General features: G+C 33.9%; 3 protein-coding genes and 1 non-coding gene across 11 annotated transcripts in view; 1 reads left to right on the top strand and 3 right to left on the bottom strand.

Annotated features, from left to right (window-relative positions):
* LOC112464274 (calpain-D-like) overlaps positions 1 to 1,965 on the bottom strand; it is an 11,504-nt gene extending 9,539 nt beyond the window's left edge. The window contains exons 1-3 of the mRNA XM_025031159.1: positions 1,458 to 1,965; positions 472 to 833; positions 1 to 383 (exon numbers count right to left, since the gene is read on the bottom strand). The exon at positions 1 to 383 is cut by the window's left edge and continues 984 nt beyond it. Coding sequence (XP_024886927.1) covers positions 1 to 383; positions 472 to 833; positions 1,458 to 1,846 — 1,134 coding nt within the window. The 5' untranslated portion in view covers positions 1,847 to 1,965. The remainder of the gene's footprint in view (positions 384 to 471; positions 834 to 1,457) is intronic.
* Positions 1,966 to 2,928: 963 nt separating this feature from the next.
* Positions 2,929 to 3,001, top strand: Trnar-ucu. Its single transcript has one exon. It is a non-coding gene; the product is annotated as a tRNA-Arg (tRNA).
* A 41,535-nt stretch (positions 3,002 to 44,536) lies between these two features.
* Positions 44,537 to 58,419, bottom strand: LOC112464287 (insulin-degrading enzyme-like). Of its 4 annotated transcripts, none has more exons than XM_025031192.1 (14): positions 58,192 to 58,412; positions 56,417 to 56,610; positions 55,154 to 55,657; positions 53,081 to 53,280; positions 50,400 to 50,648; positions 49,882 to 50,268; positions 49,324 to 49,433; positions 47,841 to 47,985; positions 47,415 to 47,525; positions 47,233 to 47,344; positions 46,896 to 47,102; positions 45,896 to 46,188; positions 45,509 to 45,718; positions 44,537 to 45,340 (listed from the first exon to the last, which is right to left on the bottom strand). In XM_025031192.1, exons 2-14 carry the CDS (start codon positions 56,571 to 56,573, stop codon positions 45,098 to 45,100), a joined length of 2,928 nt encoding a protein of 975 aa, XP_024886960.1. In that variant the 5' UTR covers positions 56,574 to 56,610; positions 58,192 to 58,412; the 3' UTR covers positions 44,537 to 45,097. The 4 variants fall into 4 exon arrangements, with proteins under 4 accessions (XP_024886960.1, XP_024886962.1, XP_024886961.1 ...); XM_025031193.1 differs by having other exon boundaries at positions 45,098 to 45,340; positions 58,343 to 58,419; XM_025031195.1 differs by lacking the exon at positions 58,192 to 58,412 and adding an exon at positions 57,284 to 57,415 and having other exon boundaries at positions 45,098 to 45,340.
* A 2,235-nt stretch (positions 58,420 to 60,654) lies between these two features.
* The window catches only part of LOC112464295 (insulin-degrading enzyme-like), a 14,468-nt gene continuing 3,033 nt past the window's right edge, over positions 60,655 to 72,089 (bottom strand). For 3 of the 5 annotated variants that reach the window (XM_025031205.1, XM_025031206.1, XM_025031207.1), the window contains exons 4-14: positions 71,518 to 71,720; positions 66,042 to 66,290; positions 65,500 to 65,901; positions 65,085 to 65,197; positions 64,495 to 64,672; positions 64,056 to 64,166; positions 63,862 to 63,985; positions 63,509 to 63,715; positions 61,643 to 61,935; positions 61,262 to 61,471; positions 60,655 to 61,093 (exon numbers count right to left, since the gene is read on the bottom strand). In XM_025031205.1, coding sequence (XP_024886973.1) covers positions 60,911 to 61,093; positions 61,262 to 61,471; positions 61,643 to 61,935; positions 63,509 to 63,715; positions 63,862 to 63,985; positions 64,056 to 64,166; positions 64,495 to 64,672; positions 65,085 to 65,197; positions 65,500 to 65,901; positions 66,042 to 66,290; positions 71,518 to 71,720 — 2,273 coding nt within the window. In that variant the 3' untranslated portion in view covers positions 60,655 to 60,910. The remainder of the gene's footprint in view (positions 61,094 to 61,261; positions 61,472 to 61,642; positions 61,936 to 63,508; positions 63,716 to 63,861; positions 63,986 to 64,055; positions 64,167 to 64,494; positions 64,673 to 65,084; positions 65,198 to 65,499; positions 65,902 to 66,041; positions 66,291 to 71,517; positions 71,721 to 72,089) is intronic. The other 2 variants (XM_025031209.1, XM_025031208.1) reach the window with 2 other exon arrangements.

Raw genomic sequence — 72,089 nt, 5'->3', positions numbered from 1 at the left:
TCCGCTGCAAGGCGCGGGACTCCTAGGGGCGTCACACGCTTCGCATTGCTCCAAACCGGGCGCATTGTCCAGCGTGCAATTGTCGCAGCTCCACAAGCCGTCATCTTGACGCGCTTCCGGCACCACCAGGCTCGTAGGTCGTTGTACCATGTGTTCCGATAATTTTTGAACAACGGAACCGTTCGACAGCGAACGACTGACTTTAGACTTGACCCGCTCGTACATAGAAGGACTATGTCGTTTTGGAGAACGTTGCGAGGTATCGCTGTTATCTGTGAACGGAAGCGTAGTGGACTCCATTGCTCCGATTGACGGCAAGATCCAGTCTTTATGGTGCCCTCTTCCTCTTTGGCTTCGGCTTATGCTTGTCAACTGTGCCATGCCTGAAAAATTTTGCGAGCAACAACTCTCAATTATCTAAAACGTGACGATTTTCTGACGATTCCTACGATTGTATTGTGTGACACTCACCTGTAATATTAATTTTACCATCGTTACCGGAGCCACTCTTGCTAACACCCCCATCTAGGACGTTGGCCAAAAGTCTAGACGTGACTTTAAGACGATTTTCTTTGTACAGATTAATCTTTCTACTCTTGCGTGCGCCAATCTGCTTTCCGTCGATTTGAGCTATCGACGCACTAGCATCGCAAGCCGCACAAATCGGTGAGATGCAATTATTGTCCAATAGACATCGAATACAAGTCCACTGTGTGACTAAAGAAGGTAAGGACGAAAAACGCTTCAGTGGTTTCCTGTCGGATGAATTACCACCCAACAAGCCGCAGTGAGAATTCTTCCTAACGTCGGCTGCAGACAAGTGTCTCTCAAAACTGCAATATTATAGGAACACATACCGTAAGAATGTGTAAAGCCCATTCTACAATAGCCGTAAAAGTATGCATTAAGACGTAAGTAGTAAGCTATTGACTAATGGGATTTTTACAATCCAAGAATGATCGACTGTAGTTGGTCAATTTTTACTGCTTACATCTTAACGCATACTTTTACGGCTATTGTAGAATGGGCTTCAAATTTATCTTTCAGAATGAGAATATGTTTGTTTGTGGCATTTGAAAAGAAAATTAATCGAAGAATCTCAATCTATGTTTATTGCAAAATATAACAAACAATATTAATTATTGATGAAACATTAATTTAAAAGTCTGCAAACTCTTGTTTTAAACTTGAGATTTCTTTGTTCAATATAGATATGCTCACATAAAGGGGAGCTTGATTTAGGATTAAGTGCCAAAAATTCAGTTCTACTTCTTGTAAACAACGTAAACATGACATAAGGGAATCAGGTGTCATACTCTGTGATACAGTGTTTCAGGTATCTCCAAACAACTCGTGACTATCCATGCAGATAGGATAGTTTTGGAGCACGGGCAAAACACATGGGAAAGAGCCAGGAGGAGGACGAGGAGAAGGGAGTACGAGGTGAGGATCCTCACCCGTGAGAAGCGGGACGTCGGGACTGACCGACCGTCTCCGTCGGGTTGCGCGCCAATCTGTCTGCCCTCGGCGGTGGCGTCGGCGGCGTCGATTCCCCGGAGGAGGCCTCCCCCCTCGCGGGACCCTCTCCGTCCTCGCGGCACCTGGTCGAGCGTCGCGCGCGATCCCCCGCGTGCGCCGCAACCACCGCTCTCCCTCCCCCCTGGCGCGCGCTGCCGCTACGCTCCGCGGCTACGCTCGTGGCACGGTCCTGCCTGCGATCGAGGCTGGCCCTCTCGTCGCTCCTGAGCCGCGTCAGCCCGCACCTGGCGCATCTCGCGCTCTCCGTCGGATTTATCAAAGCGCACTCCGAGCAATGCCACTGCAGCACCGACGCGATCGAGCCCATTCTCCACGCGTAGTCATGGCTCCCCCGCTGCGCCGCTCTATATCACCACTGTCGCGCGACCACGGACACGACGGTGTCGACGGTGTCGACGGCGGCGTCAACGGCGGCCAGCGACGACGGCGACGACGACGGCGGCGGTGGCGGCTGCGACGGCTCTGCTGCACACGGAGCCGGCGGCACCGCGGGGGCGGCGACGTCGATCCTCGTCCACGACCTCGACCCTCGCTCGCTGCCCGCGCTGAACGCCCGCGCGGAGCTCTCCTCTGCCCGTCGCTCGGCACCTCCGTCGCCGCACGCTGCACGACGGGAGAGACGACGCCGCGACGCGAGGCGACGCGACGTGATGCTGACGCAACGCGACGCGACGCGACGCCGCCGGCGGCTGGCGGCTGACGGTTAACGACGGCGATCAGCGGTGCCGCGCGAGACGCGTCCTCCTCGTCGTCGTCGTCGCGAGGATGTCGCCGTCGTCGGTCGCGACAGGAGCCCGCCGTTCTTTGTCATATGTTCCGCGACGGCCATATTTCCCGTCGAGGCCCCCTACCACGCGGTCAACCCTTTTGTCCCGCCAGCCCGCCAGCCCGCCACCCACCGATCGTCGCGACCTCGCAGGGACGACGCGAGATCGCTCGTCGCTCCGCGCGATGTAGATTTTCCAAAAACTACAACCGGTCGCGTTGTTCCGTCATCTTTTGCCAAATTTCAGCTCCGTTCGTGGAATCAGCTGATCGACGTATGATTGTACTCGTGTAGTTGCACAGTGTTCCTGACGTCATTTCCGCACTCGCTTTGATTTGTACTATTTGTAGTGGTTCATATTTAAATAAATAATAAGTGTGGAAATCAGTCTTGACGGTAAACGATGATAAATAATAATATGTCATTGTGATAATGAGTCTTTTTAGTCTCTTTGAATACTGTTACGCAGATATTTCTCGAATGACTGATTTGCATTCTCCAAAAAATTTTCGTGTGCGCGTTACTGGGCGTTTTAATTGCCACGCGCACTAGTGGCATCTATGAAAGAAAAGACGAAAGACGTGCGTCTCCTATTGTAGCAATCAAGGCGCTGAGCTTACCGAGTCCCTGTGGCGCAGAGGATAGCGCGTTGGACTTCTAATCCAAAGGTCGTGGGTTCGATCCCCACCAGGGATGAAACGCGAGCGGAATTGAAAAACCGTTTGTAATTATTTTTTTTTTGTCATTTGTCATTTACATGATCGCTCAAATTGTGAAAACAATTAAAAGCTATAATGGCGAAAACGTCTTAATTGTCGAATCGATATTATTATGAATTTTGTAACTCGTTCAGGATATTATCGTTTTGATAAAGATACAATATTAAAAAAACAATTGCATGAACATTTCGTTCTTCTATATAGTACGTTGGTTTTAAGTTTTTTAAACTTTATGACGTCGCGTAAGTGTGCCTCTTAAACGACGTCATGTAAATAAACAGGAAAAGACTAAAAATCTATAAGCCTATTATAAACGGAAGATAATTTTTTTTTACTCAAGTATTTTAATAGGAGTTAACCGTCGCCGTGAGATTACGTTAATGACGTCAATGACGTTATCTTGAAAGAATTAGGTTCGATTTTAGCTTACGTGTATTTATCGGAAGGGAGTCGAGTGCACCATTCATTCGAGACACCTATAAATATTTTACGCATACTCACGATTAGAGCCTTCGGATTAAAATACATATTTGTATATTGTAGGCCGAGAGAATGAATAGGAACTCATCTTCATTGATCCTTTTTATTAGCAGAATTGCAGTGCATGTAGCTCATACGCGCACGAAAGCATTGACCCGCGAACTGTCGACTTCGGCTTATCTATATCGGTAGGGCAAACGATTCTATCCCAAATTCTTACGTAGCCCAATCATCAGCTGTTGTTTCTTCGCGTGAAGAAACACAAACATCAGCATTGGTACGGAACGTTCGAACGTCCGTATAACATGAAATCAAATATCTCGCTAGATTATTAGAAAATTCGCTTACTATATTAGATATAAATAATGTCAAATATTATAATGTTTCTGCTTTCTGAGAGTATCATATTTAAAATATCTCGGTAATCTTATTGAAGAAGGAATATAGGAGAGATGTGTTATATTCAAGGAATTCGGGGACGAAGATAAACGGCGATATTTTAGCATACATCCAGTATTTGATCATCCATAAATACTCGGTACCTCATTAAGGGATGACACACGAAACTCTCCGCTTTCTGGGCCTGTCCAGATTTGCTCCTCCGAGAAGCTCACGGGCATCCCCTTTTGGTCACCGAGAGAGAGACGGCACCCCGTCGGTTTATTTACGGAAACGCTTCTCTTCTTTGCCTCTCACTGAGAGGCGCTTTACTTTGATTGCACCAACTGCTAACAGTGTTTTAGTTTTGTTCGATTTCTCGAAGCGAAAATAATTCTGGAGCAAAGGAGGTCTTCGAGCGTAAAGAGCAGGGAACGAGGTGGGTAAAAAGAGATTAATTAGAAAGGGACACGCCACGCCTTGTTTCTGCAACTGAAGTTTTTCATTTTGAACAGCAAAAATTTTACACTGTTATATTTTGCATTTCTTATTTTTCGACAGAGCGTGGATTTTCAACAATTTTCATTGTAATTAAATAAAACAGTAAAGGGTTTCCTTTAACAAACGCACGTTATTTCCATAACAAATTTATAGTTGAAATAAAAAACAATTCTAATATATATATATATATATATATATTGGAAATGCATGGAGATAAAAGTCGTTTGCGGCCGATAAAAATAAAAATATTATTTATTGCCGAACGTTATATACGAAATCTCTTCTATTATTGATATTTGTGTACACACGTGAATCGTATACAACGGAATATTATAAAATTATATTTTAAACAATACCTACGCTTATCTTTATGTCAAGATATATTTGAGCTGACATTTTCCATTATTACTGTGATAAACAGTCCTTGCCAAGTAACGATGACATACTAGAATTTTCCGTTTAACGACACCAACATTTCCATGGTCGTGTTTGCCAAGTAACAGTGACGCCGTTTAAACTTTCCGTTTTGTTATTCGTCACCTGTACCTGTACCTCCATTGAGCGTGACGGGCGCGGGGGATCGGTCGAGCAACGACAATGTGCTCCCGATTCTAGGTTCTTTATCTTCGGCCCGAAGTGATTTTCTCGGACTTTCGAATCGCGACGTGACGGTCACGATCGGCCTCGTGCGCGTTCCGTTTGCCGTAACGCTCTTTGGAATGGAGCCAGTACGATTTACTGCTGCCAGACAGCTAGTCGCCGCGTCCACACGACTCCACTTCGTAATCGTAGAACAGCCTCATAAATAATTGTGTTGTTCTTCCTCTCTCATTTGCGTGAACGGCGGACACGGGCTCTTAATTAGCGGCGATTACTGCACACGCGATAGAGCCGCGTTCTGCGACTCGCTCTCGAGTATCGAGTATCGTTATATAAATTGCAATTTGTTGCCGGCAGCGAAAACGTGTCTTTAATTACATTACAGGAGGCTCGATGCGTAGATCTGAATTTATTCATTGTGACGCATTATACATATATAGCTGACGTATATAAATTATTCACTTATACTATATACGTTTACGCGAGCGTTATTTCTGTAGTAACTTACGACAATTCCTTCGCGTAAACGGAATTTTGTAGTAACTTACGATAATTTACTCCGCGTAAACGAGTGTATTAGTTATACATAAATTCGTCAAAATTTTCTGGCTACACTGAGAAAAAAAGTTTGTTAATCCCAAAAAATATTTAGTCCGATACGTTCAGCTAAACATTTCAGTTAGTTAACTAAACATTAGTTGAATTAATTAATTCTTGATTAAAGAAATTAAATAAATTGTCGAAACAACTAATGTTTAGTTAACTAACTAAAATGTTTAGTTGAACGTATCGGATTAAATATTTTTTGGAATCAACAATTTTTTTTCTCAGTGTACTGTTTTTAACGTTTACATCATTCTCAGCGTTTTGAATGCGGAAATAAACAAATCTGTATGCATATATTGAGATATATGTTTTAGCCATTGATGCTGAGAATAACAGTAACAAGACCCCCTGCTGCTTGGAAAACTCTTAAATCTTGGCAATTGACATCACTCTATTCGTTTACCCTGAGTCAATTAACTACTTAACATGGAGAATGTCGCATATTAAAACTCATAAATGGAAAATTTTCCGTGAGGTGATATCATGAATAAATGCATTGCATCTATTGTTTCCATATCACAAACATGGAGATTGCATTGAACGGCTATTGATCTTCAACGTAAAAAATGTACGAAGGCGAAGTAATACGTCTTTGATATACTCGATAAAACTTATCTAATCAGTCATTTAGATAATTACTTACACATACACATACGCATTATTAGAGTTATACATGATTATATAAAACGCATATTAGATTCGAAAGTATGACATTCATCATTATCGTACATTTAAAATTGTTAATATGACATATGCTTCACTCGAATAAAGCTTTCGATTAAATTGTCGTCGAGGAAAAATCTAATATAATAGCTCACACGAAAAGAAAGTTATACATTTATCGCATGGAAATCTTCTGACACTCTGCCCATTCTTATGTCATTTATTTTCTACAACATTAACCGATGCGTGTCTAATAACAGTTAACTCTATGACGGAGCTTCTTCATGCGTCGACAGATTTTTCTTCGCTTCACTTTGAACTGAACAATTCACTCCGAAGAAAACGGTTTAATGTCGCGATTATTTATATAAAGAACTTTCTTCCGTGATCGATAATCTAAACGTGTGCGAGAAAGCATTTTACAATCTTGTATTATGCGGGAAAGTAAAAATAATACAACAAGGAGTTTTCTATGTCACGTTTATTATTTTATATATAATAATTTAGAATATTAAGTAACAATTGATAAAAAAAATGACTACTGTATAAAATATCTTTTAATCGCTAATTTTTTTTATTCAAGTCTACTTTTATAAGGAAATAAATAAAATAGAATATTGTAAATTCGGTGTTGTACGAAACTTCAAAATTTTTCAAAAAAATTTTGGAAAAGATTTCTCGCGCGAGGGAAACAATGAGTTCATGTCTCGCCACGTTCTTACGTCATCCTGTTTTTACGAATTGTCTCGATCCCGACATCTCCGCGGTCAATATTTACTGCTATCGCGCCGCGTGGCAACGTAAAAGTGCTTTATCAGAGCGACCGTTCTCAGCCACGTATGCGAAACTATACGGAATGGAATGGATGAAAACACGCGAATTATCCGTTGACGCGACGACGGGTTATCGGAGTAGCCACTGCAGTTTTCGCGAGCTATGATTACATGTAAATCGATATTACGTACCAGCGGTCAACGGCATCGAATCCGGTTGGCGACCGATGCAGAATTCGTGCGCGGTACGATTAATTTACGACGAATAAACTAGAGAGAGATCGTCCGAGCCCTCGATCGTCGTTATCTACGGGGATTTATGTATATAACATTTATAAAATTATGATTATGCATATGTAAAAATATCGGTCCGCATACTCTGCCTTAAGAACACGCGATTTTTAGCGTAACAGTTTCCGTTTTGCGTGCAGCATTGAATATTGTAATTATAAGGCACCGGTCGACTCTCCTTTTAGACGCGATGACTTTACGATAAGTAGCGCGCGTCTTATCGCGCGAGCGTAACTATTTGCATAATGATAATGCGTCTCGCTTTGGCAGTAAATTATACACGTGAATCAGTGCAAACTCACTGGCAATTCGCTGGAAGCGAATTTATGTGGCATCATGTATAATGTGAGCTTTTTATCAGCACGAATGATGAGTTTCCCGTCTCGAGCGGAAATATTGCGGCTTGGGAAATTTCGCTCATAATTCGCTAATTAAGAAAAAAATTCTTGTTATCTCGATCTTTCTGGCTTAACACAATGCATTTAAAATCATAATTAATTTTATATAAATCGACTTGATGCGCGTATGAATAATAAATATTAATACAAAAATACAAAAGTATTAATAATTTTCGTATAAACAGTATATTTATTAGTTTCCCAGTCAATATCGAGTATCATCAGTTATATCAATGAGTGTGAAATTATAACAAAGATGTAATGTAAGTGATGCTCGGTGTTGACTAGGTTGTTATTTCTGTCATTATATAATATTTAGGAATAGGATTAAGTTTAATATGTACTTAAAAATCCGAATCAAATCTAATAATCAAATAGTAGAAATGTGTTTTTAACAGTTGGGCTGGATCTTTGTGCTTAATAATATTTTTACGTATACATCTTTTTTCTGTTTTTAATAATCAAGTTTTATTTTCTAGGATTCGAGTGTAATATTTATAAGAAATAATATTTTATACATATTACACTTACAAAGTAATCAATCCCAATTAATTAGTTTCGAATTTTAAAGTAAGTATCTGCAATTGATAACGTAATATTTGTAATTATCAAAAAATAATAGATTAAAATAATTATCGCTTTGAAACAAATGTTTTGATTTAAAGAGACGTAAAATTTTTAATAAAGTTCTCATAAAAGATTCGAACATATTTGATCCAGGTTCAAGTCCACTTGGAAGTAATACTCTTGTTTTTTGGTACTCATAAAAAGTTCTAACTCATTTCGTCCAGATTTGAGTCTACTTGAAAGTAATGTTTTTATTTTTCGAGATAATCATAGAAAGTTTAAATCTACGCCAACAGATTCGAATCTATTTATAAGGTTTAATCCCATTGCTAATAATATTATTATATTATTGTTTGGTTTATGTTATAGTCGGGGTTATAGTATAATCAATATGGTTAATAAATGTTATATAGTTAATTTCTGTTTTTACATATAATGTAAATAAATTTAATGTAATTAAAAGAATTTATATAAGTTTGCTTAATTATCTGTGTTGATTCTTAATAAACTTTCCTCTAATGTTTTGGGGACGACTTTCTGTAACACTTGAGTTTCAATGCGTTGTGTTGTGGTAAACGTCCCGCGTTTATTGAAGTCAACGCTTCCAAGACTAATTGTGACAGTTCTCACAGCTACAAAGATTCCGATCTGTCCTACATAAATTTCTGTAGCATTAATGTACGTGCCTCGTGTGAACAGACACTGAGACACATCCCGAACGCGAATAAATGATCCTCGACGTTTCACATAATCGTTGCTAGATAATAAACGCTTCTTAATGTAGTCCACGTGCCGTAAGAAATCAATAAATAAAAGGTATCAATATTATCTTTTCTCGTTCTCAGTTCTCGTTCCAATTAATTATCAATGGGCACACTTTTGATACAGCCGATATATCGTCTAAAAATAGATAAAATATGTACGCACACAAACTTTTTTATTATAATTATAGCGCATTATCTTTTAATGAGAATTTTTTTATAACCAATTCGAAGAGGAACCGCTGTTTAAAAATTTTAGTCTATCACATTATAAGTATAAGAAGAAACAAATAATTTATAAATACAAAACATTAAACTTTTTGAATGTTTCAATATATAATTTGAAAAAAATATACAAGTATGTCTGATGTAAATGTTTATTTTAAATATATATTTTTAAAAAATATACATATTATATTTATTTTTAATATATATATATAATATTAAATATATACATATACATATATACTTTGTATCGCGCAGCGAATAATTATTTGATTTTGTATAAAATGCCTGGTGCAAAATTATTGCGTATTATGTAGGTAAGAAGGATATCAATTTTTATTTTTAGTCCCCCCAACGTGACAATCTGTGTTATTTCACGACTCTGACTCAGTATAAGCTCATCGCGATCGCATCATATATATCGCACGTACTTTGTATGCGTTCAGCATGGATCAATGCAAATTACGACCGAATCAAGTATGAGTCAGCCCTCAGTTTGCCTCGTCACGTTACGTTAAGCGTGCGGGCTCCTTTAGCGCCACGTGCGAATGAAAAACTGTCTGTCTTCCTTTTACCGTACTGCACTTTAATGGAAGCGTATTACCAGCTATGCGACAGGTATCAAATAATCGAGAGGCTTGTCTTCCGGTAACTACACGGCATCGAGTGCCGACTGCTTGCTCACGTGGTTCTCGTGGTGACGCTGAGAAAACACACGGGTCTACGGTACGGCGATAACACGCTCGTCGGCAAACAATATGCGATAGTCTCGTTCCAATTAGCGGCGCGATTACGATCATGCGTCATTCACTTTGCTCTCCGTTGAACGAAGATGCGAAGCCGACGCCGTGATTTTGGCATACGAGTCGAGATTTCAATGTTACGAACATGCGGAAAACGATCTTCACATCTGTGCTTCTGTGATGATAAAATGATAAATGAATAGGAAATGTGTGTTTTTCTATTCTAATGTTCCAAGATTGAGCTTACGTTATTTCGCAATATCCCGGCGGACCCTCACCGCTGACTAACAAAGTCGACATATTAGACTATCGACATATTAGAAATCTGCGTGATCGCGTCGGATGATTAAAATACACGTGTACGCGCAGCGCGCTATACCCGTTTCGAATCACGTGCGTCGAACGTGCTCGCAAGTATGCGTATGAAAATTTTACATAACTCTTACCGAGATGTTCGTCGCTGAATTTTTGTCACGCGCTTTCACAGAACCGTTTCCTCGACGCGACGGAGAGATAATGCACGAATGTTAATAAGAATAAACAAAAAGAAGATAATAATATAGAACCACAATAACGAAATGGATGAGGGACAAAGTTTGAAAACTAAGCGGAATCGTAAGTGGAAAAATATTTACGTGCTAGTAGTAAGTTTCAACTAGTAAGTTTCCTCCTTTTCTTATGGTAATGGAGATATATTCGCGCACTCGCGCTAAAATGTTAGTGCTGTCGTGTTTGCGTTTCTTCTCATATGAATAATATTTCAAGAAGAAGATGTTACTACCTTGCATTTGCATTGCATTTGTATTGCATTTGATCTCGTTTATCTTAAAGAATATCTGCAATTAATTTTAATTAGATTGTCATTCAATCTCATCAGGAAAATTTGAACTCGCTAAAGATAAAAGTGGATAAAAGCTGTCGGTGGAATTCAAAATCATATTCTACACGCATCTTATTCTCTGTGCTTGTCCTCATACGTGGTCGCAGTGTCGACCGTAATAGATACGACGCGTTTGCCTTAGAACTGGGAATAGACGGCACCTGCGGGGCAGCCATAAAATCCTATTTCGGCGTCGAGGAGGGTCGCGGCATTTCGTGAGCTCATCCTTGAGTTGCGTCGCGCTGTACCTATGCGTCATAGCGTCCCTAAGCGTCGGCGTCGGCCCGAATGCGCACACGGCGTTGAAAGTGCAGCAAGATTCACTTTCTAGCGGCGGAGTTATTCGGAGATCTCGCGGACGAAATGCGAGCCGGAATCCCGCACGATCGCGTCACCGTGCCTTTATCTTCTCCATCCGTGCTGCGCACAATCTCTCTGTTGCGTGTCTTTCAGAGTCCCGGTATGTGCAAGCCGCTCGGAACGTACTCTCAGGAGTTGAACTGAACAGCTCCACTCCAAAGATAAGTAGAGAAACTTGGCAAAGCTATTATACAAATTAATCGTACGCCTCGATACTGAAATTATGACGGAGTGGAGTTGATCAGTTTGGCTCCTAAGAGGTTCGTTACTTTGACATACATATACGCGCAACAGAACACGTGTATCTTGAGGCATATTGGAGGTATTAATAGCAATAAATATCCGTTTTAGGCACGGCAAGGCTATACGTTGTAAATACAGAACTTGCCTTTCGCTCAATTCATTCCGCTCGCTATTTACGTGAATGTGCCTATCACCTGTATGCAGTAATAGTTCGCTCGAGAGGCAAGCCGTGCAGCGGCAAACGCACAATAGCTTCAAAAATTACGTGTATTAAAAATATCTACTTATATTGTAATATTAAATACTTTTCACGCGCGTACTGTTGACGGGTGAAATAAATGCGAAAAATGAGAAAAATGAAATTTAAGTGTGAAATAAATGCGGAAAATAAAATCTCTACCTTTATAGAATAGGAAAATAAGATCTTTAAATGTATTGTAGGAGTGTGCATATTCGAAGATGCAACCATTCGGAGCCGTTATATAAAAGGCAGGGACACACGGGAAGAATATTATTTACAGCTTCCACTTTGTTTAGTCAACGCGGATCGACGCGGCTTAGCACACAGGTTATTATCCCCCTTAAGCTCTTAAATAATACATCCAGAGAGGAACGCGTGTTCAACATCCTACGTTGCGACCGCGCAACAAGTCAAACCGAATTGCTCCGTTGAGGTGTGATTTATGGTAGCGCCTGCAAGACGAGCCTGCATTCGTGTAGTTCCCCCAATCGCATTGCCTGATATTCGAGCTGGCGGATTACCGGACGGTGACGCAAGGCATCTCCCTACATTACGGCGTACGTGTATGCATGCAGATAACCGCTTTGTTAAATCGAGTGGAAAGGGGAACGTAAAGGTCAGCACGGTGCCTCACCTCGTCATCGAACGCAATTTTCTACGACGCGAATCAAATCACCGAAGGGCAGAGATGCCTACGGCGAACTTTACGGTGGACTTTATACCTTATGAACGGAAAAGACAACGAGCTCCCCCAAGTTTCGTGATAAAGCGTAATAATGTAAAAAATATCTTATCTTAACCAATTGTCGCGTGTATATTACGCTTATCACACTAGAACTCGGGACTTTCACGTGCGCGGTTGTAGACGAAAAATAGTTACCTAAACAATTTGCCTCGTGTGTATATATACAGGTATATGTACATTGTACAGAACTGCTGGAAAGTTTGCTTTGACGACGCTTCGCGTGGAATACTATACTGGTAGTAATTTGACATTAACAGCAGTGTAAAGTTCACAAATCAAGCTTGTTTTCTTACTTTTTTCACAGTTTGCCTCGTTCTTTTATTTAATATCGAATAACTGTCGATTGCTCTAACTCTAAAGTCTAAAGAGTCCGCATCTATCTCTGTCTTTTGTTTTTAACATTCATTGCCTGCGTTTGTTTATTCCCATTAGGAGCTATTGGGAAAATAAAATCTATAATACACGTTACGTGTTTATAATATGAATAAACGAACGCAGGCTTAGATATGACTGTCTGATTTTGAAGCTTATCTATTTAGCTTATTTATTTATATTGCGCACGAACTACTGCGTCTGGTTCTTATTGCCAAAAGTATTGTAGATATTGATTTTATTTATTTAGTTTTACTTTCTCTTATTGTTGTCCTATAAACATAGATATAGAGTGTAATATGCTGTAAATACATATACTGATATAAATACATATAAAGTCCGTATGCAGCTTTAAATTTTCGTAATTTCCATTCTATATGTATAATAAAATTAATTTGTAAGGAACATCAGAATTTTAGTTGAATAAAGTAGTATTAAGGGCTTGATTAAGGGTGAATTATTTATGAAAACTTTCATAACAAATGATTTGGATGAGGTAGACCGATTCTTTGGCTACCACGTTTACCAGATTAGAACCCATTGGATTTCTTTCTATAAGAATATGTTAAGACTATTGTTTATTCAAAATCTTGTTCTTTACATGATCTATGGACTAGAATAACTAATATAATTCAAAATATTATTTATAGTAATCACGTGAATTCTGCAATATCGTATCTCGATTTATATACGTAATGACAATGTTGCGAAATAATTAGTTGAAGAATAAATATATATAAAACTGAAATACATTCCTTTATTCTTTTTATGTGTTAATTTTGCTACACAAGGATTTTATAATTACTTTGTATTAGGACATCATAAAATAGAAATTTGAATAAATTATTTTTAATATTTTTATAAACATGACTATCTCGTTTTATATTTGTTTAACATTATACAAAGCTTCTTTAATTTTATAAACAAAATTAGCCATGCGCTAAATATAAAATATAAAATAGAATTTTAAATTCTTAAATTTATGTCTGGTGTAGGATATAGAAGCCAATTAGTATGTCGACGCTATGTAGCCACGCAGGTAGCGATTCAGTCTAGCGTTCTCAAATCACGAGTTCAAGACAGTCCAGACCCGATTTCTTTTTCTTCCTCCAGTCTCAAAGTGTTATCCGTGTGTGTCTACATTTGACACACGGGTGTCAAATGAGACTAATATAAACGACTTTGTCGGACCGATTTCCCGATGCCAGTATTCTTTGCCCTTCCATGGTATGAATATAGGTTATTTGGTCACAATTTTTTTCCTTTTTTTTAAATCTTAGCATGAAATGGTTTCACCTACATAATATATAAAAATAAAATAATAAAATAAAAGCATATAGTACGATAGAAACAAACAAAAGCAACAAGTTAATGTGCCAAAAATTTGTTTTTATTAATCGCATCACATATATACATTATTAGTTAAGCATATAATTTTAGTTAGGCTTTTGTAAATTTATTGCAGAATTCACATGATATCAATTATGCTTTTTTCAATGGACTGCATCTTCGAAATTCAATAAGTACTTGTACCAGAGAATTTCTCGAATAGTAAGATGATAAGATAAACTAAAATTGTTACTTTCAACAGACACAGTCTATTTTAATAAAATAATAAAATAATGTTATCTAAATCTTATTGCAAAAAGTGGATTGAATTTAATTGCAGATTCAACTTTTGGCGTTAGAAGGTACATGTAAAGCATACGCAATTGTTGCAGAACGCAATTCCAACAATTTATCAGACAAATTGCGTCGCAACAATTTTGTCTTCCGAGTATATCGTTCCCTTAAAGCCTTAAATGAAACAGGTTGGAATAGCCGCCTACGTACTCGTTAATTCGATAATCGATCGTCGTCATATGTCACGGTCATTATCGAGGCGACCGTGCAGCTAAAACTTGATTACCATGGGGTAGCTCCGTTCTAAAGATAGAAGAGAGCAGAACGCAGTATTAAGATGCAAAAAGAGCATTCGAGAGGTAACTTGCATGTCGAGGCGTGATCATGCCCCGCTATCAGCGTGCTTCTTTGAGAGATTAAAAGCTTCTCGAACGACAAACAGGAAAATTATTTCTCGTTAACGTCAAGAACTCAAGAATGTGTATGAAAACCATCGATTTTAATGTTGAATCTAATGAATGAAAAAATTATATAGAATATATAAAAACAACTATATTAATTGTATTTCTTCTTGAAAATTCTTACATTAACACATCAATTTGTAATTTCAAAAACATTGTATTTCTTGTTGAGATAAAAAGATTGATCGAAGAATTCATGCGTGAAATATTATATCCCCGTAGACCTTGCACTTTCACGCTCTGCGTTTTCTGTGAATCTTTATGACACTTGCATAATCTAGATTCTAAAACATCTACGAAAATGCACTAATTCTGAAGAAAACCTTGACACGCATAATTGGTTTCATTATAATTGTGCTACATTATTCACGAGTTCCTCGAAGAATATGAACGTATAATGCTTCTGCGAAGCAAGACACCGATAAATAGCATCTGTCTAATAACAGTCCCTGACAGTGAAGATTTGGCATGGCAAATCTTCGCTGGTTCGACTTTAAGTACTTCTCCAGTAGTGAAAGTCTAAAATTTCGCGAAGCGAGACGATAATAATCAGGATCGGATTAACGCACTTCGTGTATCTGTATATAAGTAACTTACGAGCAAATAACATATTATGCCGGAAACGTATTTAAAAATCCTACGTTATGCGTTGTGCCTATATATATTAGTACAAACGAATCGCTAATTTGCCATGACTGCGTACAGTTATCTAATTAGAAATGATTAAAGAGCTATATATAGCAACGACGGAAGTCGAAAGTGCTGTTTCAAAAAAATACGTTCCAAAGGAAAACATAACAGTTTTAATGAAGATGTGAAAGTGAGTTTAAATGCAAACAAAAATAATTTGCACATTTATAATGCTTAATAAATACATTGTAATTGTATTATAATAAGTATTATGTTAAAATTTTTCTTATATTGAAATTGGACTTCTTAATTAGACAAATTAGACATTTATAAATATTTCCTAAATAAAATTTTAAAATCTTTCCTAAAAAAACATTTAAAACTAATTAAAAGAAAAACTTAATTTACACGTATTATTATCGTAGAAAATATTATGTAGTTCGCATGTATGATATTCGAATCTTCTAGTCGGTGCTAATCATCTTGTTGACTCGATAATAAATGTTCTAATGAATGTCACGCTCGCGATGAATGTCAACGTACGCGATGATCGTACAACCACGAAACTGTTATTAAAAAAATGATAAAGTATATAATAATTTCCTGTTTTCGATGGAAATGTGAATATTTTACATAAATGTTACTTATAACAATAATATAATTTATGATGATACAAAATAATATAAATCACAAATTTACCATTTGCTCAAATAATTCTATTCTCTTTATATCTTTCAGATTTCAAACAACGTAAATGGAAAAATTCGCAATTGCTGCATAACGATATTAACCCGCGGGCTGTAATCGCGCATAGTAACACAGCACCAGAATCACGTGTGAGAAACGAGCAGCAGACCATCCAGTGAATGACGGTTTCGTGCACGTATGTGCGTCAGGCTATGCCATCCCGTGCATTGTGCATCATATGTACATGAAGCACGCGCAGCACGGGACTCATTAGCGAGTGGACGTGTTAATAAATTAGATCGAGTCATTCCGTGTAAGTCGACGCATACGCGATCCGCTGGTCTTTCGCGTTTACGTCACGATTATTACGTCACGAGTCGACGTTTCCTCGATAAGTGTCTTTGTCTCGCGACGGCGTTAACTATATGAACTGTTCAATATTTATTCCATCCCGCGTCGCTTCAAACGATACCATCCCGTGCCATTGACAACCACGTTATATGATGCGTTTTCAATTCTTGAGCAATCGGTATTCACGAGCGAGATCAAATAAATCTAAGAACGAGTAATGTATAAGAGCAAAATTTTTGAATTCAGCGTAAGCAAGATCTTACATAACAATTATAGATCAATTATAGACACTCGAATTGTAACTCGTGGAAGGCGTCATAAAACACATCTTCATAATCATAATAATAAAATAAACGTTATTTGTCTCAATGTCGGGCTCACATAGCAAAGGAGACTGACACAAGTGGCTGGCGCGTATCTATGGGGAGCATTTAGTCAATTAACCCCGCATGAACCAAACGGACCCCCCTATGAGGAATGTTTATCGATACACGAGTAAAATCAAATAGACGCCGTCATCGAAGTTGTACGAGGGTACACGTGAACTTGTACGCAACCACATACGAGTTATATTGTGTCCTGATAATAATTAAGCACGTTACGTCATCGAGCAGATATTACGTATATCAGACGATGCACAAAGTATCCCACGATTATCATACGTCTGTTCACATACGAATCTGTCGTTTAATTTGTCGATGTTGCGGTATTTTTTATTAAAAAAGACGAATTTTGATTTTGCAAGATTCGTAGGCAATCAGGACACCTTGTATATTTCCGCGACACTAATAGTATTGACCGATCAGATTAAGCACTTGTACTAGACACGTGCTCGATAATATCTCGGATAACTTAACGAGTTTGCTAACTACTAATTTGTTTTTCTCTCAGTACAAGTAGTTACTTTTTTGTCGTTGGAATTCCAAAAGGTGTTATAAAATATTGGTTCATCACTGCGGTTTATTGCATTCGCGAGACAGCATTGCGAGCTGACTTTCGTAATAATGAACCTCATTATGATGTAAGAGCCGCGAGATTCGCGACAAGCGAAATGATCAATCTGAAACTACGGTTGCGAGAGAACCTCTTACAATTGTATAACTTAAAGCTATCTATTTTCGAAAGTCAAGCAAAACGATTGAGAGAAAGAAATTTAATACACATTAAGCCTCGTTTGTTATAATTATAATATATTCAACTATAGGGAATTATAGAAACATGAGTTTCTATTATTTATAGTTTAATCACTGTCTGAGAGCTAATCCATCGCGTTATGTACGTATGTGCTTTTAATTGATTGATTAAACCCGGATCGTTCCGGCTACCGCGAATTTCCTCGTGACTCACGCGTCACTCGATTGCGGTGTCAAATTAATTAATCTTAATGCTCCGATCGCGTGCACTCGTCCCGCTTGATACCACGCTTGTCACATTGACTCGCCGCAGCTCTCTCGGGAGGAGAATCGAAAAGCTTCTCGCGAAATGTGAGTCACGCGGTCCCAACGGCATGCGGGATCACGGCGAGAAAAGTTTCTCTAATAGAAACTGCAGTTGTTGTACAAAAAAATTTATCCAAGGGCGATAATCACGCTTCGCGATAACGATCGCGCAGATCAACCAGTCGCGGGATAAAGATTGTGTTTGGCAAAAAAAAAGACATCGTTGAAAACAACCGTGTCTAAATATGACTTCGGAGCACCGAGCGCGTGTTATTTCTGTCGTTCTCATATCTCGGGATTAACGAAGCGCGCGATACAGATATGCTAAATGCATAAACTTAATCGCGATCGATCGTTAACTGGAAATAGGTGGGAAATACAACTTCGCGATTACGACGTATCGCGATATCGGTGACGATTAAAAATTTCACTGTCTGGAATTTTTTACACGTCTGTGCCGATTATTATCAACGCCAATCGTTCGACGATAATTTGACAGATGGACTGTCTTGAGGAATTTTAAAGCGAATATTTTATATACAATATCAAATGTTAAGATAATTTTTAATGGCTAATTAAATAATGATAAAAAGAATATTAACGATAAGTATGCATGAATTGGAACCAATAGAGAAATGTGTGATTTTTCGCTTGCAGTAATTGGGAATGTTACAACAATATTTGCTTAAAAAGGTCCTCGTTGCTAAAAAAAGGAGTTTTCTCTGCATCTTGTCCTAAATTTTAATTGAGTTTTTTCAAGTGCTGAAGGAACAACCGAATAATCGGTTTTATCCCCATTTACTCCGCCGATTTGTCTGCCCGCTTTCGAAAACAAGTCCAATGTACAATTATCGCGGAATGCATATTTCAAACGATGTTACGTTACTCCTTTGGCAACTTAAGAATTGTAATGTATATCGAGTATTTAACGCTTATTGTAAACTATTAATGTGATAAATGGATGAAATTAAAACTTATTCATGTGTAAAATCCTCATTGTTAGTCTCTATACGAAAAAAGTACGTCAAATTAATCGTTACCAAATAAAAATGGTATATTAGAAACTATTTGATTCTGTGAGCATGGCAAAAGAGAAAATATGCATTTGTCAAGTGGTGTCGTTGACATCTCAACAAAATTTTATTTTTTATGGAATTAATCCACGTTTCGAATCCTACGTTTAAAAAATCTCATGCTTATTGTCGCAACGACAATATGCTGTGAGCGAACTGGGTCAGACGTCCAGGTTCTTGATCTTTCTTCGATGCGTGAAATCTGGGAGGATGAGTTGAGAATTAATTGAGATAGAGGAGCACGAGGCCGTCGCCCCTTGGCGGTCTCTTCGGGGTCGTTGGCTCGTCGCTATGACGACCTGGAGGGTCTATCCTTTCTCGTAATCTCCTAAGGTCGGCAAGGACGCGCACAAACTACTTTCGATGTCGATTCTAAAATTCTTTCTCGCATAGATTAATTTGCCTTTAAAATCTCGTTGGTCAATAGTTCTATGTTGATCTGCGCAGGTTCGCATTTATCTTTCTCGTATTTAAGAATTAATGATAGTGAACATGAAAAAAATTCTTTTTTTTAATATATTGATTTTTATACCGAAGTTATTAAGTCACATTTGTGTATAAAAGGAGCGCAATTTTGTAATTTAATATCGATATAAGCTATAATGAATAACCTTTATATGGGCGCTATTATCACTATATGTAAGTAAATATATTTGGTATAATATTTTTCAGTTTCTTTCGTTAATACACATGATGCAGCACCATTTTTCTTTCTGGGAACCAGATAGAGTATCTGTTACTTTATACAAAGCTAGCAGAATCGTGGAAATGTTCTCGTGATCGCTGTTATTCTTTCTTTAGCCTAGAAAGAGGACCTGGTGCAAGCCTGGAAACTGGTGCAAAGAAACTCGGTCGTCGTGTTTGGCAAGAGCACGTTGGGCAATGGTTACCATTTTATCTTCGTTTCGAATGAATGGTTTTCATGGACCAGTCTCCGACTTGAGGCGCGGTTGGTCGATAATTTCGGCTTCTACGAAAACAAGTCGAACGAATGGATGTGCAAGGATAGGATACGTACGTACCAGCAAATAACTATACGGAAAGAACGTTTTTGCAAGAAGTATCTAAAAATTTAGCTGAATACAGATCTAAAAATAATTTTGTTGCACCATCAGGATAATTATAGTAGGTCGCTAAAGTATATGATGATAATGCTGTAAAAAATTTCGACATTTTAGCAATCAGTTAGTTTGAGTGTTCTACATAATTATTTTGATGGTGCAACAAAATTATTTTCAGATCTGTATCTAGCTAAAATTTTAAATATTTCAGCTAGCAAAACCGTTTTTTTTTTATGTATGAAATAGTTATTGAATCTATTTTAAGCGTGAGAAATTTAAAATATTGTAGCATAATTATAACTTTTCACGAAAGTAAACTATTAAAAATAGATTCGAGATATTATCTATAAGTTCTATAACTAAAGCAGAAATAGGGAATCAGAGGGACTTTTTAAAATTACGATGGAAGTAAAAGAAAGAGGTCGAATTTTGAAACAGAACAAGAATATTGCGCAACCTGCCAGAAGATTGAAATATCCCAGCGGACCATCCGCCCACTGATCGTCGTGACATCTCGACATCAGTCTCCTGGAATGGAACGGACTATTGAATACGACGTAGTTCGGAGAAAACCCGTTTTTAAGTAGTGAGTCACGGCTCCATTACCCTTTCCAAGGTAGCTCACGGTAAATCCGATGAGGAAAAATGAAAAATACACTGTACACCGTTCGTGTCACTAAGCACCAAAAATACTTCACGTGCTTTTGCGCTGGTCTTATTGCAGCGTTTGCTTAAAGAGTAACATGTGGTGGTCAGAATGCACACATAGAGGAGAGTACAAAAAGCCTGCATTAATATCTCGTGACATTCGCAGAAGCTTGTGACATTTTGAAATATTTTTAAAGTACTGTTTTGCAAAAATTGCTGTTTTATACAATGTCTACATGAATATTATCATTTTTTGTCATCGCGTCTTGTCCAACATCAAATTAAATTAAACTGATCACGTACGGTGTATTTAATAGATAGGAGAATTCGTCTCAGGAATAGATAAAGCCAATAAGAAGAGAAAAAGAGGTTCATTGTGCCAAATCGCCTTTGTTCGCGATTAGCAATGACGCGAAATGCGATGTCTAGACGTCTAGAGGAGAGATATTGCTTTTCATGTAAGTGGAGAAACACTCGTCGAATAATAACGTATTCGTGGAATATTGGAGTTACTTGAGACGTCTGTGAATAAGTATATATTATATTTGAGATTCATAATATGCGACCGAAAGCCAAGAAGAATACGAATGAAAAGGATTTAATATTTTTCATAGAAAATTATTACTAAATTATATGGAAATATTATCTTCAAAATCATGTAAAAACAAGATCTTTTTTAACAATAGATAGTCGAAGAAAATGTGATAGTGGTGAGGAACACGATATTTTAACATTCCATTAATTTCATGAATTAAAGCACATACATATGATATAATAATGTGTAAGTAATATTCCGCGTTTCAGAAATATTATGTAAATGTAATTTTTGCCTTTCTCCATAAGACTACGTAATGAGAACGAGATGCTCCGCAGTGACGTCTTTAAAATTTAGCACTATAATTACAGACGTGCTTTTATATTTGTTCGCAGATGTTACGCTTCAAGCAAAGGATGGTTTACATCGATCTGGCGAGCATGTTTTATTATATCCATCGATTGTATAACATCGTTGAAAGCTGGGACTGTTTTTATCAACGCGTTGCACAATATTCACGATAAAAACTCGGGCTCGTTTTGAACAATTGTAAACACGATTAACCGACCGTTTTCAGTTTCTTCTATGAGAGATTGAATGAACTGGTGTAGTTATGTAATCAAACTAATAACGTCGACGATTATGTAGCAATCTATCCTCCCATTGTATTCTTCATTTTGTATTAATATTTTAAATTTATGTAATAATATCTCCAAAGAAGTTTTATCAATTTTAAAGGCTACGATAAGAATTTTATGTTCAATACATATATTTTATAATATTTTCACCATTATATCCATAATAATTATTTTACGAGAATAAATATATCGCTCATTAGTGCAGAATCGCACGAAGATATATCGCCGTTCTGAAGAAGAATATGATAGATGTACTTTTGTAATTTGATATTAATAACCCGATCAAGTTCTTTTTTTCTTAATCGAATCTATTCCTGGTTTGAGAATATTGAGATATTTTGTAAGTCGCAAGATTGATCGACGTCTCATAAGTTGACCAGCTGTTGTTTTCCAAACACCATTGTTTTCCATTGTCTGATGCGTGTTGTTCGTCGTCTTATCTCTATTTCTTCCAGACAAGAGAGTCACGGATCCCCGACCTCTCGATCTCTTCGATGCATACGAGATCCGTGAGATCACAACACACCTTTCTGCAATATTATCTTGGAATCTCTGACGCGCGAGCAACGGATAAGATCGTTGCTCGCATAGTCAATATGTACGAAGTCTTTCAAACATAGAACGGAGGTAATCGACACGCCGACGTGAGAATATATCTCTCTCTTTCGCAAAATGCGGACTGCCGGTTATACCTCTTGTGTGCATCGAGATATTATTTTTCATCATCAATATATTAAATGATTAAGAAGATTGATGTTGTTTTCTTGTTTATATTGATATATTCTTAATTGTTGTAAGTCACAAGATTGCTCGATCTCTCATAGGTTGACCAGCTGTTGTTTTCCAAACACCATTGTTTTCCATAAAAGCTGTTATTTTACATAACTAGACATCACAGACGCGCGCTATTTATTTTTAATATTTCACTGTTACTATTACACTATTAACCACACAACTATCAAAATATGCTATGACAGCTGCTCATAAAGTAAGCGCAACAAGAGAACCAATCGGCATATTGTTGTCGCGAAAAAGCGACAACAATATTTCGATAAATTCGAGCATAGATGACATGCCCTTTTTAGAAGAGGAGGAGAGGATATAAAAATAATCTATCTCCTCAGACATTATAAAATATAAAATTCCATGAAATTTCTATACATACGATACTTCTGAGATTTTTGCATAATAATTTTTGCATAGATAAGTAATTAGTTTCTTATGTTTTCTTTTACTCGTATGCATACAGATAATTATAATTTGAAAGAGTAAAATGTTTTCATTACCTACAAATATTTCGTATCGCGTATAATCTATCTGCGCTAAAAATTATTTTTGTCATCGCCTTTCAGTCGATGAAAATCTTTCACCGCTAATTTGCGTGAAAAAGCATTAGCCGTGCTTTTAGTAGCAGCCGATAGAAAATAATTAAATTTAAAAAGTACATGAAGGAAAGCGGCTTGAACGGCGCTGTTGCGCGTGTAAGTATCTATAATTGCTGCATTACGTTCTAAAGGTGAAAGGTAACAGAATAATTATATTATAAAATAGTTCCTACATAGTTAAAAGGTTTTCAAAGATTATGCACTCAGAAAACAGGCAATTTACGATTCGTTAATTTAGAATGCAGCTTTTATCAACAGATCACATGATTTTGCACTTAATAAATAATATAATATTTTTTAATCTAAAATAATATGTTCTTTTAATTTTACAATCTTAAAGAAACTTGAAACCTATTTAACAATAAATTAAAAAAACAAGATCATTTTAATGGTGCATGATAAAAATGTTCTTTTAGTAATATACTAGGCGAAAAAATATATATTTATACTTATTATTTTATTATAAAAATTAAATAACAGAATAATTTTGCGTCTAACAGAATTATTGATTGTCTTTCATTTAATATAAACTTATTTGTAATATCTTGTAACTTGGAAATTATTTGATTGTAGAGGAATATATCCATCAAAAACATAACATTTGTGTCTTTCTACTATATGTGTCTCTGAAGGTGAGTTATGAGCTTAATTGTACTGAGAGAATTACGGCGAGATTCATTAAACGAGACAGGTGTATTTCATTTCATCATGAGAAATTGTTGCATAGTAATGGCTCCCGGAAGTGCGAATTGTCTTCGTCCTCTATAATCAGGCAAAAATTTTATATAACTCTCGCATGCTATATACTGGTATAAGTAATTTTCTTAACTATAAGCTACGATTCGTGTAGCGCAACTCTTCGAAAGCAAAGCTCCTACAAAACTTTTTCAATTTAGCCGAGCCATTCGATAAACTGAATTATGAGGTGATTTAGTTTACTGAATGGCTGATGGTAAATGCTGAAAGCATAAATGCATAATAAAATGACAGTACACGCAAATGCAAGCTTTTGTAATATATAATGTCTTTAATATAAATTATAATAGATATTTTTATAATGGTCTATAATTTATTTTTTTGCAACTAAAGTAAAATAATTCTTTATGAAAAAATAAACCAAAATTATTTAACAAACTCATATTTCATCTTTAAGAAAATAAAAATCTTTAAAAATCAATCAGAAAAAATATAAGAAATTTGAAAAAAACGTATTTTCCACGGTATTATTTTTGATTGTACTCTTGTATGATTCTCGCCGTACTTGATATTTTTTTTATCTTATCTCATTTCTCGGAAATATATATCGCGTTCAATCTGCGAAAAATATATGCTATTGTATATATATCGAGTCGTATTTGCTCGAGCGTAAAACTTCGTATTTGTCGGGATCGATTCGCGGAACGCTCCGCGTGATCTATGCATCTACGAAAGAAATATATCATATCGTGCAATTTTTATTATGTTTCATTTCGCAATCAAATCGCAACTAGAATTTTCGTCTTCTGATTTACGACTCACGCGATTTATACTCGATATCCCGCGGAAGAAATCTGCATGCCAAAAAGAGACACTTGCTGTCAAGACGTTCGGTTCAGCTATTTTTCTTAGTCGTTACGGACTCATTGTATGTGATACGAATTCCCAGGATTGTACAATTCTATCTTCGCACGAAACACTTCTCTAGATAGCTGAGAAATATATTCAGGAACTTCACTTCCTGTTCTTCCTCTGCGTAACAATTTTAGACTGTAAAGTCTAATGAAGTTAGTAGGCGTCAATTAATATCTAAGTTAAAAAATCTCCCAAGTTGGAAGTTGGAAAGATAATTCTAATACGGAAATTACTTGAAACCATTTATATGAATATACATGTCATTAAAATGTATGATAATTAATGCAGTTTTAAGTGATGTTATGAACTGAAACTATTATATTAAAAAAAGGAAGATTTTTTGTAATGAATAAAAAGTAATTCTATATATGTTATCTTTAAATTTAAAGCAGTAAGTTCTAAGCATTGTAGATTTTTCTCAACAAATTCGCGAAAAGCAAACGATTAGATTTTTCAGAACGTGAAATGCCAGATCATGAAAATTTACGATCCTTCGACTATTACGCGTGTCGACCTGTTAGTCAACGTAGCCCCCTTAGGTACAACGAGATTCTCTCACACAATGGATTTACTCCTCTGAAAGGTGCAATGGTATATATTTCGGTGTGCACGATATATGAGGTATAATAGCAGCCTTACCTTCCGATCCTAAAGCAACGCAGATGCGCAGAAACCGTTGGTATCTTGTACAAAGGAAAGATACTCGCCACCCTTCAGAAATACGCAGGAGCGGGATTCTCAGCAGACACCTCTTAAGATATTATTTCTAGAAATAATATCATGTGCGATATTTATCGACTAATAAACATGGTTGTTTATGCGGGATCGAGTAAAAGTTCCGGCATGATTGCACGACTTCACTTGGCAATAATAAATCATCTTTGCAAGTGTCACATGTGTTTACACGTGATTTCTACGAAAACATACGCAGAAGCGAGAAATTAAGCATCGATCGGTCTCGGTCAAGGCGGTGTAATATATGATAATACGAGATATATATATCATACAATAATCGCGCGATGTATCGATTGGCTCATTATGAGATACAGTCAAAATAGAAACAAAAACATATTTCTTATAAATTAAGAATAATATGCTCAACAAAAAATTAAAAAAATATATAGCTCCACAAAAATAAAATGTATGAAAGGAAAATAAATTTTTTTAACAATTTTTGTAATTAAAATCCTAAAATATAATACAACAAAGTATAATATCAGGAATAACAATAAAAAACAATAATAAATATGTGTATAAGTATATAAATTATGTAATCTTAAAAATATAAAAATACTTTAATTACGGAGATTCTAAGAGTGTCTATATGTCCGCATAATTATCGCATGCAATTTATATGAACATATAAAAATACTTGATAAATATTTATCGATTTAAAGCTATTTATCGGTATTTAAAGCTAAATATTTTTGTTGTACATATCGTGTGTCAAAGACTAATTTATAGAAATGGCTAGAACTTGTAAATAAGTGAAAAACATTTTCATTTATCGCTCTTGCGAGTATCTCGCTTATTTCAGCGCGATAAGGTACTTCAAGTAAGGCCGAGTAACATCGAGGCTGTGATCTCTTTTATTTTCCGCGCTCATAAAACCTGCTTAATGCAAGCCGGAAATGTAACGTTACCGAGCCGGTTCTAGAACAGGAATCGCGCGGTGTGCACGGTAGCACAATGACCGAAAGGTTTCCTTTTGCCTTTCATACGATGGTCACGATTGACTGGATACTGTCGGTTACAGTCCATATCTATCCGTTAATAACACCATTTAGATATTTAAATTATATGAATCTAATAAAAAATAGTTATATCAAAATTACCAATGTTGCCACTGTAGTTAAAAATTTCTTGGAGTAGATAATAAAGATTAAAATGTGATTTTATCAGGGGAGGGGGAGAACATTATAATTATATTTATATTCGGAAATATATATATTATATGGAAAAATATCTGCAAAATAAAATATAGGTGTGCAAGTTTATGTAAAATAAACAAAGCAATTTAAAGACACATTGACTACATTTATTTTCGTAGTATATATATTTTATATACAGAGTTGTAATCTCTCATATATGTATACATATATACGTATGCATGTACGTGTATGTAAATTGTTCGTTGCGTGTTTCACGCATGTTATCTATACTATACGGATCCTAGTCAGGGAAGTCAAGCTAGACGGAAGAACTTGGAAGTAGCTCAATGGTCATGCTCTTATAAAAAGTTCAAAAGATTATCTAGAGTAGGCTACGGGTAAATCTAGTAGGAAATTATATAAGGAAGTCGAGACTCTTCTATGTAACGCTCGCAATTTCGCAATCACGCGTTCATCATTCAGCTACTATTTACAAGGGATCGTCCGCGAAATCTCACTGAACTATTTACCTTTTCAAACGACAATCGGCATCTACGAGATTGCGTGGGACGTCGGGCGAATGATGTCATACCGGTGTAAGAGAAAACGACAATCGAACGCAACGAGAGGATATGGGTGTGATCTCTGTATTCAGACTTCCACCTCTGGACTCTTCGGAGGACCTCAGTCACTTCGTTACGGTATAACGTTTAAGTCCGGCGTAATTTCGCATTACAAAGAAATCGGCCTGGAGCGGATGCGCAGCGGCTTCGCGGACGATTCGCTACTCTATACCTATACGTTAATGGGATATCTGATGCCTATCGCAACGACAGCGTCATCGCCTACGTAATATCACAGACAATCGTAAAGTTATCTCACGACGACGGGTACTTGTGACGGACAGCGGCTACATTGATTTTACAAACGGCTATCTTTACGAAACGGTTCCGTTACGACGTCGTCCACCTGCGCTTCGTGTGAATACAAAAGTTACAGTCCCTAAGTTGCAATGTACTCCCGCAGCTCTTCAAGTCCAAACGTGGCTCTCCAATTCTAACCGTTTGTTTAGTGTTAAGACCATGTTCCGCAAAGAATTCTTCCATATAAGTTATGTCAAATGAATATATTTGTCGATATAAATCATATCAAATGAATATATTTGTCGATATTCTTTTTGGGAGCCAAATAAATGGTTTTAAAAAAGCAAAATTTTTATCATTTTATCGATCCAATTTGCATCTCGAAAGACAATGCGTTAGAATGTGATTAAAATTAAAATTTAAGACCAAACAAGTCGGCGCTGCTTTTTAAAAAAAAAATTGACGAAGAATTTGTCGTATAAATTATACTGATGGTATACAAACAGTGACACTGTTTTCGTTCGGAAAAAAAGGGACAATGCCGCATCGTCACGGGGTCGTGGACGCGCGCGCGGAAAGGAAGCGTGGCCGGCGCTCATTAAACATTCAACGAGATCAGGCCCGAGAGCTTCTCGATCCGGTTGCAGATAATAATTGAGTGCTCCGAGGCCTCGCGTCAAGGCGCTCGGAGGAAGCGAAGCGCGAACGAAAGGAAACGAAGGCGCTCCCTCCGCGGTCCCTGACACCGGAGACCGCGTCTCGAGGCTTCGCGGGAAAGGCCGCGTCCTGTCCCGGCCGGCCGGGTGCGGATCGGGAACATGGCGGTTGCCAGGTCGAAGTTAACGGTTTGTTCCCCCGCGTGAAAAGGGGGCGAGCGACACGCCGGGGTCGCGGTGCTGTCGACGATGACGACCATGACAACGACGCGTAGGCAGTCCCGCAGGAAAAATGCCGGTTGTGGCTGGTCCTCCTCTTCCCTACTCCGTCCTCCGTCGTCCTTCTCCCTGTCCTCCTCCTCCTCCTCTTCCTTCTTCCACTCTTCTTCCTCCTCTTCCTCCACTTCTCCTCGCAGCATTCCGGCTCCGGTTGGAACGTACGCCGCGATTGGCCACAGCTGGTTGCGATCGATGATGCTAGCTGCTAGGGTTTAATGCCAACATGGCCTCGCGACATGACCGTCGCGCGAATGCGGTGATAGCGTGCGCGATGACGATAAAATTGATCGAGAGCCCAAGCGATCCCTCGGGATCTCTCGATCGATCGCTTTTCGTCCGAACGCTCGCGTCTGACTGATCCGATCGACTTCAGATCTGATCTATCAGACTTCGGGTTCGTCTGTTCGTCTCAAGGTCTACCGGCTTCGCGCGTACCGGTTCTAGGAACGCACTTTGAGGAGCCCGGAAGAGCACGTTTCTGGAGGAAGAGAAGAATATAAATGCACCGGTGCATGCATCCGCACTTGGTAATTCGCCGGAATTCGCACACGGTGATGTGTCTCTCCCGTCCCTTCCACGAGAATCCTCGCGTTCGGGGAACATTTCGGGAGGCTTCGAGAAGTCCTTGCGGAAAGGAGAACCGGTGATGATCCTCTTCTTCTCGCGCTCGGTCGATTTGGCTTTCGGCCGTCCGTCATGCCGACACGACTGCATAACTGCGGTACGCGAACGGAGATCCCTTTAGATCTCCTCCTCCTCGACGATCGGCAGGCTGCTGTGGTGCACCAACGGGCTGGTCCTAGCGGTGAACGCGAGGATCCAGTAATCCAGCTCGCTCCTCTTCTCCATGAGGAAGGTCAGGGCGACCGGCAGATCGCCGCCCTTCTGCCTCACGAGGAAACCCTCGTCCTCGTAACGCTCGACCGTCGTGTTCCTGAGATTCAGCACGCCGAGCGGCTGGCAGATCTTCTTCTGCGGATAGATCACGGCGAAGTGCTCCACGCTGGTGCGATAGACCTTCACCTGCACACGCTGCCGATGACCGTTCGGCCCGATCAAGGTCATGTAGCCGCTCATGTTCTCGGTGTTCCAGCAGGAGTCCACGTTCGAGTTCTTCAGACTCGACTGGTTGTACCGCAGGAAGTTGGTGTGCGATATATCGGCCGGCATCCTGGCTCCCTTACTCCTGCTTGCTCGCTTCTTATCTCTTTTATCCTCTTTTTCTCCCTCTTTCACGCTCGTTCGCCTTGACGACGATTTCGCCAATGACCGTGAAAGGTGGTCGAGCCGCTGAACGTTCCCCGCGTGAGCCACACGAATGAGATCTCACAAATAGTGAAGCTGTGTCGGCGGAAATGAAAGAGGACCCTTTCGAGAGAAGCGCGATGTGTGTCTCGTTCCTCGTACACAACGAACGCTACGAAACTCACCAGTCAATCGCGCGCAAAGTACTGTCCGTGGAAACTTTCACAGCCGCTATTTATAGAGGCGCGCGGCCGATGACGCGCGTTTGCGCAGCAACTCGCTGGCTGCTCCGAGGGGTATCGTCGCCACGCGCAAGCCCCCCCGAGACGTTATCCTGTAATACGCGCTACACGTCGTAAATCAGAGCCGTAGCAAGTGGCGCCGGTGGAAAACGCGGTGTCGCAACTTTTCCCTCGCATTTCTCGAATATAGCGCTTCCGCGACGGAAAAACGCCGCCGGGTCGTCTTTCTGGAAGGAGAGATGTAACACTCTCGCCCGGTCCGTTGCTTCGTTTCCATAATTCAGTCTTGAATTGGTTTTGAGACTAACGAGATCGAGGTTCACATAAGGCCGGTATTCATAGTCGGTTCTTATTTTAAGACCGTCTTAAGTAATGTTTTAAGATGCAAATACGGCTCAGCGATTGGTTCATAACATCTTAAGATCGTACCTAAGACGGTCTTAAATATAAGATTTGACTATGAATACCAGCCATAGATACATTTACATAAGTCTCTTGCTCCGTAATTTATAACTAAAAACTGAATGTGTTTGGATCTCGAAAATTTACAATAAGATTCGACAAAAATATGTCAAATAAATGGATAAATAACTAAAGACTCTCGATAATGAAATTAACAAAAAACAAGTAAAAAAGTCACTGACAACCTGACGAGTCAGTTGTCATTTTAAAAAATCACGGCTATCCTTTGACTGTATCATTGTCTCAAATTTTTATTCTCTTGTTCTCTGGACTAGTTGGGTGAGTGCAGACTTTACTTCTCTTTATCATTCTGACTGTCATTTCTGTTTCAATCATATTACAACTAATTATTAGCCAAATTTTATTTAAATTTTTCTACATGAAAAGTTATATCTACTGCTTTTAGATCATTCAATCTAGAAGTACTTAATGTTCGCCCGAGAACGTGAGATTATTTTAATTTTCATTGTTACCGCATCGCTAAAGATGACTCAATAAGCACAATAAAAATGTCCGATAAATATTTCATTATTAATTAAAGATTGATATAATTACGCACTGTTAACCGCGTTGAACTTTTAAAACCCACCTTTTTACTTTGTTATTTATTAAAAATATATATTATAAATAATAAATAATTTATTTAAGTTCTAATATTACTTGTACTATTTTTCTTGTACAAATAATTATTTTAAATACTTTAAAATCTAATTTCATGAGTCTGTACCTATATATTGCAGATGATACCAATCTTAGTGGAATTTATACTTAATTATTATAATTTTGCTGATTTATGATTTGCTCTGTTTCCTTTATTTATAAACTGTAATTATGCCGTTTTATTATTATATATTTACTTTAACTGTTTTGACTTCTGTTTGTTTCATAATTTGATAAATAATAAGAAAACTGGATTGCGAGAGCAATATGTGCATTTAAATTTCGGCATCGCATGATGTCGGATAAAAGATGGCTATGCATGATTACGCGTTACGAAATATGGTATGAAATGTGTGCATTTCGTTGTGGTTCTTGTTACATACAACGTGAGACACGTTGTGTCGCTTCGTTGAAACGCATTGCAAGTAAAATGACAATATCGTGTAGCGATAATTCATCCATTGTCGATGGAAAGATAAACGTGGCGTCGCAACATGACACTCACGTTCCTTACGTTGTATTTCTTAAAATGCTATTTTTCCCACTTCGTTTCCTTCTTGTACAATGGCTAAGTACATTTTGTTCGCTTTTAGTATAGCTCGCCGTCAGTATTGACATTCAGAAGTAGCGTTTTGTTCATTCAGCTAACGTATAAACGTAATTTGCAAGTCGCACGGCAATTAACGTGTCTAGTGTGACAAAAATATTAAAAAAAAAAAAACAGAGGTATTTAGCGTCAATTATTCACTTTATAATAATGATTAAATTTTATATTATTATATTTTTATTTTTATTGGAAGAAAATGAAAAAGAAGAGATATCGTATTATTTAAAAAAACATATCTATACTCTTTAGTCACATTGATAACAGCTTTAAATTAGTCCAAAAATTAACTGAAACACATGTAGAAAGCAATTTTGTCCTTGATGATATTTCTCTTCTTACTAATATCCCCATTGATGCAGGGTACTTAAAAATGTTTTCAATAAATGGTTATATTTTTAAACTTTGTGATATCCCTGAGAAAGGACTTTTAAAAATTTTACAATTAATATTTAATTTTACATCTACACATTTTACCTTTGACAATAGTATACATATATAAACAAAAATTTAAGACTCCTACGGGCTTTTCATTGTCTCCTATCATTACTGACATCGTTTTACAAGATTTGAAGAGAAAGGTTGGAGATTATTAAAGTTTTTTTACCGTTTTACTCGAAAATATGTTGATATTGTTAAGGCAGGTCCCTCTAGCTTAATCAATAATATACTTAATATCTTTGGTCAATTGCTTCCATCCTCGGATTTAATTTACTATTAAAATAGGTGAAGCTAAATTTTCTAGACGTTACGATTATTAAAAGCAACAATTTAGAATTTGGATCAGAAACTCACTCGTATCACAAAATTTCGTATCTCAAACTCACATTTTTGGAAAAATATTTAAATTTTATATCTCAGGATCCACTTTCTCAAAAAGAGGCACAATAATGAGCATAGTAGATAAAACATTTTTACTGTCACACTTGAAATTTCATAAAAAAACATTGAGCTAATGGTAGATATTCTGCTAGACAATGATTATCCATTGAATTTCGTTTTTGTCAATCTCACATTATTTGGACTTGGTTTAGTGAGAGGATTTCACTTTTCTTTGCCAGTTAGTCCCAATTTTCATTTCTAGTCCGAATATTTTGCAGACTATCAGTATTGGCAGAATTTTTCTGGTATTTTCTCTTTAAAATTACACTAATTTTGTACATTTAATTTTTACTCTCCTTATGATTATCAGAGAGCTTGAGATTATTTAATTTATTTATTACCGGGTCGCTGAAGATGGCTCAAAATAGAGCCGAAACGTACAATTTATGATATGTATTAAATTATTAATTCAATGTTACATAACGACAACTCACGCATGACAGCCGCACTTGACTCTTCAATTTTCTTTATTACTCTTTAATTACAATTTTTATTATTAAGTGAATCATTCATTTATGACATGTTTATATTAAATAAAATATTTTCTGTTTTTGAATTTCTCTCTTTTTTCTTTTTCGTTCAAAACACCTTAACTAGTGTCATGTTCGTCTTACAATTAATTAAAAGCCCTTACGCTGCACTACTTCTTTTGAGAAAGTGAATGAATGTAATGGAAAATAATGACGTATTTATAAGCTAGGAAACTATGACGTCATTGCTTTATACGAAAGCGCCTCGAAGCGTTACGTCAACCGATGATAGCAATGCTTGTGAGCGCTTTTAGCGCAAAAGCGAGCAAGACAAACTTAACCGATATAATATGCAGGGCCGTTAAGAGCAAGTCCGGGCTCTTAAAAATAGTTTTTCATTCTGCTCTCCCTCCTCCTTCTCCTCTTTTGTTTCTCCATGAAGACTATGAGCAAATATAAACTCATTAAAAAAAAATTTACTTTATAACATAATTTTTTTATTTAAAAACGATATTTCATGTATCACTTGTATTCAGATTTTATACAGCAACATTACAAAAATGTCAAAAGGTAGTTGACGAGATATTAAATGACGACGTAAACAAGAACAATTATATTATATTGAAAAGATCCCGCGAAGCATTCATCAATTTACCAATATACCGCTCTCCTAAAGTCTTAAAGAGACACAATGCACGTGAATGCATGAACGCAATTCGTTTAGATGTCAAGTTATATGCATATATTAGAAATTATTCGTTCGTGATTATCGAAAAGTTTGTGACTGGACGTTAAAATAAACACACTTGCAGAAATGTTTTCAATTTTCTATTTCATCAAATTTCCTATGTATAGAATTATTTAACTATATGGATACATTTCAAATCTCCAGCTCAAAACGGAAGTTTCTATTTCCTTCCTCAAAGTGATATCACATGCGCGCGTGTATGCGTGTACTTTTATACATATTATCACAGGAATGTTGAATAAAATCGATCGACAAATAATGACATCAAGGAAGATAAAGAAATGTGTAACGGAAGTATCTACCTACCGAACTCTTTTCAGATCATTGAATCGTGATAATATGATAATCTCTCCCTCACCTCATTAAGCCTGATAATATACAATACATAACACCAAACTATGTAAGATTAAATGTTTCTCGCTTCATGTGAATCACAATAGGATATCTTAAACTTTGATAAAAATAAATCAGTAGAATAAAACGCTTCTCTTTTTTTAGAAAACGATTTCCGTTCCATCTTATTAACGTAGGATTAATTTACGTATTATCTCACGTAATAGGTTTCTCAAGTACTGCATTTAGTTAACGGCTATTTATAGAAACAGTGCGTATGTACGTGCGTGTGACACACGTTACTTCCGCATTTTTATGCGATTCGCGTTAACTTTTAAAATTTTAAAAGTAAAAAATTTCTTTTTTAAATACGCGTTGGTTTTACTTATTGAAATAAAACAAAAAAGAATTATAGATATAAAAAAATAATTTTTTCTTTTATTTTATAAACTATTTGAAATTAGATTTTGCTCCGTTTGTTTGAGCGTTTTTGAATAATCTATTATTTGAGCATTCAATCATCGTTACGGGATAGGAACCGTACGTATATGTGCGTTAAGAAACTTCTTAAGTGTCATAAAGGCAAATGTTATCTCGTAGCACGCTAATTTTATTTATTGAGATAAAGCAAAAGGGAAATATTTAAAGATAATCCTTTTTGTTATTTTATAAACCATTTATATTGGAATCAGATTGTGTCTCGCCTGTTAAAAAATTAATTTGACAATCTATTATTAGATTATTTGAGCACTCAGCCGCACCTTTTATATTTTATATAAAGCACCTGTCTGCTCGTGAAAATTTCAATTGACAATTAATTAGTCTCTCCTGTTCAAACAGGGGATAAAACCAATACATATATATATACTACCTTCCGATCCGGCATTCAATTAGCGAAATGGGGAGACGATAAGATAATAGATCCTCTGATGTCGCGATTAGAACCGGTTTATCAAGCTATTAAGTTACAGTTTTTCCGTCGTCCTGGCGGCTATTCTGGGCACACCAACTGCAATACGCGATCAACGTTTCCGTTGGACAATAGACGGACACGATCGAAATTCGAAATCTCTAATTCTGGCACGCCTTTCGATCGTCCATGTCGCACATGTTATCGGGAAAATTCATTGTACGAAACGAAGTTGCGAAATCGGATTAGGTATCCCGCTCGCTGATTCGTTTCGGAAACTGAAATAGAATTTGACAGTGTCGTTCGTATCAGGACGGGACGCAAATCGATAACGGTTTTTCGTTACTTTATTGCTACTGTCGCGCTGTATATTAATCGTTGCATCGGGTCGTTGCACCCGACGCGGTCCTTTCGGGTGCAAGGTTCGCGACGACGACGCCGCTGTTTGTCACCGCTCTCTTCGCAGAAGAGAGTTTTTGGCGCGCGGCCGAATTTCTCTCAACTTCGCTCAGTTTTCGGTACGGGTCGTTCGAATTTTCGGGGCCCGCGCGTGATTCAGAGTCGAGGGTTCGCTTGTGTTCCGCTGCCAAATAATCTCTCGGTAGACTCATCGGTATTTATTGACCGTCAGCTGTCCCCGTTCTTACGGACAAACGAGTCGTTTCTTCGTAAAACGCGTAATCCCTGTTGGGTGTCCCAGAATTGTCGCAATTAATTCCGAAGACACATTTGATGGCAAATGATAAAAATAACGATGATGATTCTAATTTAACACCACGAATTCAATGGTTGGATTATACGCAATTAAAAATTGAAACTTTGATAAAACGTTAATAGTATATCATCGGGCTTCTTCTAAAAAAATATTGCTATCTATCAAAATGTATTTAATCGCAATTCAAAAATATAATAACGGAGTACTTTGATACTAGTGTATCAAGTACTCTGATATGAAACCAAATGAAATCAAATCAATCTTTATTCATGATGTTTGGAATTAATTGAACGTTGTATATATAGAAAAATCAATCGAAAGTATTTTTCTTTATGAAACTATTTACTATCATTCTAGCGTTGTATATAGATATAAAAGTTGATCGATGATATTGATATATTTTCAAATGTAGCAAATCAAAGAATATTTTAATATAAATTAACAAAATACTTTTAATTATTGAATTGTTACTCAGAATGACTCACTATTTAAAACAACGTAGTCAGCAAGTTGCACCATATAAACATCACAAAAGGCAATCTCATTACTATTCATTGACAAGTGAGGTTAAAGAGTTTTCTTATACAAACGAAACTTTGCGTCATATATGATAATGATGGGAGCCAATAGTTTGTTAATCTCTTCATAGAGAAGAACAAACGCTTAAGTTTTTTTGACGAATTTTTATTTAAATAACTTAAGAGAATAAAGAACTGATTTCTTTTTCAAACAATAATTAAAATCTAGAAAAAAGTTATTTATAACACAGCATCGATCAAAATATAGTCAGTCATATGAGAAAAGAACTAAAAAAATCATTTGAAAGGTCGGAGAAAATGAAACATAAAGAGTAGGTAAAGCTTTGCCTTATATAATTTTACATTTTTTTACTTGATTTAACAAAAATATTAATAAAATTATTAATTTAATTTGTAAACATAATTTAACAAATATTATAAGGCTTAAAACATTTATGTCTAATTCTCATAACTAGAAAGATAGAAAGTAAGTTAAACTGAGATTAAAGTTAATCGGCATCGATAGAAATGGACATTAATATTCAATATCTGTCAAACAGTAAATCATCTAGCAAGTGTGTAGTTCCAAAAAAAAAAAGAAACGAAAAATGAAAGCTGCAGGTTTGTAATGCAGGCGCTATTATGCAAGGTACGCCTTCAATATTACGATATCGATTGAAATGCTTAATGTGGCCTGACTCGCAAATCAAATTAAAGGATCGGAACGCGTTTGTCGCACGTGGTAAAATCGATAAACCATTGTATATGGGCGAGGATCGGCGATAGCGGCGGATAGACATACTTACCTAATTAATGAAAGCAACGCGTGACGGACAGCGATTCGTCGAGGTAACGCATTGTCGAGGTAAAACGAGACTCTCGTTTTACAATCGCGATTTTCCTTTCACGGATCGCGGACACATTCGGACGAGCGACATTTCACGCATCGGGCAAAGATCGTCGGGCGGCTGGCTCGCAAAGAGGATCTCTTTTCGTTACGCGAGCAACGGTCGACGAGCACGGCTGATGACACACGCGTGATAAATGAACGTTATACGATCGCCGGATGAGATCGATTCCAAGAGCAGTTTTCCTTTTCCTGTTTACAAGAACCGAATCTTTCGTTAGGATTGAAATCAACAATAACGATTGCTCGCGCGATACGTGGCCAAGAAAAATTCATCTTTACGACGAATTCCTCCTTGGCATTTCGCGATCCGTACACAAATCTGCAAATTTAGAGCTAAACGTGACGACTGAACCATAACGATGCTGTTCCTTTATTAACCGGTTTAGCTATTTGTTGTTTACTACTTAGTTGTTGTTGGTCCACCGTGTGTTTGTTTAATCCGCTAAACGCGAATGGAATTAGGATAGGGTGTGCCAAAACGTCGTTGGTGGTTTCCTTTCCGCGAAATTGCCGCGTTAATGAAACAATCATTCGGAACAATGCGGGAGGGAATCGTAATTGCGTTTTGGCTCCATTTCGTCTTTGCATTCAGAGTGCGGTCCACGTGGCCGTACGGGGCCACGTGCGGTAGGATGGAATATTTCATTATTGCATTGTAATTTGTCGTACAATCTATGTGCCGTATATAAAATTATGATGCACGCGACGTGTATGTGCAGAAACAAGAGAAACGACGTGACACCACGTGATACACGTGGCTATCACATGCAAATTCTTGATACAAGAGACCGCATGTCGAAGCGTAATTATGACTCGGCTTTCATCATTTCTTTTCGACTGATTTCCATTTTTACATTTTCATATTTTACATTTTTTCATTTCTTTTATCATTTTCAGCCAAAATTGTCGCGAAGTTTATTCCTCAATATCGATGATGATTGTTAATTCTGTTGCGTCATCTATTAATTTGGAAAACTGTCAAAGATTAATACGCCGATAACGCACATTAATTAAAAATCAGAAATATTACTGCTTGATGTATCGCGCACTGTCATTGCTGAAGTTCCACGACGGAAATGCATTTTACGATGAATTTTGAATCGTAAAGCTTGTGATATTCTGGTCGTCGCCCTTTTCGCAGCGTCAAACGTCGCGACGCAGGCTCTATCGAGGTTAAACACTTAACCTTTCTAAAAATCGATAGAAAACTTTGCCAACGAAGCGGTAAAAGCTTCCACTTGGACGAAAATTGCGCGAAAGTGCTATACGTGTTACCATATTATTTTTAGAAACGGTCAGAACCGCCATTAGGTTTTAGAATCCCTATGAGGCAATCTCTGATTATATATTCATCCCATATATATTTATATTTTTACGAATGTCATTTCTCGGTCATTTTGGTATAAATATTAATCAAGTAACTTTATCAGTAAACTCTCAAATTATAATTCAAATTAACATACGCAGGATTTCTAAATAAAAGAGATTCGAATATTCATAAATAATTGTATATGTATATAATTAATTTTTTATCAGTATATTCTAAAAAATTATTCTACGTATGAATGATCCTCACATCAAATATATTGTTGTAAATTTACCGGGAGAATATATCAACTTTTTCGACAGATATGAAATGTTACGAGATCTTGTTATTAACGGTGGATAATGTTGAAATTTAATAAAAGGATTTAGTATCGACAACTATATACTATATATTTGAAAATCAATAATCTTACGGTTCTTATGCAAGACTGTTAAAATTTAAACAGTTTTATACATATAACATATATCGGTTTTATTCTTTCTATCACGTGTAAAATAATAAAAAAAGGCGGCCAAGTACACGCGTGGTTGTTACCTCGAAAAAAAATCAAGTGGTAGTATTATTAATTTTAAATTCAAAAATAAATAAAATCTATTCTAACTCAGAGGTGATAGTAGCTTTAATCACGTGTGAAATAATCATCACAGTAAGCAGTCTAATTATACACAACGAAAAATTTTGTACTAAATTTAACATATTTTACAGATCCTAATTTATCCACTCCAATTTTTATGTTAATTTAACAAAAGGTAATTTATATGTAAATAAATAATACAAATAATATGTGAAAAATTAACTCAAAATTGTGTCACAGAGCCGTTTATCTGGAAACAAAGGTTATGTTAAATTAACATACTTATATAATGTTAAATTTAATTAAAATAAAATGTTACATAATGAAGTCAAAATAATAGTAAAATAATCTAAAAATCGTCATTTTGCCGTCATTGTGACATAATTTTGACTTCATTGTGACTTATATTATTGCTGTTCTATCTAGGCGAAAAGTATCGATATTGCCGACTATAGATATAAATTTTTCGAGTAACAACTAACTGAATAATTAGTTTTTAATGCAATTTTAAATTCGTGATTTATTATTGTACATATGCTTTTATAAATAAGAATGTATATTTATACAATAATATCATATATTACCACAAAACTATTTTTTTTTACAGTTACCACTTGATGGATAATCAAACTCGGATGATAATATTAAAATTGTAGTTTTAAATTAAAATTGAATATTATCGGGTTTAAAAAAAAATATATATATTTATATATATATATGTAAGTTTTCGAAACAACAGGATAATAATAAATTATAAGATTATATTATAAGCTATCTAAATTTTAACAATCACGTGAAATTCAATAAGATATTGTCGGTCTTTAATAGCAGAGGGTTGGGCGTTTACGCGTAAAATATAAATAATCTACATCTACATGTATACAATGTAAATTGTTGAACGTAATCATGTAAACATTGAGTAATCCATAGAACATCGAACATTCAAGTTTCGAAATATCGGAAATTTATATTTTGTTTGCAATTTAATTTTTAGTTACTATTTTTTAGTTTAAGCACAATTTTTAGCATGCCATGTAAAATTAACAAATCAGATTAGCGTAAATAATATTTTTATATTAGTGTACAGAGAAAAAAATGATGTTGTATTAACAGCATTAGAGTTAATTAGAAATAATTTTGTTAATTTAATAACAAAGAGTATTAATGAAACAATACCTATTTTATTAAAAAAAAAATACTTATTTTATTGAAAGAAAAGCATGACGGTTAAATTAACAAGATAATTTCCAATAAGCTCTAATGCTGTTGATACACTGAAAAAAGGTTTTGGTTATATAATAACCAAGGCTTGGTGAAATAGCTTCAACTAAAAGGTTTAGTGATTATGACAAAATATTTGGTTAATGTTAACCAAATTTGTTAACATCAACCAAATTAGCTCAATTTAGAAAAGACCAAAACCCATGGTCGAAACGTGACGATTAATCCGACCAAAACCAATGGTCGAATTGTCACGACATTGCCAAATGTTGTCGATTAAAAATAGTTTTTCTTGTTAATCACCTTTGGCGGAACGGGCTTGGAAAAACATATACTTTTCTGAAATAGAATATACATTACGGCGATAATTTTACGTACCCAATAAATATTGCTATTTTATTTTAAAATTTAATTAAAATTTAAATTTTAATTAAATTTAATTAAAATTTTATCCAGTAAAAACAGATCAACCTGTAGAGGCCCTCAACTACCCCTCCAACTTTAATCGGCGGTTCTCTTTTCTTTGAATAAGTGCTTTTTTATTATTTATTATTTTTTCTTGTTATAGAATTTGCAATATAGAAAACAATATATAATTACAATTTATTTAACATAATTTATAATTTACAATCCATTTTACATCAAAAAGTAGATACGGAATTGTAACATTGTACATTATAAAGAATTTGCTTTCCAGATATTTATATACATAGATATACAATTATATTATAAATATATATATTTGAATTTTTTACTAATGCCAGAGAGAGATTACACGAAAACGCTCAAAATAAATATAATAATACAAAAATTTACTATTTTAGATCAGGTACTTTAGGTATTTAATTATTGTAAATATTTCAAAAACAATCAATTTTTTATTATTAATGTTCAAGGTACAAGTCAACGACTAAATAAAAAGTTCTATCTTTTAAGGTCTTATGTTTATTTTAGTCTTCAAAAATTGCAAGAAATAAAAAAATTACGTGGATACTGATCTAACGATTTAATCAGAGCAAAGTTTCTCCGCCGGGTGATATATACGCACGTCAGTTGTCGACATAAAGAAAGAACGATTCTTAAGATGGAAATTGAGCTCAATATACCCTGATTTTTCGAGCCCCATATAATAAAAAGAAAAAAATAAAAAATTAAGTTAATTAACAATCCATTAAACGTCGAGAGCTCCGCTGCAGGAAGGAATAAATCTCAGATCTTTCGGATTGTTTCCGATAGCGGTCATTTCGGCAGCGAGTTAACGACGTTCGTTTTTCAAATTATTGCATCTCATCTATATTTACGTACTGAAATATTCTTACACATTATTAAAATATATTTCTTTTTTATAATTAAAATATATAGTAATTATACATTATGATATATACATATTTCTCTTATTAAAAAAGTAAATGGATAGAATAATTGTTATCAAGAAATAGTTACAAACAAGTATATTTAATAATAAAATGCATGAGTCATATGCGTTTTTTAAGTAATATTTATATTCTGGGCTGGTAAAATCTAGTGTCTAGAAATGGTTTCTTATAAAAAACAAAAAATTAAAAATAAAATATATTTGTTTGTAACTATTATGTACATTACATAAAAAATGTATCAGTGTATTCTGGTTTTTTTATTTTTTTACCTTAAACCCATTCTTTATTTTTTTATTTTTCTCCTTTTTTCTCTTTCATTATCATTTTTTATTTTTCTGTTTTCTATTTTATAAACAGTTATTTTTATCCATATCCATAATGAAAGAACATTTTATTGAGAAGAACAAAATCTTCTTTTATAATGTCCTTAATTAATTTCGCGAATCGATGTCACGTACTCGTACCGAAACCATTGCTTCCGAGGATCCGAGATATAAGAAAACCAGAGATTAATTCTGGTTCTGCAACAAGGCTCTTTGATCTTTAACGGGGCATCAAACTAATAACGCCCTTGCATTGAGAATTACTACGACTCCCCGCCGATACGAACGTATTTCTTAACGTCCACCTGACGCGAGGGACAGCGATAAAGGCCGAGACAGCAATCGCATCTAAGAACGGGAAAACGCGGTCTTCAACATCGCGAAGTATCAAATATATATTTAATGAGATCAAGATAAAATTTATGAATAAATTCATCAAAAAATATAATTTTCCGTTTCGCGTATTCCAATTAATAACGAATTATGATAATTTTAAATCATGAATTTCATAATAATTTTGAAAAATATATTCGTACTTTTATAATATTAAATTTCAAGATGTCAAATTTCGCGAATGACAAGCTATTATTTGATCGTAATTCGCACCATTAAAATGTTGCATAGCAATGCCAGCGCAAGTTTCACATTGGCCGATCTTTAATTCTGAAAAAGAAGAAGGATTTATCTGGAACGTTTCAAACCATACTTTTTTTTTTTTTTTTTTTTTATAAAAATAAACGCTAAACGGCAAGCACCTTCATTAATGGTTCCTGAATTTTAATATTTGATTTTTATTTTTGCATGTGCGATTAAAGTCGCGCGCGATTTTGCGGTGATGGATGAGAAGTGCAAGTGCAGAAGTAAATAAGAAGAAAAATTTGTTAAAACTTACGGTCTATTCGCGGTACACTATACTGAACGGTGGCTGGATTTCGAAGACCAGTGGAATTATCACAGCAATGATAGTTCAATCGGAAGATCTGTCAGATCGAACGTACGAACCACACAAACTTTGTAGGCTCACAATCAGCGAAAACGAAGTGGAAAAAGATTCTCTGCTGCGAACTGTTACGCGCTACTGTCGGAGCCGGACTTGCTAGACAAGAGTCGTTACTACAAGAGTCGTGACTGTAAATTGCGGGTCGCGATCCTACCCGCGCGCTTTCATTTACTCGACCTTCCAGAGGATTCTCAATAATGAGTTGCCGATATTAGGCTCAAGACAAAGAATTTACTTTTGCGGCCGATGTAATATTTTGTGCCTCGCGATTCGCTAATTGGCGTGTGCACGGCTCAGTGCGAGTCCTCTGCAGTGAAGCGCTAATTCTGAATGAGAACGGGGAATTTATCAAGAATGAAGTTGACAGTTATTAATTTTTAATAAAATATTAATTAGACACATTTGTTCCCGGCTTCTCAAACAATGCTTGAAATCCAAATTGTAAATTTGGATAACTCGGGAAAGAGATCAATGATGGCACATATAATTATGCAATAGGTTCAATTTAAATAAAAAAAAAAATAATATTTTGCACTAATTTTAAGTGATTAATTACTAGCCAAAAAATCACTTACAGTATTAAATTTTTATAAGGGATATCTTATTTATTTCTGTATTTTCAAACAGAACTGTATTTCAATACAGTATATATGTAATTAGTGCAAAATATTATTTTTTTTATATAAAATAAATAAATTTATATAAAAAATGTAACATGTAATATAGAAACAAGAAGGTTGACAGCTTAAACTCTTGTCTAGCAAGTCTGGTTCCGACAGTAGTTCTCAAACGCACGTATTTTTAATAAAATCACCTACGCCAGACACTTACAATTAGTGCTCTTTATTCCTATGTCTCCCTCTTCCTCCCTCTTTCCCCCTTTTTGTTTCTCTCCTCCTTTCCATTTCGATTAATGTAGAACTCTGACAGCTCTAACTAGGGGATGATAATTCATTTTTTTCACATGAGATCGAATGCGTAGATTTCTTATGGCTAACGATTTTTATCGTGCACATTTTTGATTTTGTATAAAAATATATAGAATACCTTTACAGAGGTATTATATATTTGTATACATACGTTAATAACTTATGTATTTGTTCAAATATGAGGGATATAGCATAATTTTATTACATTTGAGGGTTACATTCCTTCTGGCTATCTCAAATGTGAATACATCAGTTATTATAAGGATATTTAATATGGCAAAATACTTTTATTGTGCAAATTAAAAGTTACATAACATCAAATGGTCGAATAATATTATTTCATGGATAATAGATTATTAGAAAATATTAATATAATGAAAATAAAACGAAGATAATGATATAAGGAACGATAATATATTTAAAAAAAAAATGACTTTTTGTATGTCGCAGTATTTAACTTTTAAACACATAACGTCCGTGTCGGTAACGTTAGTTTATAACGGGGGTATGTCATACCCGACTCGAGTATTTCAACTATAACTTCGCGTCTTGTGCATCAATTTTAGACTCTTTTTTTTTAAATTGTGTGCCAATTGTGTCCTGTAAGGAACAAGACCATGTACATGATATTGTGATTTAACGTTTACTTTCAAAGATATTTGCAAATAAGTCGAATAAAGTTGTAAGACAATTTTGCAGAAATCTCTTACCGACCGGGTATGGCATACCCTCGTTGTATATTTAAAGGTTAATAATGTGTATAAATTATACATTATTACTTACTTTATCTAATACACAATGATTTCAATTTCATGGAATACATAGAATTATATTACTGTTTTACGCGTGAACGAGATTTGATACAGAAAAATATCGTAATACTAAAAGAGAGAGAAAGAAAGCGAAAGAATTAAAAGCTAGCTTCTCTTTGAAGAAATAACGAAATACATGATAACAAACCAAAACCATTATTATATCATTTCTTCTTACACCTTAGAAGAGCATCTTATACCCTTTCTGATAACATTTTTGTCGATCGGTTCTAGTAAAGGATATAAACTTTGACTTAGCTTAAATGACATTAAATTGTCAAATTCTTTAATTTTATTATCGGATGAAGTAACGGTAATTTTTCTAGATGTATCAGGCAAATTCCTTTCCGCTGCCATAGCCGTAGGCATCACATGTACCGACAACTTACGTCGAGTCAACTTGCTATGTATATTTTCCTAATGGAGATTATGTTTAAAAAATATAATTAATTTATTATTTATCAAAATCACTTCTTTCACAAATTGTACATACGTAAAAAAATTATATTTTTTATTTGTTTTTGTCTATAAAAACTTCTTTTTTTTATTGAATGATATAGTCCGCTTATAAAAATAAGTGGTTACCTTAAAGAATTGCAGTAATTGTTGCTGCGTTATTGTATTTAAGTATTCTTTTTCAATATTTACTCGATTGAAATTATATACTTGGCTTCCAATTTCTTCCCAATATAAAGAGCCTTGACTAGATATCGTTTTGGGTGCCTTCAAATATAATGAAACTAGACTTTTCTTGTGGTTGTCAAAGTGTTCTTCTGACATAGTAGATATGTGATCCTGAAATGTTGTTATAGTGATGTTAACGATATTTTAAAAGAAATATACTCCAGTTACTACGTCACATAATAATTAGAATGATAAATTTATTCATATAATCATAATATTAGAATATTGCGTGAGAAATTAAAAAAAGACATGTTGTTATATAAGTATATAAGATCTTATTATACTTACAAACATAGAGTCCATAAATGAATCGATTCGTTGTTCGACATTTTGCGGGCGATGGTCACCTTGTACAACGACTGTCAAATATTGCGTTTCGTTTATTGCACATATACGACTAAATACGTCATAGCCTAATTCTTCTGTGGTCCTTAAAATATCGAAGCAAGGCTGATCAATAATTTGATTTAAAAGTGATAAAAGCATGTTCGACTCCGTTGATCGTAGACCAGTTGCGTAGTACACTATGGTACTAAAAGTTTTCTGCACTTTACTTTCCTCTTCAAATAGAACGTGGCAACCTATAGTAATTATACATTAATACACAACACTTTACGTGCTATGTTATATAATAGTATATTGTGCACCAAGGGGCGAAAGTAGCGTTTTTCTGAAAAAGCTTTCGCCCCGAGGTGTACACGATATTTTTCACAATATCTTTACGGAAAGTTCGACCTCCATGCCTAGAGAGAGGCGAGAGTGGCCATTTCACGCCAGGACGGCATAGCGGGACGAAAGTAACCACTTTCCTCCCTAGGGCGGAAAGTGGCCACTTTCGTCCCTGTTTAGCAGGACAAAAGTGATCACTTTTCGCCCTAGGGAGGAAAGTGGTTACTTTCGTCCCGCTATGCCGTTCTGGCGTGAAATTGGTCACTTTCGCCCCTCTCTACAGGCATGGAAAGTCGAACTTTCCGTGGAGGTGCTGTGAAAAAAATATTAACTCACTAAAAAGCTAATTTTAAATTTCTGGAACAAGTTGTAATCTTGATAAAATAACATTAATAATAAATATTTTTCTTATATTTTTAAATATCTATTTTCTATATGGATTGAAATAAATTGCTTTTTATTTTTCTTTATCGCCATAATGATTCTAATGGCAGCATAAGATCATTAGAAGAAACAATAAAATGTTTATATTACACTATGTTCCATAAAATAAACTGAAATTCTTTAATATAAATTCTCTTAAATTATCATAAATAAGATTTGGTCGTGTAGAGCTTACCATCTTCTAGTTTAATTTCACGATACAATACTAATTGCTTTTGGCACAAGGGTACTATGTGAGGCATTCTAGTTTTTAAATTAGACTCAATTAGTTCACCTATATCTTTAGCTTCCATTTTAGTCACGTTACCATATATTAAGCACTCTACATGCATTTTGCTGAATAACTTTGGTATAAAGAGCTCGAGTCTATCGACACTTAGATCTAATATACATCACAAATATTTTATTATGTCATTAATAAGAGTTTTAGTCGTGCTAAGGACTAAAACAATTTTGAAAAAACAAGAAAAATGATTTTAAACAGAAAAATATTAATATTTTTTTACACTTACGAGTAGTAGATTCCAATAATTCATCATTAAGCCAATGTTGTTCTGTCAACAGTATTCGTTCAAGATAATTTATTGTGTATATTGCATCGTAATTTTTGAAGTATTCAATATACTGTAAGCCATTTCAGATAAATTTAGTGCTTAATTAAAATAATGAAATTGACTACATTAATTATACATACCTGTTTCTTTAGAATTTCAAACCTCTCCGGATTAATTTCAAAATTTGTCATTTGGTCCATGATTTTTTCTAACAAACCACGTTGCTTGTCGTCGTAACCATCTATTGTTATCTAATAAAATAATTCGTTTTCTCTTGGATTATATATGCTTTTATATAAAAAATTAAATTAATGCTTATTTATAAAACATTCCGTAAACTTTATTGGAACATTACAGAAATATAACTGGTCATATTTACGAATATTAATAATTATTAATAAGAAATGAAATCTCAATCCTAAATAAGTAATATTTGATGTACATGAAGAAGCATACGCTTAAACATTACTAATCATATTAATAAGTTGAATAATAATTTATTTGAATAAATCTATTTAAATAATATACAATATTTTATTAATGTTATTATACGTATATATGCTTACTGTTATTCCATATTTCGTAGTAGTAATTTTCAATTTTAAACCAGCTAAATTAGCTATATATGTATATTCAGTAAGGGACTCACGAAGTAGTTCAACAAATATATCAGTCAAATTGGAACTGAGAGGATCCATGTAGGCGAACGGACTATAAATTAACGACAACATGAACGTTATTTGTAATTATAAAAAAACATTTTCTCTCTATTACATGAAAAGAAATTATAGCACCATTTTAATTTATATTCTTTAACTAAGAAAGTATTTTGAAATAATAGCATTCGGATATATATATATATATATATATATATATATATATATAAATCTAAATTTGTATATATATATATATATATACAGGGTGTCCGAAAAATCGCCTACTCCACTTCGGGAGGTAATTCGGGACCCAAAAACAAGCAAAAAAGTTCATACAAACATAGGTCCGGAAATGAGCCGTTTCCGAGTTATAGCCACTTTTATGTTCAAAAATCGTAATTTAGAATCCGCTTGGCATCCCTCTTTCTTAATTATTCCTTAAATTAAAAATTTTTATTTTTAAATATTTTTAATTTTTTTAATTTTAATTTTTTTATTTTTTTTTCAATTTTTTAATATTTGTAAATACGATTACATTATTTTTAAAAGAAATCAGTTGTTCTCACGGCTATTCAAAATCAGTTGTTTTCACGGCTATTCAAAATCAGTTGTTTTCACGGCTACTTGAAATCAGTTGTTTTCACGCCTATTCAAAATCAGTAAGTAAATCACGGCTTTTCAATAAGTTTCAAATTATTATTTAACAACACCTTACTTTTAGGTTGTATCTAATCTTTCCGTATTCATCAATGGATCGTTTAAGTTTTAATGAATTAGCTGATATGCATCATATGTATGGTCTTGCTCAAAGTAATGCTCCCAAGGCAAGAAGATTATACATCCAGTCTTTTCCAAATCGAGATGTACCGGGAATAGCGTCTTTTCGAAATGTAGACGGAAACTTGAGAGAATTTGGTAATTGTAATTAAAAAAAATTGAAAAAAAAAATTTACGATTTTTGAACATAAAAGTGGCTATAACTTGGAAACGGCTCATTTCCGGACCTATGTTTGTATGAACTTTTTTGCTTGTTTTTAGATCCCGAATCACCTCCCGAAGTGGAGTAGGCGATTTTTTGGACACCCTGTATATATATATATATATATATATATATATATATATATATATATACAAATTTAGATTTATTTTATTAATGATAACATTTCAGAGAAAATCAATGTATTATTTAATTATTTTAATTTTATTTAGTACGTATATTAATATATATGTATATATATACTAATCTCATTATTATGATAACTAAATAAATTAATTCACAATTACAATTTGTATAAATTGCTAGAATACATGAAATTCTGATTTAAAGTCATCTTAGTATTCTATATTTGATTAAAACAACATTGTATTTTTTACAACCACACTTATCTCATACCTAGAGAAGAGAAAGTTCATCGTCGCTTTTGGTACATAAAATACATCATCCTTTTTATACCAAACTCTTACAAACGATGTATCTTTTACAATAATAGGAAACTTTTGTACCTGTAAAATTTTACTTATTAATATGTGCAGAAAATACACAAATGGCATCAAAATTGGTGGTTTATTAGGGCAAAGGACAATTCCGTATGCAAAAGTGAGCGTGTGTAAAGCGTTTTTTGCATTACAATTTTTTTACTTGTATTATAGTCTTTTAGCTCTTTGTTATGCAAATTAATTTCTAAAACTTAGCGTTTATTTTTATAAAGTTAATGCAGATATATATATATATATATATATATATATATATTTTTTTTTTAACAGTACATAATTATTTTTATTATATAAAAAATGTGCTTAAGAACAGAATTTATTATAAACTACATTAACATTTTATATTTTATATTAAGTTTCATGACATGGTTTATGTTTCATGGAGATTTTGCTTATTGTTAGTATCACTAAGTGGTATTAAAGGATTAATATTGCAAAAAATGATAATTTTACTTACGTTAGTTTCTGTCTTAATATCAAACTTGGCCGCTATAAATTCATTTTTAGGGGGCAATTTCAGATCCGTGTTATAGCCAGCGCGGTTCCATATTTCTATTGCTTTCTGGGATATCTTTTCTTTTTTATATTTAACGTCATACCATTTCTCGGTTTTATTCGTTATACTTTCGTACGCTTTTGCGGCAACGTAAATTCTAATATTTTGCGGCGTAAAATATTCCATTAGCTCTTCGATCAAATCTGGTCGCCATGCACGTTGCTTTAAAAAGATTTCTTCCATGGGACACTCGTGCAGCCGATAGGCTATTTTAGATATGTGCTCATGAGACAAACGGTGTATGTTTTCATTATAAGTATTATTTATATTTGAAATTTGCTGAATTTCCTATAAATGTAAAATTTCCATATAAACTCCATATGTGATATACAATATTAAAGTACAAAGTGTTTAGCAAATTGCAATTCTACAATCTGCCGAGCCTTCTACAAAAGATTATATTATTTTTCACTAATTACATCATAGATCCATTTTATCGGTCCATTCTTCTTCAGCATATTGATATATTGGAACATTATTTGAACAATATCTTCTACATGGTTAATACCTTCCTCAGTTAGATTAAATACAACTGTAAAGAAATGTACGCTTGTGTCTGCAGAAACATCTCTATTTCCTACGTAGTCACACCAACCTTTGGCCTTTAAAGCTGATGATAATGAACCTTTGCTTTCGTGTGCAAGTAAATGCTTAATGTATTTGAGAGGCTATGTTAACAAATAAACAATAAACATAAGTTTCAATTAAAATGTGACATAATGATGTCTTATTATATGTACTACAATAATAACAATTATGTGTAATTAATTAGGAAAAGGCAGAGAAAAGAAGAGAGAAAGAAATAGGGAGAGAGAGAAAATTTTATAAGCATATTTTTATATAATTTCTGCAACTATATATATATATGGGACGTTTCACGTCAACCGGATCACTTGTCTGCCCAAAATTTGAAGCGACCTACAAAGACGTTCGATAGCTCAAAAAATTAGTCTTTACTAGTACTTTCGAAAGTCATGTGCCCCGTTTTGAAATCCAAGATGATCCAATATGGCGGTTGAAAGCCTGAAAATTGGAAAAAAATCTACATAATTTAACGTAATCATGTTTTTAAATATTGAGAATATTTAAAGTGGTCCGGGGTAGGTTTTTTGAATATAAGGGTGTCTTCCGCAGGGTGTATCGGTTCGGTCTCTTATGTATTTCGTATTTATTACTCAGAAATGTCTCTGTGCCAAAGTAGAAATGGGACAAATTATTTTTAAAAAATCCAAGAACGTTCCAAACTTCAATCGCTCCAGGAACGTTCCAAACTTCAACTAGCTCCCAGATTCAATATCACAGACACTGAAAACTCCTTACCAAACCATTTCAAAACCGAATCAATATTTAAAAACATGATTACGTTAAATTATGTAGATTTTTGATTTTTCTTTAATTTTTAGGCTTTTAGCCGCCATATTGGATCAGCCATCTTTGATTTCAAAACGGGGCACATGACTTTCAAAAGTACTAGTAAAGATTAATTTTTTGAGCTATCGAACATCTTTGTAGGTCGCTTCAAATTTTGGGCATCAGACAAGTGATTCGGTTAACGTGAAACGTCCCATATATATATATATATATATATATATATATATATATATACACATACACATAAAATTTTACAATATAACTGTATATTGTATACATATATATATTATATGAATTCAGGATGTCCCAATTTTTTGCGGACAATCTTTAGTAGTATGTTCTATGAGCAGAAATAAGAAAAAAATGTTATATAAACATTAGGTCCTAAAATGATTTTTTAGAAAGTTATAGCAAAAGTATGAAATATATATGTAAGAAACAATTAAACTTAAGTTTGCATGTTAAAGTGCCGCCTGCCCATACCAATATAAGATATACATCTATCTAAACTGTACCCATATGTGTTGGCGAGATAGTAAAGGTATATCTTCGAAAGCAATCGTTAAATCGTTGCTGGAGAAAGCTAAAAAAAGAATGTGAACTTAAACTGGCAAGAAATGGAAGTCAGTTATTAGCACATTGTTGTACATGCTTTTTCATATATTGCAGTTCAATTGACATTAAAAAGCTGTTTCTCGAACAGCATATGGATTTTCGTATGATCATAGTTGTTACGAAAATTGAAAACTTCGCCTTTTGTAAATGTAGCTCTTTATTATATATGTCAAGGTCAAAATCGCAGGAGATTCTGCCTTAAACTAAATAATTACCACCTCATCTAACGGCGTAACATTTATGCACAACGTGTTACTTTTTCAATACAAAATTTTAATGTTTGCTATAACTTTGTAATAAAGCATTGTAGGACCTATGTTTATACAACATTTTTTCTTATATTTCTGCTCATAGAACATTCTATTAAAGTTTGTCTAAAAAACTTGGTATATCACTCTGTATGATAATGGCAATTATGCAGAGATTACGGCTACTTTTCGAATTTAATAATTTTAAGATATATTATCAAGGTCATTAGCTTCAGCAATCTTTAAAAGGCTCTAACTAGCGACATTTATTAAAAATTTATTAACAACACAAATTTATGAGTAGAACGTAATTTTCTGACGTTATATACATTTAAAAATAAATTTATACCTTGCCGAGGCTTATATTTTTCTCTTCTTTGGTCTCTATGCGCATCAGAAATGCGAATGGGCCTCGCTTTGCGTGGAAAGTTGGAGACCAATGTGGAACCATTTTGGGTTAATGATATGTGTGCTACAGAGAAAATCTGAGAGGTGGAGGGAGGGCAGAGCCTCCCTTCTTCTACTTATACATGTGTTATTTCGTCATACATATTAGCAAATTATGTCCTCCATTGCTGAAGACAACTGTTACATTTAAAAAATTTTTTTGTTATTAACTTTTTAATAACTATTTGATGAACAACGGCCAACGACTAAAACTTTTTAAATATATATTATATTTGTTGGTCATTTATTACTTCGTTAATAAGCTAATGACTTTGATAATATATTTCAAAATTATTGAAATTGGAAAGAGTCCCTATCTTTCTGCATAATTACCATAATTATATTTAAAAGAATTAAGATAAAATATTCGTATAAACTGTATAAAGTATTAAAGCCGAAGGGAAGGTATATTATATTACCATCCGGTGTTCATGCTGCTTTTCAGGTAAAGCAAACGAAATATCTAAATATCTGATATCATGTATCGGAATGTAGTACCATATAGTGTTAAAGTCTTCATCTTTGAATGGATATTCAGAATACACAGGAAGTTCAACTTCTTTGTTTTTTACATTACGAAAGCGTTTTACTACCATATTTTCGAGATCATCTAAACCATCTAAACAAAAACATAGTTTGTTAATGTAACATACATACGCTATAAATATGTAACAAAAATTATTATATCTGTTCATGGCAAAAGATATAGATTCTTCCAAAAAGACAAATATTATTGGAAATATATATTACTTTGTATTACAATTAGTTATTTTACATTTTAATCCAACCTTTTTTAATCTTTTGAGGCCACACGAGGTGGCGGCCACTCCGACCAAAATTCAGGGCCCAATATTTTTAATTCTTGATTTTTTATCTTAGTTATCTTTTCTGATATATTTATGTAATATTTGTTAATACAAATACACTTTAGTTTACTTTTAATTAAGAGTACATAAATTAAAATGTACAAATACGCGTTCGCTTTACCTATCCAAAATTTCAACTTTGATCCTTAAAGTAATTGCTTTTGGAGCGCCCATATAAAACATATTTCTTACCTTAAAATAACACATTTTACATAATTTCTTAAATGGTTCTTAAATCGCTACTTAATATTGATTCTTAAAATATATACAAATTTTTAAATTAAAGAAGTCATTTTGCCAAATTTTTTTTTGATTTTTTAATAAAAAATAGGGAGCACATTTCAGGTTCTGCGTTATACATATTTTTGACAACACCCTTAAGATGTTTTCTGAATTTTTACGTGCACATTAATTGGAATTATGAGACTTTAAATCCGTCTGAGTGGCGACCACCCTAGGATGGCCGGGGCGTATTAAAAAGAAAGGTGTGGCCTCGAGAGGTTAAAAATACTGATTAAAATAATAATAGTATACTGGTTAAAACGAATTTAGAAAACAATTAAAATTTTATGTAGCAATTTTATGAAGACCAATTTTCCAAATATTTTCTTTTATACTTATGTATGTACCGATAAGATTCTCTCTTGAAGATAAGATAATATAATATTTAATACAATAACTGATAATAAAATATGCATTAATTCATTAATTATAAAAATTTCATTTATTATTATTTAGTAGGGGAGAGTTGCCGAATGCGTACCGGTTGCCCAAATCGTACCTCATTAATATTTTATTATATTATTACTTAATATAAGCAACATTTAGTAACAAAAATATGAAATAAATAAGAAATGAGTAATATAGACAAAACATTAACATGACATTCCACAGATTACATCTTGTTTTGTGTGTGTGTGTGTGTGCGTGCTAACACATTTAAAAATTTCACATACAATTGATGTAAATTTTTGATTAATTTATATAGCTTTTTATAAAATCTACCAAGTTTTCTAAATTGTACCATAAAATTTCTTATATCGTGCTGGTGTACAATCTAGGAATTTGTGCTGTATACTTATGCGCACGCATCTCTACGTTACGTGACATAATTTAAATTATGTTAACACCACAGTAACGTCCTTATATTTTCATTATTGTGATTTATTAATTATTAATTATTAAGTATAAATTTTTGATAAATTATTAGTAAAATAAGTATAAGTTAACTATTTCTTTCATTAGGCTTATATTTTTAATTATTTTTATTTATAAATTAGATACTTTCAAGAAGGATATGATTTAAAAGACCCACAGGTACAATTTAGGCGACCGGTTGTTTAAATCGTACCTTTTGCAGCATGTTACGAAAAGACTTAAAACAAATTAATTTGTTATTGGTGAAAGGTCAAACATGTAATAATAGGTGCCTGAAACATCAAGCTATAATTTCTAACGTTTGTTTGCTTACAAATTACTACCAAATGGGAAATATAATAAAAAATAATTTAAGTGGTACGCTAACTACCCTACTTATTTCAAAATTCAAATATCTTTATATATGTATAACAGTGTAAAGAACATTTAAATGTTCTGATCATAAACAGTTCTAAATTATCGCCGTACCTTTACCAAGAATACACAGCGACATAATATTTGCAGAATAATATATGTCATAAAACTCTAATAGTCTATTTCTAACGTTAATGTTCTTCTCTTTCGATATTTTGCTTAATGTCTCTCTAGTGCCTGTGCTGAATTTTGAATACGGATGATCTGGTTTTACAGATAATTTATGTAATTGAAAAAGTAGCCGTATGTCTTTCGTTAAATATTCCTCGTGTTCTGGATGTATAGCTCCATTTATCACCTTCTCTATTAAAGTCTCGCTAAAGAGAGGCGCTATGAAAAACTGCGCAAATATATCTAAAGCTCCTTCCAACTTCTTCGGAATTATATTGAAATAATAATTAGTGCAATTTAATTTTGTCGTTGCATTGTCCCAACCGCCATACTGCGACAGGTACTCATTGTAATCATTTTGTTGAGGATATTCTTTCGTTCCCAGCAGTAACATATGCTCGCAAAGATGCGCTAATCCAGGTAGATCATCTGGATCGTGTTTGAAGCCTGTAACATATTTTATCTCTAGTTAAGTAATTTTTGAAATTGATAATATATGGAACATTAATTAACCCTTTTGGTACAGAGAGTACGTGACTTCAGTCACTGTCCATATGCTGCTCACTGCGGCCGAGCAACTTAAAATGTTAACTTGAAATGCTTCTGTTAATTCATTTTTTAAATTGTTTTTGTTATTAAGTTTTATTACATATAATTTGAAGACGTTGAACGTTGAGTGCCTAGCTCTGTCGACCAAATCGCGTATATCGGCGGATCGACGCTTCGACCACTGGAGGGCCGTTCGCGTCCCGGTCGCTCCGTACCAAAATGGATAATAGAAACATATTAATCTTTGATTATATATATATATATACATATACATATCATATATGTATATATATATGCGAAATTACAAAATACAACTAAATCTGTCCACAAGAAAATGTAAACAATAATAGAATGACTCAGAACAAGGAGAATACATAAACTGCACATCAAAACATTAAATTTATAGGTATACAGCAAATATATAATGTTAGTAAGCAAATTACAGATTAAATTACAAAGACCTAAATGTTAACACATTAAAGTATATTAAATATTCGTATAAAACTAATGAAAATGTTATTTATTCTTTGACGATGTATTTTTTTGTCAATTTATAATTTATACACAGTATAATTTTATAAGAAAGTTCATATAGGTAGGTATTGCTAGAAACACCAAGTTAATACAGAAATACAGAAATAACATAAATATAATTACCGATATTAACGTCCATTGCAGCAATACTCATGTCAGCTTTTGAATCGCTTATTAAAAGAATTTTCATTTTATTTCTAAGTATTAAGCCTCTGTACAATTTATGGTCATTATCTGCATGTTTTATGTTATCAAATCGCTCCTCCACATCAGTCGACATAATGGTCACCAGTGCCGCAGACTCAAAAATATTATTTCTAAACGTGAAAAAAATACACATAAAGACTTGAAGGATATATGAAATTGTCAATTTATTATATCTATACATCAACGATGCTGAAAAATATTGTAACAAATAAAATTATAACTTCTTAAGAATTATTCGCATCATAGTCTGTGCCCGAGCAAAGGAAAAGAAAAAAGACCTTCGAGATTCACTGTAAATGCGGAAATTATAGATTATATTCGTCTAATAGTTGTATTTACATAGTCTTAAAATAAATATTTATTTACAGAATATGTATAAGTTCAGCCGAGAACGGACGCTGGAGCTACTGAAACACTCTATAATGTCGAAAAAATGAAGCTCACATCAGTAATTTTATGTGCTTCTTTTTATTCTCAAATATCTTTTTGGTTTCCCCTTTTCTCGGAAAATGTTGAATAAATCTATATACGTATTGTCCTCAAATACTGCTAAATTATAAAACAATCCAAAATATGCAATATATAATTAATAACAATAAGTTTTAATTATTAATAACAATAAGTTTTAATTTATAAAAGTAGCCCCAGAGCACCGTTTATGGGGAAAAAAAAATTGGCGCTTGTTTCCGGATTCTGCGAGCGGCGGAAAGCAATCGCGATTCCGCGAACGATAGAATAATGTTCAATTCCGCAAGTCATCTACTTTAAACCCACCTCACTTACCTGTGAGAATATCTAGACTTGTCGTGAGCCGCTAAAGTCTCTTTTGGAAATCGCCGAATGAACGGAAAGGCACGTAATCTTTTTCGGACCGCAAGAGAATTACACACTGTCGCAACTAAAGACTGGAGGTCGAGTGCGAGCCCGCGCGCGAAGGTCCGGGGTTTTATCTTCGCTAAATTTGGAAATTTCTCAAACTCCGTACCACTAGCAACGAGCCAAAGAATTCACCGGGCCAATCGGTTGTCGACAGCCCGAGAAATCAGCTAATTTTCCGAGTGTTAACGACTCAGCTGATCTCGACAACCGATCAGTTCTTGTTGTATACCGACTCCTCGTTTTGCCCCGAGTGTTTACCTCGTGCACTGAGGCCCCGAGATAAAGAAGTTGGCGTAGACAAATACGAAACATCGTTTTTCTTGTTTCTTGAGAAATATACCGTCTATTCCGGATGTAAAATCAATTGGTTAGATTTAGGATATCATTTGCACCGTTAACGTCGCGAAAACCATGCAGATTTGTAGGAAAAATTTATCAACATTTTAAGGTTTTCATTAAGAGGTATAGAGAAAAAAAGGTTCGATTTTAAACAGTCTTTTTCGGAAAATCTCTAACAATGAGTCACAAAATATTTATTAAGATATCAATAATATCAAATGTTACATAAAACATTGAATAAAAACATTAAAATGTTGCATAGCAATGCCAGCAAGTTTCACATTGGCCGATCTTTCTGAAAACGAAGAAGGTTTTATCTGGAACGTTTCAAACAATACTTTTTTTGTTTTTTATAAATTTAATAACGGCAAGCACCTTTATTAATGATTCTTGAACTTACGCGATTTCGCGGTGATGGAAGGAAGTGCTAGTGCGGAAGTAAAGAAGAAGAAGAAAAGTCTGTTATAACTTACAGTCTATTCGCGGTACATTATACCACAGCTGCCATGGATTTCAAAGACCGGTGGAAGTCTGGATCGCCCGCACGGGATGCAATTTAGCGCGGCGGAATTATCACAGCGATGATAGTTGAATCGAAAGATCTGTCAGATTGAACATACGAACCACACGAACTCTGTAGGCTCACAATCAGCTGCGAAAGGGACGCGGAAAAAGACTCTCTGCTGCGAACTGCCTACGCGCTACTGTCGTTACTACGTGACTGTAACGTGCGGGTCGCGGTCCTATCCGCGCGCTTTTATTTACTCGACTTTCCAGAGGATTCTCGATAAGTTGCCGATTTTAGGTTCAAAACAAAGAATTTACTTTTGCGACCGATGTATTGTGCCTCGTGATTCGCGAGTGAGGCGACCCGCGCCACGAGCACGGGTGCTGCTAATTGGCGCGTGCAAGGCTTAGCGCGTTCCCTCTGCAGTGACGCACTAATTTTGAATGAGATGAAACTTGTCAGGAATAAGGTTAATAATTATTCATTTTTAATAGGATATTAATCAGACACATTTGTTACCCAGCTTCCCAAACAATGCGTGAAGATAGCAAATTTGGATAACTTAGAAAAAAGGTTAATGATGGCACATATAATTATGCAATATAGGTAAATTATGCAATTTAGATAAAAAGAAATAATATTTTAATAATAAAATCAAAATTGAGCGACTCAACTGGCCAATTCTCATTTATTAAAACTCACGTTTCAACTATAATCTGGTCCTTCTCAAGTGAGATATTATAATTTAATACGCAACGTTAAACATCACGCGTCGCCAGACGTTTGTATATATTTTGACTACATCGTGCGAACGCCAAGATGTTTAGTGTGTCAAAGAAATGAAAATGTGAAATTGTAAAAATGGAAAGAAAATTAAACTGAACATCTTCTCCACTATATCCGTACCGTGTCATGGCCAAAGTCACAATGATGATAATAAATATTTTGCAATTATTGTATTAAAATACAATTCTGTATATGGAAATACAGAAAGAGATTAGATATGTAACATGTAATATAGAAACACTATGTAACGCATAATATAAGATTAGTAATATTTAAATAATATTGAGATACATATACTCATAGATAATTTGACCAGATTAATAAGTCGTTATTATTATATCTTTTCCTTATTTTATTGTTGTTTTTAGACTAGTCGCTTTTTTTATTTACTTTTTTACGTATTTGGCGTTGCGACGCTATATCGTGTCGCTGGAAAAACATTACCTTTTGATTTTAATTATGACATTGAAGAACTGTAATGCATCTGTATGGATAGAATTGAAGAAAAAGAGGTAGATGTAGGCTTTTCGGTGTCCTTAGTAAGAACTCCTTACTACCCCTTTCCACACAATTGTCGCCATTATTCTCAACAGTTGAAATCGTCCTCATCGTCGCATCATCGTCGACGTTTCTTGCACCCTTTATCTGGAGCATTGGAGCAATTATCTTTATGAACTATCTTTATCCATCTTCCATTCTCCTACACTCCCTTCCTATATATCGTCGTACATAGCGAAGAGGGTTGACAGCTTAAATTTTGATCTAGCAAACCCGGTTCCGACAGTAGTTCCTAAACGCATGTATTTTTAAGAAAATCATTGACGCAGACACTGCGTGCTCTTTATTCTCCTGTTTCCCTCTTCCTCTCTCTCTCTCTTTCTTTTTTTTCCCTTTTCCTTTTTATTTCGATTAATGTAGAACTCTGACAGCTCTAACTAGGCAACTAAGAGATGATAATTCATTTTTTTCACATGAAATCGATTGCGTAGCCTTGCTATGGCCAGCGATTTTTATCGTGCATGTTTTTGATGTTCCCTGTTTAAAATAATAGATACAATATGATCAGATTATATTATATTACATTCAATTTCAATGTAAATGAATAAAAACCTTATTAATTTACATTGAAATTGAATGTAATATAATGTAATCTGATCATATTATATCTATTATTTTAAACAGGGTTGTATAAGAATATATAGAATACCTTCACATACAACGACAATTTAAATCTAATAATAGTGTAATGTGTAATTAATAAGTAGAGGTATTATATATTTGTATACATACGTTAATAACTTATGTATTTTGTTCAAATATGAGGGACGTAAGACAATTTTATTACATTTGAGGATTATATTCTCTCTGGCTATCTCAAATGTAAATAAAGTTATTAATAAGATTATTTGATATCAAAATATCTTTATTGCGCAATTTAAAAGTTATAAAACATCAAATGGTTAAATTATAACATTTCATAGAAAGATAATAGATTCGAAAATATTAATACAACGAAGATAAAATAAAGATAATGATATAACGAACGATGGATATAGCTTAAAAAATGACTTTCTGCATGTATCACGCGGTATTTTATAATGTGTATAAATTATACGTTATTACTTATTTATTTAATATACAATGATTTCAATTTTATAAAAATAGAAAATTATTTTACTGTTATGCGTGAACAAGATTTGATACAGAAATATATCGTAATACTATATAAGAGAGAAAAAGAGAAAGAATTAAAAGCTAGCTTCTTTTTTAAGAAATAACGAAATACATGATAACAAACCAAAACCATTATTATATCATTTCTTCTTACATCCTAGAAGAGCATCTTATATCCTTTCTGACAACATTTTTGTCGATCGGTTCTAGTAAAGGTTATATTATTAAATATATAAACTTTGACTTAGCTTAAATGACATTAAATTGTCAAATTTCTTAATTTTATTATCAGATGAAGTAACGGTAATTCTTCTAGATGTATCAGGCAAATTTTTTTCCATTGCCATAGCCGTAGGCATCACATGTACCGACAACTTACGTCGAGTCAACTTGCTACGTATATTTTCCTAATGGAGATTATTTAAAAAATATTATTAATTTATTGTCTATCAAAATCACTTCTCTAAAAAATTGTACGTCATATAAAAAGAATTATATTTTCCATTTGTTTTTCTCTATAAAATTATTTCTTTTTCATTGAATGATGTAGTCCGTATATAAAAATAAGTGGTTACCTCAAAGAATTGCAGTAATCGTTGCTGCGTTATTGTCCTTAAGTAAGGCACTTCAATATTTACTCGATCGAAATTATATTCTTTGCTTTCAATTTCTTTCCAATATAAAGAGCATTGACTAGTTATCGTATTGCCTGTATTGATCAAACGTACAACTAGTCCTTCCTTGTAGTTGTTAAATTGCTCTTCTGGCATATTAGTTATATGTTCCTGAAATGTTGTTATAGTGATGTTAACGATATTTTAATAGAAATATACTCTAGTTACTTCGTCACATAATAATTGGAATGATAAATTGATTCATATAATCATAATATTAGAATATTGCGTGAGAAATTAAAAAAAAAAACATGTTGTTATATAAGATTTTATTATACTTACAAACATATTCTCCATAAATGAATCGATTCGTTCTTCGACATTTTGCGGGTTACGTTCACCTTGTACAACGACTGTCAAATATTGTGTTTCATTTATTGTACATACATCACTAAGTATTATATAGCCTAATTGCTCCGTGGTTCTTAAGACATCATAGCAAGGCCCGCTAATAATTTGTGCTAAAAGCGATAAGAGCATATTCGACTCCGTTGATCGTAGACCAGTTGCGTAGTTCACAATAGTACAAGAATTTTCATGTACTTTATTTTCCTCTTCATATAGAATATGGCAACCTACGGTGATTATATCAATACACAACATTTTACGTACTATCATATAAAAAATATTAACTTATTAAAATTTATAGAACAAATTGTAATGCTAATAATATAACATTAATAATAAATATTGCTTTCTTATAGAATAAGCTTTGTTGTCATAAACCTCATGTATGAACCTTTGATCGCGAAAGCTAGGTCTAATAAACTAAATCTTAAAGAATTATATGTATATGAAATAGGGGTAGAAAAAACCGAAGAAAAAATTGTTTTTATTTTTATTTTTTGATGCCAATGTGTTCTGAATGTTCTAAAACGTCGGAAAATCGCATTAAAAGAAATGTCTTTATGTATGTAATACACACTTATAACTCGAAAAGTACTTAATAAAAAAATATTTTTTTATAATGTTGTTTTGGAAACTTTTCGAAGTAAGCTCGAAGAATATGCGATAAAAAATGAGAGTTTTAATTGTTTTAAAAGTTTTCAAGCTACCACAGATATTTTTCAAAAAATTCAAACTTTTATAAAAAAATGACCTCCTTTACTGATTATCGCCAAATTCACTACCAATATTCTCTTAATGATACTCTACATTAAAAAAAAATTGAGCCCAATATCTAAAAAATTACGGAAGTTAGAGCAACTACAACATTTCAAATACCATACACTTACACACACACACACACATCTTTAAAACAATTAGACTCTTCCATTTTTTATTACATATTCTTAAAGCTTACTTTGAGAGCTTTTCAAAACACTATAAAAACTATTTTTTATTAAGTACTTTTCGAGTTATTACGGAAGTTAGAGCTACCATAACATTTCAAATTCTATAATTTTTTTAGAAATGTCTGTATAGTATAGCTCTAATTTCCACAAATTTTGAGACATTGGGCTATTTCTAATTCTTTGTATCCTTCAGTCTTTTCTACCTCTATTCTATATATAATTCTTTAAGATTTGATTGATTAGACCCAGTTTTATACAAGATCAAAGGTCTATATGCGAAGTCCATATATGGACCATGTAGTCTGAACTCCCAAAATCAACATCGATTTGACATTGCGTCGATTGAATTGTAAAACCGCACTTGTGCAACTAAGCTGACTCTCTTTCAATTCATAAAAAGGTTAAATTTAAAATTAAAAAAAATGTGCAAACTAGAAACTTGCACATTACTTTCTCATCATTACAGATCGCTACCATTGCTCCTATTTTATTTCGCTCATAAAGCTTCCTCTATGAGAAAGCCAAACTAATAAATACTAATAATTATGCATCAAATAAAATACAAACTTCCTCATATAAGAGGAGCTTTGTGGGCGAAATAGGAGCAATGGTAGCGATTTGTAATGTTTTCTTATATTTTCAAAAATCTATTTTCTATATGAATAAATTGTTTTTTTACTTTTATTAGTTTTTTTTCTTTATCTCCGTAACAATCCTAATGGCAACATAAGATCATTAGAATATACACTAAAATATTTATATTGAAATATTTCATAATATAAACTGAAATTCTTTAAGCATATAAATTCTTTTCAATTATCATAAATAAGATTTGATCGTGTCATGAGCTTACCATCTTCTACTTTAATTTGACGATACAATACTAATTGTTCTTGCAACATGGGTACTATGTGAGGCATTCTAGTTTTTAAATTAGACTCAATTAGTTCACCTATATCTGTTGCTTCCATTTCAGTCACGTTACCATACATTAAGCAGTCTACATGCATTTTGCTGAATAACTTTGGTATAAAGAGCTCGAGTCTATCGATACTTAGATCTATATATTATAGAAATGATACATATATATATATATATATATATTATTAATAAGTACAATAACCATACTAAAGGATCAAAAAGAATTTTCGAGAAAGAAAAGAAAATTGTTTTTAACAATAAACATTAGTTCTCTCTTACACTTACGAGCAGTAGATGCCAATAATTCATCGCTAGACCAATGTCGTTCTGACAACAGTATATGAAGATATTCTTTTGCATGTTTAGGAGTTTGCAGTATTGTAGCGAAATTTTTTAAGTACTTGATATGCTGTAAACCATTCCACATAAATTTGATATTTAATTAAATTAATGAAATTGACTGCATTAATTATACATACCTTTTCCTTTAAGACTTCAAACCTCTTCGGATTAAGTTTAAAATTTGTCATTTGGTCCATGATTTTTTCTAACAAAACACGTTGCTTGTCGTCGAAACCATCTATTTTCAGCTAATAAAACAATCCGTTTTTCTTTATTATAAATATTATATATGCTTTTACATAAATCATTAAATTAATGCTTATTTATAAAACATTCCGCAAACTTATTAGAACATTGCAGAAATATAACTGGTCATATTTACGAATAACAATAATTATTAATAAAAATTAAAATCTGATTGCTAAATAATATTGCTAAATAAGTAATATTTGATGTACATGAAGAAGCCTTATACTTAAACGTTACTAATAATATTAACAAGTTGAATAATTTATTCGAATAAATCTATTTAAATAATATACAATATTTTATTAATGTTATTATATATATGCTTACTGTTATTCCATATTTCGTAGTAGTAATTTTCCATTCTAAAGAAGTTATATCAACTGTATGCATAAATTCATGTTTATGTATATTAACTATACATGCATATTCATCAAGAAAATCACGAAGTAGGTTGACAAACATATTAGTCAAATTGGAACTGAGAGGATCCATGTAGGCGAACGGACTATGAATTAAAAACAACACAAACATTATTTATAATTATAAAAAAATATTTTTTTGTCTATTATATGAAAAGAGATTATAACACCATTTTAATTTATATATTCTTTAATTAAGGTGGCATTTTGAAATTACGGCTAATTTATATATTCAGAAATATATGAATGTACAAATTTAGATTTATTTTAGTATTGATATTATAACATTTCAGAGATAATCAATTTATTATTTTAATTTTATTTAGTACGTATATTAATATATATGTATACTAATCTCATTATAATGATAATTAAATAAATTAATTCACAATTACAATTTGTAGTTGTTAGAATATCTCAAATTCTAATTTAAAATCATCTCAATATTCCGAATTTGATTAGAACAACAATGTACTTTTTACAACACTTATCTCATACCTTACGAAGTGGAAGATCATCGTCGCGTGCGGTAGACGAAATACATTATCTTCTTTATACCAAACTTTTACAAACGACGTATCCTTTACAATTCTTAGAGGAAACTCTTGGTCCTGTAAAATTTTACTTGTCAATATATGTAGAAAATACGTATAAATGACATCAAAATTGGTGATTTATTAGAGCAAAGCAACAATTCTGTATGCAAAAATGAGCGTGTGTAAAACATTCTTTGCATTACAATTTTTTCCCTTATATTACAATCTTTCGGCTCTGTATTATATAAATTAAATCTTAATAATCTAAATCTTAACGTATATGACATGGTTTATGCTTCATGGAGATTTTGCTTATTGTTAGTATCACGAAGTGGTGCTCAAGGATTAATATTGCGAAAAATGATAATTTTACTTACGTTAATTTCTGTCTTAATATCAAACTTGGTCGCTATAAATTCATTTTTAGAGGGCAATTTCAGGTCCGGCAATTTATAGCCAGCGTGGTTCCACATTTTCATTGTTTTCTCGGATATCTTTTCTTTCATATATTTAGTGCCAAACCATTTCTCGGTTTTATTCGCTATACTTTCGTACGCTTTTGCGGCAACGTAAATTCTAATATTTTGTGGCGTAAAATATTCCATTAGCTCGTTGATCAAATCCGGTCGCCATTTAGGGAAATCACGTAGCAACGAAATGATATTTTCCATGGGATATATGTGCAGCAGGTAGGCTATAGTAGCTATGTTATTAGGATTCCAAGAGTGTATTTTTGCGCTTCTGTACCTATTACACATATTCCAAATATGTAGATGTTCCTAAAAAATTAAAAATTAAAAATTTCCATATAACTTCATATCTGATATACAATATATTAAAGTACAAAGTGTCTTGCAAATTGCAGTCCTACAATCTGCCGAGCATTTTACGAAAGATTAAATTATTTTTAACTAATTACATCGTAGATCCATTTCATCGGTCCATTCTTCTTCAGCATATTGATATATTGGAACATTATTAGAATAATATCTTCTACATGCTTAATACCTTTTTCAGTTAGTTCAAATATAACTTTAAAGTAATGTATGCTTGTGTCCGCAGAATCTTTTCCAGCTATTATAGTGTTACACCAACCCCTGGCCTTTAAAGCCGATACTAATAAACCTTCGCTTTTGTGTTTAAATAAATGTGCAATGTAATCGAGAGGCTATGTTAACAAATAAACGATAAACATAAGCTTTAATTAAAATGTGACATAATGATGTTTCATTATATGTACTATACAATAATGACAATTATGTGTAATCAATTAGGAAGAGACAGAGAGAAAATTTTATAAGCATATTTTTTATAACTTATTCCGCAACTAGGTATTTATGGACATAAAATTTTACAATACAACTGTATATTGTATACATATATACAGGGTGAAGCAATATAACTATTACCACCTTAAATATTCAAATGAGAAAAATTAGTGTAACCAAAATTATACGATACGAAGGGGGCTATCATATAGCGATAATAATTTTTGTCCAGGTGGAGGCGCTTCGGAGATATCAAGAGCATCTTCATTTTTTTAAATTGATTCGGTACATTTTTTTCCATAATATGATAGAGGAGCTGAAAACAAGTTCAGAACTCATGACACAAGATCATTGAACAAGATTTAAAGTAAAGAAAAAACGATATGTATATTTAAAGTGAAGAAAAAACGATAATAATCCGTTGTTGCAAATCTTGAGTTGTAGTTGATTCTTCTTTGCAGACCATGTCCTTTAGAGTTCCCCATAAAAAGAAATCCAGTGGTGTCAAATCTGGTGAACGAGCTGGCCACACTACACGACCTCCACGTCCAATCCAACAATTCGTAAATTTTTCATTGAATTTATTTCTTGCAACAAATGAAAAATGAGCTGAGCATCCATCGTGCTGGTACTACATTGTTCGTCGTATAATTAAAGGCTAAACGTTATTAAAAGAGCAAGCTAATCAGTGATCGAAAGAATCCAGTGTTGCATCGATAATGATGGCCATCACTTCGAACATCTTCTTTAAATGTAAATTTCATTTAATACAAAAATTTATTTTTTAATCGTTTTTTCTTCACTTTAAATCTTGTTCAATGATCTTGTGTCATGAGTTCTGAACTTGTTTTCAGTTCTTCTATCATATTATGTAAAAAAATGTATCAAATTAATTTAAAAAAATAAAGATAATCTTGATATCTCCGAAGCGCCTCCACCTGGACAAAAATTATTATCGCTATATGATAGCGATAATAATTTTATTAATAATTTTTTATTAATAATTTACGATACTTCGTACCGTACAATTTTGGTTACACTAATTTTTCTCTAGGCCTTATAGATTCGAATATATTTAAGGTGGTAATAGTTATAATATTGAATTAATATATGTATACAGAATATCTTAATTTTTGAGGACAAACTTTAGTAGTATGTTCTATAAGCAGAAATAAGAAAGAATGTTATATAAACATAGGTTCTAAAATGCTTTATTAGAAAGTTATATCGCGATCTTGATCTTATATTGATGTATTCTTTTTTACATCAGATTGAGAAATTTCATTTCAAATGTGACGCAGTGCCTCTTTAATCTGATGTAAAAAAAAATGTATCAATATATGAGATCAAGATTGCGCGATACGCGTGACATGGCGAAAAAGTGACAACACTTCTTGCTAAAAAAACTTCTACATGTACATACATACAATGTACACTCCATATACACATACATACGCGATGTGCAAAATCCAACTGAGCAACCTGCCCGTAGTGCACATCAGGTTACGCAAATGCCAGCGGGATCGTGCTAAAATCGCAAAAAAACAGGGGTTACTTTAAATTATCGATATCTCGCTAAATAATAATCAATGTAGGAGAAAATTCTGTTTTTTTCATTTGAAAAAGCAAAGTCTGTACTTTGAGATGGTATCAATGATTATGTTCACCAATTTTTTTATTAGATGATGGAAGACTGTAAATTTCAAGATTTTGGAGAAATACGTCCTTTATTCAAAACAAACCACGCCTTTGAGTATAAACCTGAATAAAAATTGAACAAAAGCACCTTATAGTAGAGAGTTTGCCCTGTAAAACCTTTTTTAAAATTTTTTTTTACGTTAATTATTTGCTGAGTAATTACAGTTTAAACATGGGCAAAAATTTACTAGCAAAAAGTGATCCCCTATTTTTTTTAAACAGTGTATACATATATAAGAAACAATTTTACTTAAGTTCGCATTTCAAAGTGCCGTCTGCCTATACCAATACAAGATATACATCCATCTAACATCTAACTGTATCCACATGTCTTGGCGAGATAGTAAGGATATATCTTCGAAAGCAATTGCTAAATCGTTGCTGAGAAAGTTCAAAAAAGAATATGCATTTAAACGTTTTGACAACAAATGGAGGTCAATTAGCATATCGTTGTATATGTCCATACATTACAGTTGAATTTTAACTACAGAGTCGTTAAAAAGCTATTTCTCGAACAGCGTATGGATTTTCATGACTGTGGTTGTTACGAAAATTGAAAACATCGCCTCTTGTAAATGTATCTTTCTATAATATATATCAAGGTCAAAGTCGCAAGAGGTTGCTTCCCTAAACTAAATAATTACTACAGTATCTAACGGTGTAACATTTACGACTCGACGTGACACTTCTTCAACACGAAATTCTAACTTTTGCTATAACTTTGTATTAAAGGCATTTTAGGACCTATGGGCTGTACTTCCGAATGACTCACCCTTCCGATTGAGATGCGGTTTTGCAAGTAATTTTGTCACGATGCACAGTGGGCCGAAACCGATCAGAAGCTGGACAAAATTCAAAACCTCATGTAAATGAAAAAATCCATTTTTACAGAGGGTTTTTGAGGTCGCTGAATTCGAATTTAATCTCAAAAATGTCCGTTAGATCCCCGCTCTCGGCATTACCCAGGATCAACGACGTGGACGTGGCGAGGATTTAATCCCTGTGTGTGTGTGTGTGTGTGTGTGTGTGTGCGCGCGCGCGCGCGCGCGTGCGTGTGTGTGTGGTGCGTGTGTATGTGTAAAAAAACTGGTTTTTACTTAGTACTTATATTTTTTATTTCATTAAGAAGCTCTTGTCCCGAAAATGTTAATCTTCATCAGAATTGTTTTGATCACGTTCTTCAGAAGAACTGTCGACACTTTCTGAAAAAGAACTTCTTTCTTGTGTAGGTGCTTGTGGCAGTTTTAAAAGACCGATAACTTCTTTTGGAAGTGGTCTTAACTTTTTAGACGGAACTGTTATCTTGGAACCAATTACAGGATCGGATGAGATAAGCAATGCGTGAATTAGATCGGTCATAGTATGCAGCCTTGAACACTTTCTCGTATTATTTTCACGGTATTTTTTTATATCTTTATTTCGCAATTCCTGTGCTTCCTCAGAGAGTTGACCAATTGGCAGTACAGCGTTTTCTATGATCGCTGCACCATGAATCAAAATTTTATGTACAGAAGCTGGCATAAAATACCAATCCGAGCGCGAGTCGAACCCTTTCGCCGAATCTTAATCACGCGAGAATATACCGGCGATGCGCCGCGTAGCGAGCGCGAGTCGAACCCTTTCGCCGCGCGAGCCCGCACGCCATTTTTGAAAGCGCACGTGAGCGCACAAAAATCAGGCGTGATTTTGAAGTTTAAGTATCAACTAACAAAATGCATGTGGTCTCCAAGTGGAACGATGTGGAACACTCAAAATATATTAAAAGAAAAATGCCAAATTTTTTTTTATTACGTTTTACATAAAAAAAACCAAAGTTTTTTCATAATATTATTGTATAAGCTGTACTTTTTTCCCATTAAAAATAAACAGTTATATTAAAAATATTCCCCAAATAAGCCCCAAGGCTTACATTCAACGATATAATTATAAAATAAACACATATATATTCTGTATAAGAGTTACGCAATTTTAATTGTGATTTACATTGTCAGTACTGAATGAGAACAAGAACACCATTGAAGACCTTATGCTTATGGAAAGTATCTCAGAAAGTAAGAAAAACAAAAATATATTGCAATATAAATTTAGCAACAAGTGCAAAAATGGATTTTTGTCCAGCTCTTGGCCCACTGTGCGATGTCTAGAAATTATTTATCGATGTTCTATCTTTGGGTTTTTTTTTTAAGTAGTTTTCTAGATTTTAGCCTGTCAATCGTAAACAAACAAGCATGCAGCGCTCTACCTCAGGTACGAGATATTTGTAACGTGTTCCGCATATAAATGTTTAATTATTTATAAAAATAAAAATATTTTAATGACAATATTTAGCGGAAGATACCATTTTAGTACATTTCTTGTTGTATATATAGAGACGCTTCTGAGGCATAGTATGACGTGCGCGATCGGTGGTTTGCTGTCGAACCTCGAGCGAATATTGGCGCAACCCACTGCATCCATGCACGCATACACTTTTCCACCCACGCAACAAATGGTTATCTTCTTTCTAATGTTATTCCTAATCCATACAGTGGGATATAATGTGAGACATTTTTATAATTATCAAGTTAAAATCTAGAAAACTCGAAGGTGGGACATCGATAAATAATCTCTAGATATCTCGCGCTCGTAACAAAATCCCAATCGGAAAGATCCATTCGGGAGAACACCCGACTTATGTATAACATTTTTTAAAATATATTTCTGCTTATAGAACATTCTACTAAAATTTATGCAAGAAAAAAACTTGAGGCACCCTGTATTATAATGGCAATTATGCAGAGATAGGGGCAACCTTTCGATTTTAATAATGAGATATATTATCAATTTTGAGATATATATTATCAAAGTCATTAGCCTGTGTAACCTTTTAATTGGCAATGTTTATTAAAAAGTTATTAACAACACAAATTTATGAGAACATAACTTTCTGTCACTATATACATTTAAAAATAAATTTACACTTTGCTGAGGCTTATTTTTTTTTTTTTTTTTTTTATTTCCATGTACATCAGTAACGCGCATGGACCTCGCTTCCTCGCTTTGCGTGGAAAATTGGAGATACATGTAGAATAATATGTGTGCTAAAGAGAATTAAAATTTGGGAGGTTTGCCTGCTCATATATGTGCTATTTCTTCATACATATATATACTCCAGTACTGAATGCAACTTTTACATTTTTTAAACTTTTTTTGCCAATAACTTTTTGATGGCCAATGATCGCTTAAAACCTTTCAAATATGTATTGTATTTGTTGGTCACTCGTTACACTCGTTAATAGGGTAATGACCTTGACAACATATTTCAAAGTTATTGAAATCGGAAATGGTCTCTATCTCAGCATAATTACCATAACTATATTTAAAAGAACTAACAATAAGATAAAATATTCGTATAAAGCATCAAAGCCAAAAAGAAGGTATTATATTTACCATCCGGTATTCACGCTGCATTTCAGGTAAAGCAAACGAAATGACTAACTGTGTGATCGTGTCATGTATCGGAACGTAGTACCATATAGTGTTAAAGTCTTCATCCTTGAATGGATATTCAGAATACATAGGAAGTTCAACTTCCTTGTTTTCTACATTACAAAAGCGTTCTATTACCATATTTGTGAGATCATCTAAACTTTCTAAACAAAAAATTTATTTGTTAATATAATATACATACGCTTATGGCACGCCGTTTTGCTATTTAATACCATCATAAAAATTATACCAAATTAAATTGATACTAAAAATAAAAGAAATTATTATTATGTCTAGACAATTCATCGAATTATTATTAAGCTATCACATAATTGAAAATACAAAAGTAAAATTATGTTTAGACAAAATATTAATTCGGAATTTATTTTATGTTATGACATAAAAATTTTTCGGAAATTAAAATTATGTAAATAATGGAAATTCTCAATAAATATTATGTCTTGACATAATAAAAATTTCTTTTGATTTAAAATTTAATATGTAGGATTAAAATGACATTAGCACGTAATTCT

This window comes from Temnothorax curvispinosus, unplaced genomic scaffold (genome assembly GCF_003070985.1).
Source record: "Temnothorax curvispinosus isolate PA1 unplaced genomic scaffold, ASM307098v1 QBEX01014078.1, whole genome shotgun sequence".
In the NCBI taxonomy this organism is placed as follows: domain Eukaryota; kingdom Metazoa; phylum Arthropoda; class Insecta; order Hymenoptera; family Formicidae; genus Temnothorax; species Temnothorax curvispinosus.
This window is presented reverse-complemented; position numbering and strand designations above follow the sequence as displayed.

Bases quoted from the DNA above. Each gene is read 5' to 3' on its own strand.
- LOC112464287 (XM_025031193.1), bottom strand. From the start codon at position 56,573: ATGTCGACTGATGTGGAGGAGCGATTTGATAACATAAAACATGCAGAT. The intron at 47,345-47,414 runs GTATGTATAATT...AATGGCTTACAG, and splicing joins TTGAAATTCTAAAGAAACAG to TATATTGAATACTTCAAAAA. The intron at 47,103-47,232 runs GTAAGTGTAAAA...GATGTATATTAG, and splicing joins ATTATTGGAATCTACTACTC to ATCTAAGTGTCGATAGACTC.